The sequence below is a fragment of the Salvelinus fontinalis genome, chromosome 29 (genome assembly GCF_029448725.1).
Source record: "Salvelinus fontinalis isolate EN_2023a chromosome 29, ASM2944872v1, whole genome shotgun sequence".
NCBI classification, from domain to species: Eukaryota; Metazoa; Chordata; class Actinopteri; order Salmoniformes; family Salmonidae; genus Salvelinus; species Salvelinus fontinalis.
Window position 1 is genome coordinate 2,092,140 of NC_074693.1, and position 72,089 is coordinate 2,164,228.

General features: G+C 47.4%; 5 protein-coding genes across 5 annotated transcripts; all 5 read left to right on the top strand.

The window, feature by feature from the left end:
* Positions 1 to 16,150: 16,150 nt before the first annotated feature.
* Positions 16,151 to 17,347, top strand: LOC129827229 (uncharacterized protein DDB_G0271670-like; the record flags this gene model as incomplete). Its single annotated transcript, XM_055887967.1, has 1 exon — positions 16,151 to 17,347. A coding segment is annotated over one exon (1,197 nt), but the record flags the coding sequence as incomplete, so codon positions are not given.
* A 1,152-nt stretch (positions 17,348 to 18,499) lies between these two features.
* LOC129827227 (uncharacterized protein DDB_G0271670-like) lies at positions 18,500 to 19,747 on the top strand (the record flags this gene model as incomplete). The annotated part of the gene is made up of 1 exon (XM_055887965.1): positions 18,500 to 19,747. A coding segment is annotated over one exon (1,248 nt), but the record flags the coding sequence as incomplete, so codon positions are not given.
* Positions 19,748 to 22,619: 2,872 nt separating this feature from the next.
* LOC129827226 (uncharacterized protein DDB_G0271670-like) lies at positions 22,620 to 23,858 on the top strand (the record flags this gene model as incomplete). Its single annotated transcript, XM_055887964.1, has 1 exon — positions 22,620 to 23,858. A coding segment is annotated over one exon (1,239 nt), but the record flags the coding sequence as incomplete, so codon positions are not given.
* A 1,815-nt stretch (positions 23,859 to 25,673) lies between these two features.
* On the top strand, positions 25,674 to 26,894 carry LOC129827228 (uncharacterized protein DDB_G0271670-like; the record flags this gene model as incomplete). The annotated part of the gene is made up of 1 exon (XM_055887966.1): positions 25,674 to 26,894. A coding segment is annotated over one exon (1,221 nt), but the record flags the coding sequence as incomplete, so codon positions are not given.
* Positions 26,895 to 28,435: 1,541 nt separating this feature from the next.
* Positions 28,436 to 29,443, top strand: LOC129827194 (uncharacterized protein DDB_G0271670-like; the record flags this gene model as incomplete). Its single annotated transcript, XM_055887932.1, has 1 exon — positions 28,436 to 29,443. A coding segment is annotated over one exon (1,008 nt), but the record flags the coding sequence as incomplete, so codon positions are not given.
* Between the last annotated feature and the right edge of the window lie 42,646 nt (positions 29,444 to 72,089).

Below are 72,089 nucleotides of genomic sequence, written 5' to 3' on the forward strand. Positions count from 1 at the left end.
GGGAGGAAGAGCAGCTCCGTCTTGCCGAGGTTCAGCTTGAGGTGGTGATCCGTCATCCACACTGATATGTCTGCCAGACATGCAGAGATGCGATTCGCCACCTGGTCATCAGAAGGGGGAAAGGAGAAGATTAATTGTGTGTCGTCTGCTAGCAATGATAGGAGAGACCATGTGAGGTTATGACAGAGCCAAGTGACTTGGTGTATAGCGAGAATAGGAGAGGGCCTAGAACAGAGCCCTGGGGGACACCAGTGGTGAGAGCGCGTGGTGAGGAGACAGATTCTCGCCACGCCACCTGGTAGGAGCGACCTGTCAGGTAGGACGCAATCCAAACGTGGGCCGCGCCGGAGATGACCAACTCGGAGAGGGTGGAGAGGAGGATCTGATGGTTCACAGTATCGAAGGCAGCCGATAGGTCTAGAAGGATGAGAGCAGAGGAGAGAGAGTTAGCTTTAGCAGTGCGGAGCGGCTCCGTGATACAGAGAAGAGCAGTCTCAGTTGAGTGACTAGTCTTGAAACCTGACTGATTTGGATCAAGAAGGTCATTCTGAGAGAGATAGCAGGAGAGCTGGCCAAGGACGGCACGTTCAAGAGTTTTGGAGAGAAAAGAAAGAAGGGATACTGGTCTGTAGTTGTTGACATCGGAGGGATCGAGTGTAGGTTTTTTCAGAAGGGGTGCAACTCTCGCTCTCTTGAAGACGGAAGGGACGTAGCCAGCGGTCAAGGATGAGTTGATGAGCGAGGTGAGGTAAGGGAGAAGGTCTCCGGAAATGGTCTGGAGAAGAGAGGAGGGGATAGGGTCAAGCGGGCAGGTTGTTGGGCGGCCGGCCGTCACAAGACGCGAGATTTCATCTGGAGAGAGAGGGGAGAAAGAGGTCAGAGCACAGGGTAGGGCAGTGTGAGCAGAACCAGCGGTGGCGTTTGACTTAGCAAACGAGGATCGGATGTCGTCGACCTTCTTTTCGAAATGGTTGACGAAGTCGTCTGCAGAGAGGGAGGAGGGGGGGGGGAGGAGGATTCAGGAGGGAGGAGAAGGTGGCAAAGAGCTTCCTAGGGTTAGAGGCAGATGCTTGGAATTTAGAGTGGTAGAAAGTGGCTTTAGCAGCAGAGACAGAAGAGGAAAATGTAGAGAGGAGGGAGTGAAAGGATGCCAGGTCCGCAGGGAGGCGAGTTTTCCTCCATTTCCGCTCGGCTGCCCGGAGCCCTGTTCTTTGAGCTCGCAATGAGTCGTCGAGCCACGGAGCGGGAGGGGAGGACCGAGCCGGCCTGGAGGATAGGGGACATAGAGAGTCAAAGGATGCAGAAAGGGAGGAGAGGAGGGTTGAGGAGGCAGAATCAGGAGATAGTTTGGAGAAGGTTTGGGCAGAGGGAAGAGATGATAGGATGGAAGAGGAGAGAGTAGCGGGGGAGAGAGAGCGAAGGTTGGGACGGCGCGATACCATCCGAGTAGGGGCAGTGTGGGAAGTGTTGGATGAGAGCGAGAGGGAAAAGGATACAAGGTAGTGGTCGGAGACTTGGAGGGGAGTTGCAATGAGGTTAGTGGAAGAACAGCATCTAGTAAAGATGAGGTCAAGCGTATTGCCTGCCTTGTGAGTAGGGGGGGAAGGTGAGAGGGTGAGGTCAAAAGAGGAGAGGAGTGGAAAGAAGGAGGCAGAGAGGAATGAGTCAAAGGTAGACGTGGGGAGGTTAAAGTCACCCAGAACTGTGAGAGGTGAGCCGTCCTCAGGAAAGGAGCTTATCAAGGCATCAAGCTCATTGATGAACTCTCCGAGGGAACCTGGAGGGCGATAAATGATAAGGATGTTAAGCTTGAAAGGGCTGGTAACTGTGACAGCATGGAATTCAAAGGAGGCGATAGACAGATGGGTAAGGGGAGAAAGAAAGAATGACCACTTGGGAGAGATGAGGATCCCGGTGCCACCACCCCGCTGACCAGAAGCTCTCGGGATGTGCGAGAACACGTGGGCAGACGAAGAGAGAGCAGTAGGAGTAGCAGTGTTATCTGTGGTGAGCCATGTTTCCGTCAGTGCCAAGAAGTCGAGGGACTGGAGGGACGCATAGGCTGAGATGAGCTCTGCCTTGTTGGCCGCAGATCGGCAGTTCCAGAGGCTACCGGAGACCTGGAACTCCACGTGGGTCGTGCGGGCTGGGACCACCAGGTTAGGGTGGCCGCGGCCACGCGGTGTGAAGCGTTTGTATGGTCTGTGCAGAGAGGAGAGAACAGGGATAGACAGACACATAGTTGACAGGCTACAGAAGAGGCTACGCTAATGCAAAGGAGATTAGAATGACAAGTGGACTACACGTCTCGAATGTTCAGAAAGTTAAGCTTACGTTGCAAAAAAAATAAAATAAAAGATCTTATTGACTAAAAATGATATAGTACTGCTGGCTGGTGAAGTAGGCTGGCTAGCAGTGGCTGTGTTGTTGAAAGTGAAGCTGGCTAGTTAACCTCGACAATTTCTCTAAATTTCTCTAAACTACACAATTATCTTGGATACAAGGACAGCAAAGACAACTAGCTAACACTACGCTAATCAAGTCGTTCCGTTGTAATGTAAGTTTCTACAGTGCTGCTATTCGGTAGAAGTTGGCTAGCTAGCAGTGTTAGCTAGCAGTGTTGGCTAGGTAGGAGGACGGCAGCGCGGCAGGCGAAAATAGCTGGCTAGCTAACCGATAATTACTAAAAGCTAAACAATTATCTTAGATACAAAGATAGCAAAGACAACTATGTAGCTAGCTAACACTACACTAATCAAGTCGTTCCGTTGTAATGTAATCGTTTCTACAGTGCTGCTAATCGGTGGCTAGTTGGCTAGCTAGCAGGGTTGACTACGTTACGTTACATTACGTTAGGACGAGAATACCTGGCTAGCGAACCTCAGCGAACCTCAATAACTACACAATTATCTTTGATACAAAGACGGCTATGTAGCCAGCTAAGTAGCTAGCTAAGATCAAACAATCAAAGATAGCAAAGACAACTGTGTAGCCAGCCAACACTACACTAATCAAGTCGTTCCGTTGTAATGCACTCGTTTCTACAATGCTGCTATTCGGTGGCTAGCTGGCTAGCTAGCAATGTTGGCTACGTTGCGTTACGTTAGGACGAAAATAGCTGGCTAGCGAACCTCAATAACTACACAATTATGTTTGATACAAAGACGGCTATGTAGCTAGCTAAGATCAAACAAATCAAACCGTTGTACTGTAATGAAAATGAAAATGAAAGAGAACATCATAGCAGAGAGGTAGTTATGGTGACAGGCCCTTAGAGGGCATCATAACAGAGAGGTAGTTATGGTGACAGGCCCTTAGAGGGCATCATAACAGAGAGGTAGTTATGGTGACATGCCCTTAGAGAGCATCATAACAGAGAGGTAGTTATGGTGACATGCCCTTAGAGAACATCATAACAGAGAGGTAGCTATGGTGACATGCCCTTAGAGAACATCATAACAGAGAGTTCCATACTCCTCTTTTTCTCTAAGCTCTCGTGTCTGTCTCTCTCTCTCTCTCTCTCTCTCTCTCTCTCTCTCTCTCTCTCTCTCTCTCTCTCTCTCTCTCTCTCTCTCTCTCTCTCTCTCTCTCTCTCTCTCTCTCTCTCTCTCTCTCTCTCTCTCTCTCTCTCACTCTCTCTCTCTCTCTCTCTCTCTCTCTCTCTCTCTTTCTCTCGCTCTCTCTCTCTCTCTCTCTCTCTCTCACTCTCTCTGTCTCGCTCTCTCTGTCTCTCTCTCTGACTAATGTGATATGTGGTTGTCCCACCTAGCTATCTGAATATACTAACTACTGTGATATGTGGTTGTCCCACCTAGCTATCTGAAGATGAATATACTAACCGTAAGTGGCTGTGGATAAGAGATCTGCTCAAGGACTAACGTGTAAATGTACTAAAGCATTCCGATACATTATAACACATTTTTCCCTTCAACAGCTGACAGGGACGGACTCCGGGAGTCACTGTCAGTTATACGCTTCATTAAAGCCGTCAGATATAGCGCCTTATGATGCAGTTATAATCTACAGTAGGACTTGTCATCAGCAGGTGTTGACTCTTAAAAACAGCTTAACGTCACCTCGTAATAATCCTGATTTAATAACAGCTATGTTAAGTCCGTTGACTAAACCATTTCTGGGTCTTTTTTGCTGTGTATACGGTGCCTTCGGGAATGTATTCAGACCACGTGATTGTTTTTTCACATTTTGTTAGGGTACTGCCTTTTTCTAAAATGTATTTTTAAAAAAATCCTCAGCAATCTACACACAATACCCCATAATGACATCACAATACCCCATATTGACATCACAATACCCCGTAATGACATCACAATACCCCATATTGACATCACAATACCCCGTAATGACATCACAATACCCCATATTGACATCACAATACCCCGTAATGACATCACAATACCCCGTAATGACATCACAATACCCCATAATGACATCACAATACCCCATATTGACATCACAATACCCCATAATGACATCACAATACCCCATATTGACATCACAATACCCCATAATGACATCACAATACCCCATATTGACATCACAATACCCCATAATGACATCACAATACCCCATAATGACATCACAATACCCCATATTGACATCACAATACCCCATAATGACATCACAATACCCCATAATGACATCACAATACCCCGTAATGACATCACAATACCCCATATTGACATCACAATACCCCATATTGACATCACAATACCCCGTAATGACATCACAATACCCCATATTGACATCACAATACCCCATATTGACATCACAATACCCCGTAATGACATCACAATACCCCATATTGACATCACAATACCCCATATTGACATCACAATACCCCATATTGACATCACAATACCCCATATTGACATCACAATACCCCATAATGACATCACAATACCCCATATTGACATCACAATACCCCGTAATGACATCACAATACCCCATATTGACATCACAATACCCCATATTGACATCACAATACCCCATAATGACATCACAATACCCCATATTGACATCACAATACCCCATATTGACATCACAATACCCCATATTGACATCACAATACCCCATATTGACATCACAATACCCCATATTGACATCACAATACCCCATATTGACATCACAATACCCCATATTGACATCACAATACCCCATATTGACATCACAATACCCCGTAATGACATCACAATACCCCATATTGACATCACAATACCCCATATTGACATCACAATACCCCATATTGACATCACAATACCCCATATTGACATCACAATACCCCATAATGACATCACAATACCCCGTAATGACATCACAATACCCCATATTGACATCACAATACCCCATAATGACATCACAATACCCCATAATGACATCACAATACCCCATATTGACATCACAATACCCCATATTGACATCACAATACCCCGTAATGACATCACAATACCCCATATTGACATCACAATACCCCGTAATGACATCACAATACCCCATATTGACATCACAATACCCCATATTGACATCACAATACCCCATATTGACATCACAATACCCCATATTGACATCACAATACCCCGTATTGACATCACAATACCCCGTAATGACATCACAATACCCCATATTGACATCACAATACCCCATAATGACATCACAATACCCCATAATGACATCACAATACCCCATAATGACATCACAATACCCCATATTGACATCACAATACCCCATAATGACATCACAATAACCCATAATGACATCACAATACCCCATAATGACATCACAATACCCCATAATGACATCACAATACCCCATATTGACAAAGCAAAAGCAGGAATTTATACATTTTTTTGTTTTTTTTGTTTAAGCCCGGAAATATCACATTTACATAAGTATTCAGACCCAGTACTCAGTACATCATTGAAGCACCTTTGGCAACGATTACAGCCTCGAGTCTTCTTGGGTATGACGCTACAAGCTTGGCACACCTGTATTTGGGGAGTTTCTCCCATTCTTCTCTGCAGATCCTCTCAAACTCTGTCAGGTTGGATGGGGAGAGTCGCTGCACAGCTATTTTCAGGTCTCTTCAGGGATGTTAGATCGGATTTAAGTCTGGGCTCTGGCTAGGCCACTCAAGGACATTCAGAGACTTTTCCCGAATTCAGAGTCTTGTCCCGAGACTCCTGCGTTGTCTTGGCTGTGTGCTTAGGGTCGTTGTCCTGTTGGAAGGTGAACCTTCGCCCCAGTCTGAGGTCCTAGTCCATGCTGCTGAAAAACATCCCCATAGCATGATGCTGCCACCACCATGATTCACCGTAGGGAAGGTGCCAGACACACTGATGTGAAATACAGGCAGTCAGACCAGACACACTGATGTGAAATACAGGCAGTCAGACCAGACACACTGATGTGAAATACAGGCAGTCAGACCAGACACACTGATGTGAAATACAGGCAGTCAGACCAGACACACTGATGTGAAATACAGGCAGTCAGACCAGACACACTGATGTGAAATACAGGCAGTCAAACCAGACACACTGATGTGAAATACAGGCCTGCATGTACATCTCAAATGGCATCCTAATCCCTACTCTAGACCAGGACCCTATTCCCTATATAGTGCACTACTTTAGACCTGAGCCCTATTCCCTATATAGTGCACTACTTTAGACCAGAGCCCTATTCCCTATACAGTGCACTACTTTAGACCAGAGCCCTATTCCCTATATAGTGCACTACTTTAGACCAGGCACCTATTCCCTATATAGTGCACTACTTTAGACCAGAGCCCTATTCCCTATATAGTGCACTACTTTTGGGGTTCTGGTCAAAAGTATCACACTTTATAGGGACTATACATTAATAGGCACTAAATAGGGAACAGGGTTCCATTTGGGACACTATCACTGTAACGATTCTCGTCCTCTTCGTCTGAGGAGTATGAAGGATCGGACCAATATGCAGCGTGGTAAGTGTTCGTTATAATTTTAAGAGAAAAATTGAACACTACACAAAATAACAAACGATGAGAAAACGAAACAGACCGACAAGATGAACAGACACTACACAGAAAACAATCACCCACAACACACAATGGGAAAACAGGCTACCTAAGTATAGCTCCCAATCAGAGACAACGATAGACAGCTGCCTCTGATTGGGAACCACACCAGACCAAATACCTAGAAATAGACAACCTAGACATACAACATAGAATGCCCAACCACATCACACCCTGACCAAACAAAACATAGAGACATACAAAGCAATCTATGGTCAGGGCGTGACAATCACTGTAGGTTATTAGACTTCCATTGAATTACTGAAAGTGAGGTACTATTCTATTTAAAAAATTATATATATTTTACATCCAACATCTCTTCAGAGTAACACAGTTGCAAAAAGGAAAATAACAACTAGAAAAGGTTTGTTTTAAATCTCCTAGACAAACAATCATGATTTCCTCTCACTCATTTATTAAACGAGAGCTTGAGTTAGCCACTAGGCTATCGTTCCCTAGTTCAGTTATTACTAACAAACGTTTGTTAAATGATTAAATAGTTTGAATACCGATATTACACTCAGCGGTGACGTTGACGTAGTTCAAAATGTGGAGCAGATTCATTTCCATAATTAACTGGAGTGCGTTTTTTTTTTTTTGTAGTTTGGTTTTTGGTCCCCTCGTTCTGGGAATTCATCATTCAGAACATGGTGCTGCATCCTAAATGGAAGTAGTGCACTACTTTTCATCAGGGCACATGGCTAAAAGTAGTGCACTACTTTTCACCAGGGCACATGGCTAAAAGTAGTGCACTACTTTTCATCAGGGCACATGGCTAAAAGTAGTGCACTACTTTTCACCAGGGCACATGGCTAAAAGTAGTGCACTACTTTTCACCAGGGCACATGGCTAAAAGTAGTGCACTACTTTTCAACAGGGCACATGGCTAAAAGTAGTGCACTACTTTTCACCAGGGCACATGGCTAAAAGTAGTGCACTAGGTTTAGGGAATGGACTGCTTTTTGGGATGCAGCCCACGGGTACTTTAGTCGTGGGACGGGGTGTTGGAAGGCTAATATGCTTTTTTAAAGATGGATTTCTCCAAATAGGTGATGCAACAAAAACAAAAAAAAGTCACAAAAGATTTCTGTGCGTGAAATAACTACAAATGACCGATAGGATACCGGTAACTTCCTAGCAACCAGATTTTTCTCACATGGGAAAGGATGAATGTCAAACCCCTGGGAGAGCTGCTTCTCCCCACTGCATTCCCCTTGTGTTGGGTGAGATTTTCACGTTCTCAATGACCCCATGCTTGGCACTGTATCAAAAAGATGAGCTGAGATGGCTTCACAAGAGAGAGAGAAAAAACAATCTCTTGTTTTTCATTTTCCCTGTATCCCCCTCAGTCTGCCTCTCGGATGGAAATGGCTTTTGTTATAAAGTGTACAATTGATTATTCATTATATTCTGTATGTTGTGTACTTCAAATAACAAGTAAACAAATAAATGTTTGAGGGGTAATTCGTTCTGCTTGACTTGCAGCAGACAGAGAGTGTAGTGACTTGTTGCAGAGAGAGTAGGGTCTGTATAGTGACTTGTAACAGAGAGAGTAGGGTCTGTATAGTGACTTGTAACATAGAGAGGAGGGTCTGTATAGTGACTTGTAGCAGAGAGAGGAGGGTCTGTATAGTGACTTGTTGCAGAGAGAGGAGGGTCTGTATAGTGACTTGTAACAGAGAGAGGGGGGGTCTGTATAGTGACTTATAACAGAGAGAGGAGGGTCTGTATATTGACTTGTTGCAGAGAGAGGAGGGTCTGTATAGTGACTTGTTGCAGAGAGAGGAGGGTCTGTATAGTGACTTGTTGCAGAGAGAGGAGGGTCTGTATAGTGACTTGTTGCAGAGAGAGGAGGGTCTGTATAGTGACTTGTAACAGAGAGAGGAGGGTCTGTATATTGACTTGTTGCAGAGAGAGGAGGGTCTGTATAGTGACTTGTTGCAGAGAGAGGAGGGTCTGTATAGTAGAAAAATGACAGTGTTTCTGAAAGGCATCGTCTGACTGATCTTCAGCCTCTCTGCGGTCGATGTGGGAGGATGTTTCTGAATTACAGACACTCTTCCTGCTACATTCAATAAAGATTTTCGGGGGGGGGGAGAGCTAGCTTTGATAAATCTTTATTAAAGTAAAGATGACGTAAATTAGGCCTCCACTTGAGGGAGAGAGAGACCCCTGTGATGTCGTCGCTCTCAGCATTATTAATACGGAAAGGTCCTTTTCCCCGTCGGTAGCTCTCGGTCTCTCATCTTGGATAGCACATCCTGTATTCAGTTTCCAATGTCCAAGAAGAGAGCTTGAATCACCTTTTCTATATAACTGTGAGTCTGAAATGGCACCCTATTCCCTTTATAAAGCCCCCCCATTGGGCTCTAATCAAAAGTAGGGCACTATATAGGGAATAGAGTTCCGTTTGGTACACAACCATACACTATTTATCCTTGCTGAAAACTTATCACTTTAATTTGTCCTCCCAATAATATTAGTCAATACTAGCACTACAATTTAGCAATAATATATACATAATTCATTTTTTTAATCTTTATTTAACTAGGCAAGTTAGTTAAAAACCAATTCATATTTAAAATGACGGCCTAGAAACAGTGGGTTAACTGCCTTGTTCAGAGGCAGAAGGACATATTTTTACCTTGTCAGCTCGGGGATTCGATCTAGCAACCTTTCGGTTACTAGGCCAACGCTCTAACCACTAGAGTACCTGCTGCCGCATGAGTCAATAAAGTAAAGTAAAGGAATGGAATTAAGAATATATAAATATTTGGAAGAGCAATGTCGGAGCGGATAGACAGTGCAGTGGTTCCCAAACTTTTTATAGTCCCGTACCCCTTCAAACATTCCACCTCCAGCTGTACCCCCTCTAGCACCAGGGTCAGCACACTCTCAAATGTTGTTTTTTGCCATCATTGTAAGCCTGCCACACACACACTATACAATACATTTATTAAACATAAGAATGAATGTGAGTTTGTGTCACAACCCGGCTCGTGGGAAGTGACAAAGAGCTCTTATAGGACCAGGGCACAAATAATAATATAATAATAATCAATAATTTTGCTCTTTATTTAGCCATCTTACATATAAAACCTTATTTGTTCATCAAATAGTGAATAACTCACCACAGGTTAATGAGAAGGGTGTGCTTGAAAGGATGCACAGAACTCTGCAATGTTGGGTTTTATTGGAGAGAGTCTCAGTCTTAAATCATTTTCCACACACAGTCTGTGTCTGTATTTAGTTTTCATGCTAGTGAGGGCCGAGAAACCACTCTCACATAGGTACGTGGTTGTAAAGGGCATCGGTGTCTTAACAGCGCAATTTGCCAAGGCATGATCCTCTGAGCGCAACCCAATCCAGAAATTTGGCAGTGGCTTCTGATTAAACTCAGTGTTCACAGAAACGCTTGTTGCAATTTCAATGAGGCTCTCTTGATCAGATATCGGTAAGTGGACTGGAGGCAGGGCATGGTGGAAGGTCTTTGTTAATGCAGACAGAGAAGAGCTCCAACTTCTTTAATCATAGCCTGAATTTTGTCCCGCACATTGAATATAGTTGCGGAGAGTCCCTTGTAATCGTAGATTCAGATCATTCAGGTGAGAAAAAACATCACCCAGATAGGCCAGTCGTGTGAGAAACTCGTCATCATGCAATCGGTCAGACCAATGAAAATTATGGTCAGTAAAGAAAACTTTAAGCTCGTCTCTCAATTTAAACATAAAGTGTCAATACTTTGCCCCTTGATAACCAGCGCACTTCTGTAAGTTGTAAAAGCGTTACATGGTCGCTGCCCATGTAACGGATGTGAAATGGCTAGCTAGTTAGCGGGTACGCGCTAGTAGCATTTCAATCAGTGATTTCAATCAATGCTGTCAGGCATTCCCTTGGCAGCAAGAGCCTCTCTAGTACTGCTACCAGCAGTACTACCAGCAGCTCTACCAGCAGCTCTACCAGCAGCACTACCAGCAGCTCTACCAGCAGCTCTACCAGCAGCTCTACCAGCAGTACTACCAGCAGCTCTACCAGCAGTACTACCAGCAGTACTACCAGCAGTACTACCAGCAGTACTACCAGCAGTACTACCAGCAGTACTACCAGCAGTACTACCAGCAGCTCTACCAGCAGCACTACCAGCAGTACTACCAGCAGTACTACCAGCAGCTCTACCAGCAGTACTACCAGCAGTACTACCAGCAGTACTACCAGCAGTACTACCAGCAGTACTACCAGCAGCTCTACCAGCAGCTCTACCAGCAGTACTACCAGCAGTACTACCAGCAGTACTACCAGCAGCTCTACCAGCAGCTCTACCAGCAGCTCTACCAGCAGTACTACCAGCAGTACTACCAGCAGCTCTACCAGCAGTACTACCAGCAGTACTACCAGCAGTACTACCAGCAGTACTACCAGCAGCACTACCAGCAGTACTACCAGCAGTACTACCAGCAGTACTACCAGCAGCACTACCAGCAGCTCTACCAGCAGTACTACCAGCAGTACTACCATCAGTACTACCAGCAGTACTACCAGCAGTACTACCAGCAGCACTACCAGCAGCACTACCAGCAGTACTACCAGCAGTACTACCAGCAGTACTACCAGCAGTACTACCAGCAGCTCTACCAGCAGTACTACCAGCAGTACTACCAGCAGTACTACCAGCAGTACTACCAGCAGCACTACCAGCAGCACTACCAGCAGTACTACCAGCAGTACTACCAGCAGTACTACCAGCAGTACTACCAGCAGCTCTACCAGCAGCTCTACCAGCAGTACTACCAGCAGTACTACCAGCAGTACTACCAGCAGCTCTACCAGCAGTACTACCAGCAGTACTACCAGCAGCTCTACCAGCAGTACTACCAGCAGCTCTACCAGCAGCTCTACCAGCAGTACTACCAGCAGCTCTACCAGCAGTACTACCAGCAGTACTACCAGCAGTACTACCAGCAGTACTACCAGCAGTACTACCATGAGTACTACCAGCAGCTCTACCAGCAGCTCTACCAGCAGTACTACCAGCAGCACTATCAGCAGTACTACCAGCAGCTCTACCAGCAGTACTACCAGCAGTACTACCAGCAGTACTACCAGCAGCTCTACCAGCAGTACTACCAGCAGTACTACCAGCAGTACTACCAGCAGTACTACCAGCAGTACTACCAGCAGCACTACCAGCAGCTCTACCAGCAGTACTACCATCAGTACTACCAGCAGCACTACCAGCAGTACTACCAGCAGTACTACCAGCAGCACTACCAGCAGCACTACCAGCAGTACTACCAGCAGTACTACCAGCAGTACTACCAGCAGTACTACCAGCAGCTCTACCAGCAGCTCTACCAGCAGCTCTACCAGCAGTACTACCAGCAGTACTACCAGCAGTACTACCATCAGTACTACCAGCAGTACTACCATCAGTACTACCAGCAGTACTACCAGCAGCACTACCAGCAGTACTACCAGCAGTACTACCATCAGTACTACCAGCAGCACTACCAGCAGTACTACCAGCAGCTCTACCAGCAGCTCTACCAGCAGCTCTACCAGCAGTACTACCAGCAGTACTACCAGCAGCACTACCAGCAGCTCTACCAGCAGTACTACCAGCAGCACTACCAGCAGCACTACCAGCAGTACTACCAGCAGTACTACCAGCAGTACTACCAGCAGTACTACCAGCAGCTCTACCAGCAGTACTACCAGCAGTACTACCAGCAGTACTACCAGCAGCTCTACCAGCAGTACTACCAGCAGTACTACCAGCAGCACTACCAGCAGCTCTACCAGCAGCTCTACCAGCAGTACTACCAGCAGTACTACCAGCAGTACTACCAGCAGTACTACCAGCAGTACTACCAGCAGCTCTACCAGCAGCTCTACCAGCAGTACTACCAGCAGTACTACCAGCAGTACTACCAGCAGCTCTACCAGCAGTACTACCAGCAGTACTACCAGCAGCTCTACCAGCAGTACTACCAGCAGCACTACCAGCAGTACTACCAGCAGTACTACCAGCAGTACTACCAGCAGTACTACCAGCATTACTACCAGCAGTACTACCAGCAGTACTACCAGCAGTACTACCAGCAGTACTACCAGCAGTACTACCAGCAGCACTACCAGCAGCTCTACCAGCAGTACTACCAGCAGTACTACCAGCAGCTCTACCAGCAGTACTACCAGCAGTACTACCATCAGTACTACCAGCAGTACTACCAGCAGCTCTACCAGCAGCTCTACCAGCAGTACTACCAGCAGTACTACCAGCAGCACTACCAGCAGCTCTACCAGCAGTACTACCAGCAGCACTACCAGCAGCACTACCAGCAGCTCTACCAGCAGCTCTACCAGCAGTACTACCAGCAGTACTACCAGCAGTACTACCAGCAGTACTACCAGCAGTACTACCAGCAGTACTACCAGCAGCTCTACCAGCAGTACTACCAGCAGCACTACCAGCAGCTCTACCAGCAGTACTACCAGCAGTACTACCAGCAGCTCTACCAGCAGTACTACCAGCAGTACTACCATCAGTACTACCAGCAGTACTACCAGCAGCTCTACCAGCAGCTCTACCAGCAGTACTACCAGCAGTACTACCAGCAGCACTACCAGCAGCTCTACCAGCAGTACTACCAGCAGCACTACCAGCAGCACTACCAGCAGCTCTACCAGCAGCTCTACCAGCAGCACTACCAGCAGTACTACCAGCAGTACTACCAGCAGTACTACCAGCAGTACTACCAGCAGTACTACCAGCAGCTCTACCAGCAGCTCTACCAGCAGTACTACCAGCAGTACTACCAGCAGTACTACCAGCAGCTCTACCAGCAGTACTACCAGCAGTACTACCAGCAGCTCTACCAGCAGTACTACCAGCAGCTCTACCAGCAGCTCTACCAGCAGTACTACCAGCAGCACTACCAGCAGTACTACCAGCAGTACTACCAGCAGCTCTACCAGCAGTACTACCAGCAGTACTACCAGCAGTACTACCAGCAGTACTACCAGCAGTACTACCAGCAGTACTACCAGCAGCACTACCAGCAGTACTACCAGCAGTACTACCAGCAGTACTACCAGCAGCTCTACCAGCAGTACTACCAGCAGCACTACCAGCAGCTCTACCAGCAGTACTACCAGCAGTACTACCAGCAGTACTACCAGCAGTACTACCAGCAGCACTACCAGCAGCACTACCAGCAGTACTACCAGCAGTACTACCAGCAGTACTACCAGCAGTACTACCAGCAGTACTACCAGCAGTACTACCAGCAGCTCTACCAGCAGTACTACCAGCAGCTCTACCAGCAGTACTACCAGCAGCACTACCAGCAGTACTACCAGCAGTACTACCATCAGCTCTACCAGCAGTACTACCAGCAGTACTACCAGCAGTACTACCAGCAGCTCTACCAGCAGTACTACCAGCAGCTCTACCAGCAGCACTACCAGCAGTACTACCAGCAGCTCTACCAGCAGTACTACCAGCAGTACTACCAGCAGTACTACCATCAGTACTACCAGCAGCTCTACCAGCAGTACTACCAGCAGTACTACCAGCAGTACTACCAGCAGCTCTACCAGCAGTACTACCAGCAGTACTACCAGCAGTACTACCAGCAGTACTACCAGCAGTACTACCAGCAGCTCTACCAGCAGTACTACCAGCAGCACTACCAGCAGTACTACCAGCAGTACTACCAGCAGCTCTACCAGCAGTACTACCAGCAGTACTACCAGCAGTACTACCAGCAGCTCTACCAGCAGTACTACCAGCAGTACTACCAGCAGTACTACCAGCAGTACTACCATCAGTACTACCAGCAGCACTACCAGCAGTACTACCATCAGTACTACCAGCAGTACTACCAGCAGTACTACCAGCAGTACTACCAGCAGCTCTACCAGCAGTACTACCAGCAGTACTACCAGCAGTACTACCAGCAGTACTACCAGCAGTACTACCAGCAGTACTACCAGCAGCTCTACCATCAGTACTACCATCAGTACTACCAGCAGTACTACCAGCAGCTCTACCAGCAGCTCTACCAGCAGTACTACCATCAGTACTACCAGCAGTACTACCAGCAGCTCTACCAGCAGCTCTACCAGCAGTACTACCAGCAGTACTACCAGCAGTACTACCAGCAGTACTACCAGCAGCTCTACCATCAGTACTACCATCAGTACTACCAGCAGTACTACCAGCAGCTCTACCAGCAGCTCTACCAGCAGTACTACCAGCAGCACTACCAGCAGCACTACCAGCAGCACTACCAGCAGTACTACCATCAGTACTACCAGCAGCACTACCAGCAGCTCTACCAGCAGTACTACCAGCAGTACTACCAGCAGCACTACCAGCAGCTCTACCAGCAGCTCTACCAGCAGTACTACCAGCAGCACTACCAGCAGCTCTACCAGCAGCTCTACCAGCAGCTCTACCAGCAGCTCTACCAGCAGCTCTACCAGCAGCACTACCAGCAGCTCTACCAGCAGTACTACCAGCAGTACTACCAGCAGTACTACCAGCAGCTCTACCAGCAGCACTACCAGCAGCTCTACCAGCAGTACTACCAGCAGCTCTACCAGCAGCTCTACCAGCAGTACTACCAGCAGTACTACCAGCAGTACTACCTGCAGTACTACCAGCAGCTCTACCAGCAGTACTACCAGCAGCACTACCAGCAGCTCTACCAGCAGTACTACCAGCAGTACTACCAGCAGCTCTACCAGCAGTACTACCAGCAGTACTACCAGCAGTACTACCTGCAGTACTACCAGCAGTACTACCAGCAGCTCTACCAGCAGTACTACCAGCAGCTCTACCAGCAGTACTACCAGCAGTACTACCAGCAGCTCTACCAGCAGCTCTACCAGCAGTACTACCAGCAGTACTACCAGCAGCACTACCAGCAGCTCTACCAGCAGTACTACCAAGGTACTACCAGCAGTACTACCAGCAGTACTACCAGCAGTACTACCAGCAGCTCTACCAGCAGTACTACCAGCAGTACTACCAGCAGTACTACCAGCAGTACTACCAGCAGCTCTACCAGCAGTACTACCAGCAGTACTACCAGCAGCACTACCAGCAGTACTACCAGCAGCTCTACCAGCAGCACTACCAGCAGTACTACCAGCAGTACTACCAGCAGTACTACCAGCAGTACTACCAGCAGTACTACCAGCAGTACTACCAGCAGTACTACCAGCAGCACTACCAGCAGCACTACCAGCAGTACTACCAGCAGTACTACCAGCAGCACTACCAGCAGCTCTACCAGCAGCTCTACCAGCAGCTCTACCAGCAGTACTACCAGCAGTACTACCAGCAGCTCTACCAGCAGCACTACCAGCAGTACTACCAGCAGTACTACCAGCAGTACTACCAGCAGCTCTACCAGCAGTACTACCAGCAGCTCTACCAGCAGTACTACCAGCAGCTCTACCAGCAGTACTACCAGCAGTACTACCAGCAGTACTACCAGCAGTACTACCAGCAGCTCTACCAGCAGTACTACCAGCAGCACTACCAGCAGTACTACCAGCAGTACTACCAGCAGTACTACCAGCAGCTCTACCAGCAGTACTACCAGCAGCTCTACCAGCAGTACTACCAGCAGTACTACCAGCAGTACTACCAGCAGCTCTACCAGCAGTACTACCAGCAGTACTACCAGCAGCTCTACCAGCAGCTCTACCAGCAGTACTACCAGCAGCTCTACCAGCAGCTCTACCAGCAGTACTACCAGCAGCTCTACCAGCAGTACTACCAGCAGTACTACCAGCAGTACTACCAGCAGCTCTACCAGCAGCTCTACCAGCAGCTCTACCAGCAGCTCTACCAGCAGTACTACCAGCAGTACTACCAGCAGTACTACCAGCAGTACTACCAGCAGTACTACCAGCAGCTCTACCAGCAGCTCTACCAGCAGTACTACCAGCAGTACTACCAGCAGTACTACCTGCAGTACTACCAGCAGCTCTACCAGCAGTACTACCAGCAGTACTACCAGCAGCTCTACCAGCAGTACTACCAGCAGTACTACCAGCAGTACTACCATCAGTACTACCAGCAGCACTACCAGCAGTACTACCAGCAGTACTACCAGCAGTACTACCAGCAGCTCTACCAGCAGCACTACCAGCAGTACTACCAGCAGTACTACCAGCAGTACTACCAGCAGTACTACCAGCAGCTCTACCAGCAGCTCTACCAGCAGCTCTACCAGCAGTACTACCAGCAGCTCTACCAGCAGCTCTACCAGCAGTACTACCAGCAGTACTACCAGCAGTACTACCAGCAGCTCTACCAGCAGCTCTACCAGCAGCTCTACCAGCAGTACTACCAGCAGTACTACCAGCAGTACTACCAGCAGTACTACCATCAGTACTACCAGCAGTACTACCAGCAGTACTACCAGCAGCTCTACCAGCAGTACTACCAGCAGTACTACCAGCAGTACTACCAGCAGCTCTACCAGCAGTACTACCAGCAGTACTACCAGCAGCTCTACCAGCAGCTCTACCAGCAGTACTACCAGCAGTACTACCAGCAGCTCTACCAGCAGTACTACCAGCAGTACTACCAGCAGCACTACCAGCAGTACTACCAGCAGTACTACCAGCAGCTCTACCAGCAGCTCTACCAGCAGTACTACCAGCAGTACTACCAGCAGTACTACCAGCAGCTCTACCAGCAGTACTACCAGCAGTACTACCAGCAGCTCTACCAGCAGTACTACCAGCAGTACTACCAGCAGCACTACCAGCAGTACTACCAGCAGTACTACCAGCAGTACTACCAGCAGTACTACCAGCAGTACTACCAGCAGTACTACCAGCAGCACTACCAGCAGTACTACCAGCAGTACTACCAGCAGTACTACCAGCAGTACTACCAGCAGTACTACCAGCAGCTCTACCAGCAGCTCTACCAGCAGCTCTACCAGCAGCTCTACCAGCAGCTCTACCAGCAGCTCTACCAGCAGTACTACCAGCAGCTCTACCAGCAGCTCTACCAGCAGTACTACCAGCAGTACTACCAGCAGTACTACCAGCAGCTCTACCAGCAGCTCTACCAGCAGCTCTACCAGCAGTACTACCAGCAGTACTACCAGCAGTACTACCAGCAGTACTACCATCAGTACTACCAGCAGTACTACCAGCAGTACTACCAGCAGCTCTACCAGCAGTACTACCAGCAGTACTACCAGCAGTACTACCAGCAGCTCTACCAGCAGTACTACCAGCAGTACTACCAGCAGCTCTACCAGCAGCTCTACCAGCAGTACTACCAGCAGTACTACCAGCAGCTCTACCAGCAGTACTACCAGCAGTACTACCAGCAGCACTACCAGCAGTACTACCAGCAGTACTACCAGCAGCTCTACCAGCAGCTCTACCAGCAGTACTACCAGCAGTACTACCAGCAGTACTACCAGCAGCTCTACCAGCAGTACTACCAGCAGTACTACCAGCAGCTCTACCAGCAGTACTACCAGCAGTACTACCAGCAGCACTACCAGCAGTACTACCAGCAGTACTACCAGCAGTACTACCAGCAGTACTACCAGCAGTACTACCAGCAGTACTACCAGCAGCACTACCAGCAGTACTACCAGCAGTACTACCAGCAGTACTACCAGCAGTACTACCAGCAGTACTACCAGCAGCTCTACCAGCAGCTCTACCAGCAGCTCTACCAGCAGTACTACCAGCAGCTCTACCAGCAGCTCTACCAGCAGTACTACCAGCAGCTCTACCAGCAGCACTACCAGCAGTACTACCAGCAGTACTACCAGCAGTACTACCAGCAGTACTACCATCAGTACTACCAGCAGCTCTACCAGCAGCTCTACCAGCAGTACTACCAGCAGCTCTACCAGCAGTACTACCAGCAGTACTACCAGCAGTACTACCAGCAGTACTACCAGCAGTACTACCAGCAGCTCTACCAGCAGCTCTACCAGCAGCTCTACCAGCAGCTCTACCAGCAGCTCTACCAGCAGTACTACCAGCAGTACTACCAGCAGTACTACCAGCAGCTCTACCAGCAGCTCTACCAGCAGTACTACCAGCAGTACTACCAGCAGTACTACCAGCAGTACTACCATCAGTACTACCAGCAGTACTACCAGCAGTACTACCAGCAGCTCTACCAGCAGTACTACCAGCAGTACTACCAGCAGTACTACCAGCAGCTCTACCAGCAGTACTACCAGCAGCTCTACCAGCAGTACTACCAGCAGTACTACCAGCAGTACTACCAGCAGTACTACCAGCAGCTCTACCAGCAGCTCTACCAGCAGTACTACCAGCAGTACTACCAGCAGCTCTACCAGCAGTACTACCAGCAGTACTACCAGCAGCACTACCAGCAGTACTACCAGCAGTACTACCAGCAGCTCTACCAGCAGCTCTACCAGCAGTACTACCAGCAGTACTACCAGCAGTACTACCAGCAGCTCTACCAGCAGTACTACCAGCAGTACTACCAGCAGCTCTACCAGCAGTACTACCAGCAGTACTACCAGCAGCACTACCAGCAGTACTACCAGCAGCTCTACCAGCAGTACTACCAGCAGTACTACCAGCAGCACTACCAGCAGTACTACCAGCAGCTCTACCAGCAGCTCTACCAGCAGTACTACCAGCAGCTCTACCAGCAGTACTACCAGCAGTACTACCAGCAGTACTACCAGCAGCTCTACCAGCAGTACTACCAGCAGTACTACCATCAGTACTACCAGCAGTACTACCAGCAGTACTACCAGCAGTACTACCAGCAGTACTACCAGCAGTACTACCAGCAGTACTACCATCAGTACTACCAGCAGCACTACCAGCAGCTCTACCATCAGTACTACCAGCAGCTCTACCAGCAGTACTACCAGCAGTACTACCAGCAGTACTACCAGCAGTACTACCAGCAGTACTACCAGCAGTACTACCATCAGTACTACCATCAGTACTACCAGCAGCACTACCAGCAGTACTACCAGCAGCTCTACCAGCAGTACTACCAGCAGTACTACCAGCAGTACTACCAGCAGCTCTACCAGCAGTACTACCAGCAGCACTACCAGCAGTACTACCAGCAGCACTACCAGCAGTACTACCAGCAGCTCTACCAGCAGTACTACCAGCAGTACTACCAGCAGTACTACCAGCAGCTCTACCAGCAGCTCTACCAGCAGTACTACCAGCAGTACTACCAGCAGTACTACCAGCAGTACTACCAGCAGTACTACCAGCAGCTCTACCAGCAGCTCTACCAGCAGTACTACCAGCAGTACTACCAGCAGCTCTACCAGCAGTACTACCAGCAGTACTACCAGCAGTACTACCAGCAGTACTACCAGCAGTACTACCAGCAGTACTACCAGCAGCTCTACCAGCAGTACTACCAGCAGTACTACCAGCAGTACTACCAGCAGTACTACCAGCAGTACTACCAGCAGTACTACCAGCAGTACTACCAGCAGTACTACCAGCAGTACTACCAGCAGTACTACCAGCAGCTCTACCAGCAGCACTACCAGCAGTACTACGTACTACCAGCAGTACTACCAGCAGTACTACCATCAGTACTACCAGCAGCTCTACCAGCAGCACTACCAGCAGTACTACCAGCAGTACTACCAGCAGTACTACCAGCAGTACTACCAGCAGTACTACCATCAGTACTACCATCAGTACTACCAGCAGCACTACCAGCAGTACTACCAGCAGCTCTACCAGCAGTACTACCAGCAGTACTACCAGCAGTACTACCAGCAGCTCTACCAGCAGTACTACCAGCAGCACTACCAGCAGTACTACCAGCAGCACTACCAGCAGTACTACCAGCAGCTCTACCAGCAGTACTACCAGCAGTACTACCAGCAGTACTACCAGCAGCTCTACCAGCAGCTCTACCAGCAGTACTACCAGCAGTACTACCAGCAGTACTACCAGCAGTACTACCAGCAGTACTACCAGCAGTACTACCAGCAGCTCTACCAGCAGTACTACCAGCAGTACTACCAGCAGTACTACCAGCAGCTCTACCAGCAGTACTACCATCAGTACTACCAGCAGCTCTACCAGCAGTACTACCAGCAGTACTACCAGCAGTACTACCAGCAGTACTACCAGCAGTACTACCAGCAGTACTACCAGCAGCTCTACCAGCAGTACTACCAGCAGTACTACCAGCAGTACTACCAGCAGTACTACCAGCAGTACTACCAGCAGTACTACCATCAGTACTACCAGCAGCTCTACCAGCAGCACTACCAGCAGTACTACCAGCAGTACTACCAGCAGTACTACCAGCAGCACTACCAGCAGCTCTACCAGCAGCTCTACCAGCAGCTCTACCAGCAGTACTACCAGCAGTACTACCAGCAGTACTACCAGCAGTACTACCAGCAGCTCTACCAGCAGCTCTACCAGCAGTACTACCAGCAGCTCTACCAGCAGCTCTACCAGCAGTACTACCAGCAGTACTACCAGCAGTACTACCAGCAGCTCTACCAGCAGTACTACCAGCAGTACTACCAGCAGTACTACCAGCAGCACTACCAGCAGCTCTACCAGCAGTACTACCAGCAGTACTACCATCAGTACTACCAGCAGTACTACCAGCAGTACTACCAGCAGCACTACCAGCAGCACTACCAGCAGTACTACCAGCAGTACTACCAGCAGTACTACCAGCAGTACTACCAGCAGCTCTACCAGCAGTACTACCAGCAGTACTACCAGCAGTACTACCAGCAGTACTACCAGCAGCACTACCAGCAGCACTACCAGCAGTACTACCAGCAGTACTACCAGCAGTACTACCAGCAGTACTACCAGCAGTACTACCAGCAGCTCTACCAGCAGCTCTACCAGCAGTACTACCAGCAGTACTACCAGCAGTACTACCAGCAGCTCTACCAGCAGTACTACCAGCAGTACTACCAGCAGCTCTACCAGCAGTACTACCAGCAGCTCTACCAGCAGCTCTACCAGCAGTACTACCAGCAGCTCTACCAGCAGTACTACCAGCAGTACTACCAGCAGTACTACCAGCAGTACTACCAGCAGTACTACCAGCAGCTCTACCAGCAGCTCTACCAGCAGTACTACCAGCAGTACTACCAGCAGTACTACCAGCAGTACTACCATCAGTACTACCAGCAGCACCACCAGCAGTACTACCATCAGTACTACCAGCAGTACTACCAGCAGTACTACCAGCAGTACTACCAGCAGTACTACCATCAGTACTACCAGCAGTACTACCATCAGTACTACCAGCAGTACTACCAGCAGTACTACCAGCAGTACTACCATCAGTACTACCAGCAGTACTACCATCAGTACTACCAGCAGTACTACCAGCAGTACTACCAGCAGTACTACCAGCAGTACTACCAGCAGTACTACCAGCAGTACTACCAGCAGCTCTACCATCAGTACTACCATCAGTACTACCAGCAGTACTACCAGCAGCGCTACCAGCAGCTCTACCAGCAGTACTACCAGCAGCACTACCAGCAGCACTACCAGCAGCCCTACCAGCAGTACTACCATCAGTACTACCAGCAGCACTACCAGCAGCTCTACCAGCAGTACTACCAGCAGTACTACCAGCAGCACTACCAGCAGCTCTACCAGCAGCTCTACCAGCAGTACTACCAGCAGCACTACCAGCAGCTCTACCAGCAGCTCTACCAGCAGCTCTACCAGCAGCTCTACCAGCAGCTCTACCAGCAGCACTACCAGCAGCTCTACCAGCAGTACTACCAGCAGTACTACCAGCAGTACTACCAGCAGCTCTACCAGCAGCACTACCAGCAGCTCTACCAGCAGTACTACCAGCAGCTCTACCAGCAGCTCTACCAGCAGTACTACCAGCAGTACTACCAGCAGTACTACCTGCAGTACTACCAGCAGCTCTACCAGCAGTACTACCAGCAGCACTACCAGCAGCTCTACCAGCAGTACTACCAGCAGTACTACCAGCAGCTCTACCAGCAGTACTACCAGCAGTACTACCAGCAGTACTACCTGCAGTACTACCAGCAGTACTACCAGCAGCTCTACCAGCAGTACTACCAGCAGCTCTACCAGCAGTACTACCAGCAGTACTACCAGCAGCTCTACCAGCAGCTCTACCAGCAGTACTACCAGCAGTACTACCAGCAGCACTACCAGCAGCTCTACCAGCAGTACTACCAGCAGTACTACCAGCAGTACTACCAGCAGTACTACCAGCAGTACTACCAGCAGCTCTACCAGCAGCTCTACCAGCAGCTCTACCAGCAGTACTACCAGCAGTACTACCAGCAGTACTACCAGCAGTACTACCAGCAGCTCTACCAGCAGTACTACCAGCAGTACTACCAGCAGCACTACCAGCAGTACTACCAGCAGCTCTACCAGCAGCACTACCAGCAGTACTACCAGCAGTACTACCAGCAGCTCTACCAGCAGTACTACCAGCAGTACTACCAGCAGTACTACCAGCAGTACTACCAGCAGTACTACCAGCAGCTCTACCAGCAGTACTACCAGCAGTACTACCAGCAGTACTACCAGCAGCTCTACCAGCAGTACTACCAGCAGCTCTACCAGCAGTACTACCAGCAGTACTACCAGCAGTACTACCAGCAGCACTACCAGCAGTACTACCAGCAGTACTACCAGCAGTACTACCAGCAGCTCTACCAGCAGCTCTACCAGCAGCTCTACCAGCAGTACTACCAGCAGTACTACCATCAGTACTACCAGCAGTACTACCAGCAGTACTACCAGCAGTACTACCAGCAGTACTACCAGCAGCACTACCAGCAGTACTACCAGCAGTACTACCAGCAGTACTACCAGCAGCACTACCAGCAGCACTACCAGCAGTACTACCAGCAGTACTACCAGCAGCACTACCAGCAGCTCTACCAGCAGCTCTACCAGCAGTACTACCAGCAGTACTACCAGCAGCTCTACCAGCAGCACTACCAGCAGTACTACCAGCAGTACTACCAGCAGTACTACCAGCAGCTCTACCAGCAGTACTACCAGCAGCTCTACCAGCAGTACTACCAGCAGCTCTACCAGCAGTACTACCAGCAGTACTACCAGCAGTACTACCAGCAGTACTACCAGCAGCTCTACCAGCAGTACTACCAGCAGCACTACCAGCAGTACTACCAGCAGCTCTACCAGCAGTACTACCAGCAGCTCTACCAGCAGTACTACCAGCAGCTCTACCAGCAGTACTACCAGCAGTACTACCAGCAGTACTACCAGCAGCTCTACCAGCAGTACTACCAGCAGTACTACCAGCAGCTCTACCAGCAGCTCTACCAGCAGTACTACCAGCAGCTCTACCAGCAGCTCTACCAGCAGTACTACCAGCAGCTCTACCAGCAGTACTACCAGCAGTACTACCAGCAGTACTACCAGCAGCTCTAACAGCAGCTCTACCAGCAGCTCTACCAGCAGTACTACCAGCAGTACTACCAGCAGTACTACCAGCAGTACTACCATCAGTACTACCAGCAGTACTACCAGCAGTACTACCAGCAGCTCTACCAGCAGCTCTACCAGCAGCTCTACCAGCAGTACTACCAGCAGTACTACCAGCAGTACTACCTGCAGTACTACCAGCAGCTCTACCAGCAGTACTACCAGCAGTACTACCAGCAGCTCTACCAGCAGTACTACCAGCAGTACTACCAGCAGTACTACCAGCAGTACTACCATCAGTACTACCAGCAGCACTACCAGCAGTACTACCAGCAGTACTACCAGCAGTACTACCAGCAGCTCTACCAGCAGTACTACCAGCAGTACTACCAGCAGTACTACCAGCAGTACTACCAGCAGTACTACCAGCAGCACTACCAGCAGTACTACCAGCAGTACTACCAGCAGTACTACCAGCAGCTCTACCAGCAGTACTACCAGCAGTACTACCAGCAGTACTACCAGCAGTACTACCATCAGTACTACCAGCAGTACTACCAGCAGTACTACCAGCAGCTCTACCAGCAGTACTACCAGCAGTACTACCAGCAGTACTACCAGCAGCTCTACCAGCAGTACTACCAGCAGTACTACCAGCAGCTCTACCAGCAGCTCTACCAGCAGTACTACCAGCAGTACTACCAGCAGCTCTACCAGCAGTACTACCAGCAGTACTACCAGCAGCACTACCAGCAGTACTACCAGCAGTACTACCAGCAGCTCTACCAGCAGCTCTACCAGCAGTACTACCAGCAGTACTACCAGCAGTACTACCAGCAGCTCTACCAGCAGTACTACCAGCAGTACTACCAGCAGCTCTACCAGCAGTACTACCAGCAGTACTACCAGCAGTACTACCAGCAGTACTACCAGCAGTACTACCAGCAGTACTACCAGCAGTACTACCAGCAGCACTACCAGCAGTACTACCAGCAGTACTACCAGCAGTACTACCAGCAGTACTACCAGCAGTACTACCAGCAGTACTACCAGCAGCTCTACCAGCAGCTCTACCAGCAGTACTACCAGCAGCTCTACCAGCAGCTCTACCAGCAGTACTACCAGCAGCTCTACCAGCAGCACTACCAGCAGTACTACCAGCAGTACTACCAGCAGTACTACCAGCAGTACTACCATCAGTACTACCAGCAGCTCTACCAGCAGCTCTACCAGCAGTACTACCAGCAGCTCTACCAGCAGTACTACCAGCAGTACTACCAGCAGTACTACCAGCAGTACTACCAGCAGTACTACCAGCAGTACTACCAGCAGCTCTACCAGCAGCTCTACCAGCAGCTCTACCAGCAGTACTACCAGCAGCTCTACCAGCAGCTCTACCAGCAGTACTACCAGCAGTACTACCAGCAGTACTACCAGCAGCTCTACCAGCAGCTCTACCAGCAGTACTACCAGCAGTACTACCAGCAGTACTACCAGCAGTACTACCAGCAGTACTACCATCAGTACTACCAGCAGCTCTACCAGCAGCTCTACCAGCAGTACTACCAGCAGTACTACCAGCAGTACTACCAGCAGCTCTACCAGCAGTACTACCAGCAGCTCTACCAGCAGTACTACCAGCAGTACTACCAGCAGTACTACCAGCAGTACTACCAGCAGCTCTACCAGCAGCTCTACCAGCAGTACTACCAGCAGTACTACCAGCAGCTCTACCAGCAGTACTACCAGCAGTACTACCAGCAGCACTACCAGCAGTACTACCAGCAGTACTACCAGCAGCTCTACCAGCAGCTCTACCAGCAGTACTACCAGCAGTACTACCAGCAGTACTACCAGCAGCTCTACCAGCAGTACTACCAGCAGTACTACCAGCAGCTCTACCAGCAGTACTACCAGCAGTACTACCAGCAGCACTACCAGCAGTACTACCAGCAGCTCTACCAGCAGTACTACCAGCAGTACTACCAGCAGCACTACCAGCAGTACTACCAGCAGCTCTACCAGCAGCTCTACCAGCAGTACTACCAGCAGCTCTACCAGCAGTACTACCAGCAGTACTACCAGCAGTACTACCAGCAGCTCTACCAGCAGTACTACCAGCAGTACTACCATCAGTACTACCAGCAGCACTACCAGCAGTACTACCAGCAGTACTACCAGCAGTACTACCAGCAGTACTACCAGCAGTACTACCATCAGTACTACCAGCAGCACTACCAGCAGCTCTACCATCAGTACTACCAGCAGCTCTACCAGCAGTACTACCAGCAGTACTACCAGCAGTACTACCAGCAGTACTACCAGCAGTACTACCAGCAGTACTACCATCAGTACTACCATCAGTACTACCAGCAGCACTACCAGCAGTACTACCAGCAGCTCTACCAGCAGTACTACCAGCAGTACTACCAGCAGCTCTACCAGCAGTACTACCAGCAGCACTACCAGCAGTACTACCAGCAGCACTACCAGCAGTACTACCAGCAGCTCTACCAGCAGTACTACCAGCAGTACTACCAGCAGTACTACCAGCAGCTCTACCAGCAGCTCTACCAGCAGTACTACCAGCAGTACTACCAGCAGTACTACCAGCAGTACTACCAGCAGTACTACCAGCAGCTCTACCAGCAGCTCTACCAGCAGTACTACCAGCAGTACTACCAGCAGCTCTACCAGCAGTACTACCAGCAGTACTACCAGCAGTACTACCAGCAGTACTACCAGCAGTACTACCAGCAGTACTACCAGCAGCTCTACCAGCAGTGCTACCAGCAGTACTACCAGCAGTACTACCAGCAGTACTACCAGCAGTACTACCAGCAGTACTACCAGCATTACTACCAGCAGTACTACCAGCAGTACTACCAGCAGTACTACCAGCAGTACTACCAGCAGCACTACCAGCAGCACTACCAGCAGTACTACCAGCAGTACTACCAGCAGTACTACCAGCAGTACTACCAGCAGTACTACCATCAGTACTACCAGCAGCTCTACCAGCAGTACTACCAGCAGTACTACCAGCAGTACTACCAGCAGTACTACCAGCAGTACTACCAGCAGCTCTACCAGCAGCACTACCAGCAGTACTACCAGCAGTACTACCAGCAGTACTACCAGCAGTACTACCAGCAGTACTACCATCAGTACTACCATCAGTACTACCAGCAGCACTACCAGCAGTACTACCAGCAGCTCTACCAGCAGTACTACCAGCAGTACTACCAGCAGTACTACCAGCAGCTCTACCAGCAGTACTACCAGCAGCACTACCAGCAGTACTACCAGCAGCACTACCAGCAGTACTACCAGCAGCTCTACCAGCAGTACTACCAGCAGTACTACCAGCAGTACTACCAGCAGCTCTACCAGCAGCTCTACCAGCAGTACTACCAGCAGTACTACCAGCAGTACTACCAGCAGTACTACCAGCAGTACTACCAGCAGTACTACCAGCAGCTCTACCAGCAGCTCTACCAGCAGTACTACCAGCAGTACTACCAGCAGTACTACCAGCAGCTCTACCAGCAGTACTACCATCAGTACTACCAGCAGCTCTACCAGCAGTACTACCAGCAGTACTACCAGCAGTACTACCAGCAGCACTACCAGCAGTACTACCAGCAGTACTACCAGCAGCTCTACCAGCAGTACTACCAGCAGTACTACCAGCAGTACTACCAGCAGTACTACCAGCAGTACTACCAGCAGTACTACCATCAGTACTACCAGCAGCTCTACCAGCAGCACTACCAGCAGTACTACCAGCAGTACTACCAGCAGTACTACCAGCAGCACTACCAGCAGCTCTACCAGCAGCTCTACCAGCAGCTCTACAGCAGTACTACCAGCAGTACTACCAGCAGTACTACCAGCAGCTCTACCAGCAGCTCTACCAGCAGTACTACCAGCAGCTCTACCAGCAGCTCTACCAGCAGTACTACCAGCAGTACTACCAGCAGTACTACCAGCAGCTCTACCAGCAGTACTACCATCAGTACTACCAGCAGCTCTACCAGCAGTACTACCAGCAGTACTACCAGCAGTACTACCAGCAGTACTACCAGCAGCTCTACCAGCAGTACTACCAGCAGTACTACCAGCAGTACTACCAGCAGTACTACCAGCAGTACTACCAGCAGTACTACCAGCAGTACTACCATCAGTACTACCAGCAGCTCTACCAGCAGCACTACCAGCAGTACTACCAGCAGTACTACCAGCAGTACTACCAGCAGTACTACCAGCAGTACTACCAGCAGTACTACCAGCAGCTCTACCAGCAGTACTACCAGCAGTACTACCAGCAGCTCTACCAGCAGTACTACCAGCAGTACTACCAGCAGTACTACCAGCAGTACTACCAGCAGCTCTACCAGCAGTACTACCAGCAGTACTACCAGCAGTACTACCAGCAGTACTACCAGCAGTACTACCAGCAGTACTACCATCAGTACTACCAGCAGCACTACCAGCAGTACTACCAGCAGCTCTACCAGCAGCTCTACCAGCAGTACTACCAGCAGTACTACCAGCAGTACTACCAGCAGTACTACCATCAGTACTACCATCAGTACTACCAGCAGCACTACCAGCAGTACTACCAGCAGCTCTACCAGCAGTACTACCAGCAGCTCTACCAGCAGTACTACCAGCAGTACTACCAGCAGTACTACCAGCAGCTCTACCAGCAGTACTACCAGCAGCACTACCAGCAGTACTACCAGCAGCACTACCAGCAGTACTACCAGCAGCTCTACCAGCAGTACTACCAGCAGTACTACCAGCAGTACTACCAGCAGCTCTACCAGCAGCTCTACCAGCAGTACTACCAGCAGTACTACCAGCAGTACTACCAGCAGTACTACCAGCAGTACTACCAGCAGCTCTACCAGCAGCTCTACCAGCAGTACTACCAGCAGTACTACCAGCAGTACTACCAGCAGCTCTACCAGCAGTACTACCATCAGTACTACCAGCAGCTCTACCAGCAGTACTACCAGCAGTACTACCAGCAGTACTACCAGCAGTACTACCAGCAGTACTACCAGCAGTACTACCAGCAGCTCTACCAGCAGTACTACCAGCAGTACTACCAGCAGTACTACCAGCAGTACTACCAGCAGTACTACCAGCAGTACTACCAGCAGCTCTACCAGCAGCTCTACCAGCAGTACTACCAGCAGTACTACCAGCAGTACTACCAGCAGTACTACCAGCAGCTCTACCAGCAGCTCTACCAGCAGTACTACCAGCAGTACTACCAGCAGTACTACCAGCAGTACTACCAGCAGTACTACCAGCAGTACTACCAGCAGCACTACCAGCAGTACTACCAGCAGTACTACCAGCAGTACTACCAGCAGTACTACCAGCAGTACTACCATCAGTACTACCATCAGTACTACCAGCAGCTCTACCAGCAGTACTACCAGCAGTACTACCAGCAGTACTACCAGCAGCTCTACCAGCAGCACTACCAGCAGTACTACCAGCAGTACTACCAGCAGCTCTACCAGCAGCACTACCAGCAGTACTACCAGCAGTACTACCAGCAGTACTACCAGCAGTACTACCAGCAGTACTACCAGCAGTACTACCAGCAGCTCTACCAGCAGCTCTACCAGCAGTACTACAGCAGCTCTACCAGCAGTACTACCAGCAGTACTACCAGCAGTACTACCAGCAGTACTACCAGCAGTACTACCAGCAGCTCTACCAGCAGTACTACCAGCAGCACTACCAGCAGTACTACCAGCAGTACTACCATCAGTACTACCAGCAGCACTACCAGCAGTACTACCAGCAGTACTACCAGCAGTACTACCAGCAGCTCTACCAGCAGTACTACCAGCAGTACTACCAGCAGTACTACCAGCAGTACTACCAGCAGCACTACCAGCAGCACTACCAGCAGCTCTACCAGCAGTACTACCAGCAGCTCTACCAGCAGTACTACCAGCAGTACTACCAGCAGTACTACCAGCAGTACTACCAGCAGTACTACCAGCAGCACTACCAGCAGTACTACCAGCAGCTCTACCAGCAGTACTACCAGCAGCTCTACCAGCAGTACTACCAGCAGTACTACCAGCAGTACTACCAGCAGTACTACCAGCAGTACTACCAGCAGTACTACCAGCAGCTCTACCAGCAGTACTACCAGCAGCTCTACCAGCAGTACTACCAGCAGCACTACCAGCAGTACTACCAGCAGTACTACCATCAGTACTACCAGCAGTACTACCAGCAGCTCTACCAGCAGTACTACCAGCAGTACTACCAGCAGTACTACCAGCAGTACTACCAGCAGCTCTACCAGCAGCTCTACCAGCAGTACTACCAGCAGTACTACCAGCAGTACTACCAGCAGCACTACCAGCAGCTCTACCAGCAGCTCTACCAGCAGCTCTACCAGCAGTACTACCAGCAGCTCTACCAGCAGTACTACCAGCAGTACTACCAGCAGCTCTACCAGCAGTACTACCAGCAGCTCTACCAGCAGTACTACCAGCAGCTCTACCAGCAGCTCTACCAGCAGTACTACCAGCAGCTCTACCAGCAGTACTACCAGCAGCACTACCAGCAGTACTACCAGCAGTACTACCAGCAGCACTACCAGCAGCTCTACCAGCAGTACTACCAGCAGCACTACCAGCAGTACTACCAGCAGTACTACCAGCAGAGTTGGTACGTGTCTCTAAGGACGCGGGCCTTACTTTTTTTAACCATTTATCAATTTTCGCACAAACGGAATAAGCAGCAGCTACGTTCGGCTACATACGGACCGTTAGTGGAATTCCAGCGAGAGAGTAACGGGTTAATGTGATTGGATGTTAATTATTTGACTACCTGTATTTGACATTGTGTTGTTATTTCACTGAACACTAGATGGTTGAATATTATGTTTGTCTATATAAATAGACTGTTTGAAAATGTGAAGAAAACTCAAATAAAAAATTTAATAAAAAACGCTGGATTAAAGTACAGTGTAATTGAATAGAATACAGTATAAGACAATAGAATACAGAGAGAATATAACATAATACAGACAGAATAGAATAGAAGACAGACATAATAGAATAGAATACAGAGAGAATACAACATAATACAGACAGAATACAGTAGAATATAATAGAATACAGTAGATTAGAATACAGTAGAATAGAATACAGTAGAATAGAATAGAACACAGATAGAATAGCATAGAATACAGTATAATAGAATAGGACACAGATTTATTAGAATACAGTTGAATAGAATACAGTAGAATAGAACAAAATGTAGATAGAATAGCATTGAATACAGATACAATAGAATAGAATACAGATACAATATACAATATACAATACAATAGAATACAGATAGTAGAATAGAATACAAATAGAATAGAATACAGTAGAATAGAATAAAACACAGATAGATTTGTATATTGTAAAGCTAGAATAGAATACAGATAGAATAGCATAGAATACAGATAGAATAGAATACAGATACAATAGAATACAGATAGAATAGAATAGAATACAGATAGAATAGAATACATATAGAATACAATAGAATACAGATATAGTAGAATAGAATAGAGTAGAATAGAATAAAATACAGATAAATTAGAATATCGTAAAGATAGAATAGAATACAGATAGAATAGAATACAGTGGAATAGAATAGAATACAGATAGAATAGAATATAAAACGGTAGAATAGAATAGAATACAGATTGAATACAATAGAATACAGATTGAATACAATATAATAAAGATAGAATAGAATAGAATGCAGTAGAATATAATATAATATAATACAGATAGAATAGAATAGAATACAGACAGAATAGAATAGAATGTAAAGATATAATAGAATACAGTAAAATAGAATGGAATACAGAAGAATATAATATAATATAGATATAATAGAATAGAATACAGAATATAATAGAATACAGATATAATAGAATAGACCACAGATATAATAGAATAGAATACAGAAGAATATAATAGAATACAGTAGAATAGAATACAGATGGAATATAATAGAATACAGCAGAATAAAATACAGTAGAATATAACAGAATACAGATAGAATAGAATACAGTAGAATATAAAATAAGTCAGTAGAATAGAATACAGATAGAATAGAATACAGTATAATATAATACAGATGGAATAGAATACAGATAGAACAGAATATAGTATAATAGAATGCAGATAGAATAGAATACAGTATAATAGAATACAGATAGAATATCATAGAATACAGCAGAATAGAAAATAATACAGTAGAATAGAATAGAATACAGATAGAACAGAATATAGTATAATAGAATGCAGATAGAATAGAATACAGTATAATAGAATACAGATATAATATAATAGAATACAGCAGAATATAAAATAATACAGTAGAATAGAATAGAATACAGATAGAACAGAATATAGTATAATAGAATGCAGATAGAATAGAATACAGTATAATAGAATACAGATAGAATATAATAGAATACAGCAGAATAGAATATAGTATAATAGAATGCAGATAGAATAGAGTACAGTATAATATAATACAGATAGAATATAATAGAATACAGCAGAATAGAAAATAATACAGTAGAATAGAATAGAATACAGATAGAATAGAATACAGATAGAACAGAATATAGTATAATAGAATGCAGATAGAATAGAGTACAGTATAATATAATACAGATATAATATAATAGAATACAGCAGAATAGAAAATAGTACAGTAGAATAGAATAGAATACAGATAGAACAGAATATAGTATAATAGAATGCAGATAGAATAGAGTACAGTATAATATAATACAGATAGAATATAATAGAATACAGCAGAATAGAAAATAATACAGTAGAATAGAATAGAATACAGATAGAATAGAATACAGATAGAACAGAATATAGTATAATAGAATGCAGATAGAATAGAGTACAGTATAATATAATACAGATAGAATATAATAGAATACAGCAGAATAGAAAATAGTACAGTAAAATAGAATAGAATACAGATAGAATAGAATACAGATAGAACAGAATATAGTATAATAGAATGCAGATAGAATAGAGTACAGTATAATATAATACAGATAGAATATAATAGTATACAGCAGAATAGAAAATAGTACAGTAGAATAGAATAGAATACAGATAGAATAGAATACAGATAGAACAGAATATAGTATAATAGAATGCAGATAGAATAGAGTACAGTATAATATAATACAGATATAATATAATAGAATACAGCAGAATAGAATAGAATACAGTAGAATAGAATAGAATACAGATAGAACAGAATACAGTATAATAGAATACAGATGGAATATAATAGAATACAGCAGAATAAAATACAGTAGAATATAACAGAATACAGATAGAATAGAGTACAGTATAATATAATACAGATATAATATAATAGAATACAGCAGAATAGAAAATAGTACAGTAGAATAGAATAGAATACAGATAGAATAGAATACAGATAGAACAGAATATAGTATAATAGAATACAGATAGAATAGAGTACAGTATAAAATAATACAAATAGAATATAATAGAATACAGCAGAATAGAAAATAGTACAGTAGAATAGAATAGAATACAGATAGAATAGAATACAGATAGAACAGAATATAGTATAATATAATGCAGATAGAATATAATAGAATACAGCAGAATAGAAAATAGTACAGTAGAATAGAATAGAACACGGGCTACTATCCAAAGTGACTTGAAATAGCACACGCCGTTGTAAATTGCTTTGGATAACAGCCACTGCTAAAACGATATATACTATATAGTGTTCACTCATCCAGAGACATGTTACCACCTTCTGTTGATCTAATATATACACTATAGTATATACAGTGCCTTCAGAAAGCATTCATACCCCTTGACTTGATTCCACATTTTGTTGTGTTACAGTCAGAATTCAGAATGGATTAAATATTTTTTTTTCTTTCTCACCCATCTACACACAACACAACATAATGCCAAAGTGAAAATATGTTTTTCAAAATGTTCGCTAATTGATTGAAATGAAATACACAAATATCTCATTTACATAAGTATTCACACCCCTGAGTGAATACTTTAGTATATGCACCTTTTGCAGCGATTACAGCTGTGAGTCTTTCAGGGTGTAACGGTCCTGACCTGTTTTATGTTGTTTTTGTATGTGTTTAGGTCAGGGCATGTGTTTTGGGTGGGCAGTCTATGTTATCTGTTTCTATGTTGGTTTTGGTTGCCTGGTATGGCTCTTAATTAGAGGCAGGTGTTTTGCGTTATCCTCTAATTAAGAGTCATATTTAGGTAGGGTGTTCTCACTGTTTGTTTGTGGGTGATTGTCTCCTGTGTCTGTGTCGATGTTACACCATACGGGATTGTTTCGGTTTGTTCGTGCGTTTTTGTAGTAAGTACTTGTTCGTTCGTTCTGCGTGTGTTATGTCAGTTCGTCGTGCTAAGTCTGTCTACTTTCGTTTTGTTATTTTGTTAGTTTAATCAAGTATAGTTTGTTTCGTTTTGTCTTGTAAATAAAATTCATCATGTATTCACAACCCGCTGCGCCTTGGCTTGATCACTACTCCTCCTCTTCTTATGAAGAGAGAGAGGAACGCCGTTACAGAATCACCCACCATTCCAGAGCCAAGCAGCGGAGTAATTGGAGTAAGGGACAGGAAAAGAAGGAGCAATGGACATGGGACGATATATTGGACGGAAAGGGTTGCTACACATGGGAGGAGATCCTGGCTGGTAGGGATCGCCTCCCATGGGAACAGCTGGAGGCACTGAGGAGAGCAGAGGCTACCGGAGAGAGGAACCGGAGCTATGAGGGAACGCGTCTGGCACGGAAGCCCAAAAAGCCCGTAAGTAATTCCCAAAAATTTCTTGGGGGGGGGGGGGCTAAGAGGTAGTGGGCCAAGGGCAGGTAGGAGACCTGCGCCCACTTCCCAGGCTTACCGTGGAGAGCGGGAGTACGGGCAGGCGCCGTGTTAAGCAGTAGAGCGCACGGTGTCTCCTGTACGAGTGCATAGCCCAGTGCGGGTTATTCCACCTCCCCGCACTGGTAGGGCTAGATTGGGTATTGAGCCAGGTGTCATGAGGCCGGCTCAACGCGTCTGGTCTCCAGTGCGTCTCCTCGGGCCGGCATACATGGCACCGGCCTTACGCATGGTTTCCCCGGTTCGCCTACATAGGCCGGTGCGGGTTATTCCACCTCCAAGCACTGGTCGGGCGACCGGGAGCATTCAACCAGGTAAGGTTGGGCAGGCTCAATGCTCAAGAGTGCCAGTACGCCTCCACGGTCCGGTATTTCCGGCGCCACCTCCCCGCCCCAGCCTAGTACCTACAGTGCCTACACTACGCACTAGGCTACCAGTGCGTCTCCTGAGCCCAGTTCCTCCTCCACGCACTCTCTCTGTAGTGCGTGTATCCAGTTCGGTGCCTCCAGTTCCGGCACCACGCACAAAGCCTCCTGTGCGTCTCCAGAGCCCTGAACACACTGTATCTTCTCCCCCTACTAATCCTGATGTGCTTGTCCTCAGCCCGGTGTCACCAGTGCCGGTACCTCGCATCAGGTATAGAGTGGGCTTTGAGAATACAGTGTGCCCTGTCCCTGCTCCCCGCACTAGTAGGAAGGTGCTTATCCTTAGCCCGGTGCCTCCAGTTCCGGCACCACGCACCAGGTCTACAGTGCGCCGTATCCGGCCAGAGCCATCCGTCTCCCCAGCGCCATCTGAGCCATCCGTCTCCCCAGCGCCGTCTGAGCCATCCGTCTCCCCAGCGCCGTCTGAGCCATCCGTCTGCCATGAGCCTGCAAAGCCGCCCGTCTGCCATGAGCCTGCAAAGCCGCCCGTCTGCCATGAGCCTACAGAGCCGTCCGCCAGACAGGAGCCGCTAGAGCCGCCCGCCAGACAGGAGCCGCTAGAGCCGCCCGCCAGACAGGATCTGCCAGAGCCGCCAACCAGACAGGATCTGCCAGAGCCGCCAACCAGACAGGATCTGCCAGAGCCGCCAACCAGACAGGATCTGCCAGAGCCGTCAACCAGCCATGAGCAGCCAGAGCCGTCAGCCCGCCATGAGCGTCGAGAGCCGTCAGCCCGCCATGAGCGTCGAGAGCAGTCAGCCCGCCATGAGCGTCGAGAGCCGTCAGCCCGCCATGAGCGTCGAGAGCCGTCAGCCCGCCATGAGCGTCGAGAGCCGTCAGCCCGCCATGAGCGTCGAGAGCCGTCAGCCTGCCATGAGCGTCGAGAGCCGTCAGCCTGCCATGAGCGTCGAGAGCCGTCAGCCTGCCATGAGCGTTGAGAGCCGTCAGCCTGCATAGACCTGCCAGAGTCCCTCAGCCAGGATCTGCCAGAGTATATCAGCCGGGACCTGCCCCTTGTCCCGGTGTTGCCCCTTGTCCCGGTGCTGCCCCTTGTCCCGGTGCTGCCCCTTGTCCCATTTAACATTACATTTAAGTCATTTAGCAGACGCTCTTATCCAGAGCGACTTACAAATTGGTGCATTCACCTTATGACATCCAGTGGAACAGCCACTTTACAATAGTGCATCTAGATCTTTTAAGGGGGGGGGGGGGGGGGGGGGGGGGGGGCAGAAGGATTGCTTTATCCTAGGTATTCCTTGAAGAGGTGGGGTTTCAGGTGTCTCCGGAAGGTGGTGATTGACTCCGCTGTCCTGGCATCGTGAGGGAGTTTGTTCCACCATTGGGGTGCCAGAGCAGCGAACAGTTTTGACTGGGCTGAGCGGGAACTGTACTTCCTCAGTGGTAGGGAGGCGAGCAGGCCAGAGGTGGATGAACGCAGTGCCCTTGTTTGGGTGTAGGGCCTGATCAGAGCCTGAAGGTACTGAGGTGCCGTTCCCCTCACAGCTCCGTAGGCAAGCACCATGGTCTTGTAGCGGATGCGAGCTTCAACTGGAAGCCAGTGGAGAGAGCGGAGGAGCGGGGTGACGTGAGAGAACTTGGGAAGGTTGAACACCAGACGGGCTGCGGCGTTCTGGATGAGTTGTAGGGGTTTAATGGCACAGGCAGGGAGCCCAGCCAACAGCGAGTTGCAGTAATCCAGACGGGAGATGACAAGTGCCTGGATTAGGACCTGCGCCGCTTCCTGTGTGAGGCAGGGTCGTACTCTGCGGATGTTGTAGAGCATGAACCTACAGGAACGGGCCACCGCCTTGATGTTGGTGGAGAACGACAGGGTGTTGTCCAGGATCACGCCAAGGTTCTTAGCGCTCTGGGAGGAGGACACAATGGAGTTGTCAACCGTGATGGCGAGATCATGGAACGGACAGTCCTTCCCCGGGAGGAAGAGCAGCTCCGTCTTGCCGAGGTTCAGCTTGAGGTGGTGATCCGTCATCCACCCTGATATGTCTGCCAGACATGCAGAGATGCGATTCGCCACCTGGTCATCAGAAGGGGGAAAGGAGAAGATTAATTGTGTGTCGTCTGCATAGCAATGATAGGAGAGACCATGTGAGGTTATGACAGAGCCAAGTGACTTGGTGTATAGCGAGAATAGGAGAGGGCCTAGAACAGAGCCCTGGGGGACACCAGTGGTGAGAGCGCGTGGTGAGGAGACAGATTCTCGCCACGCCACCTGGTAGGAGCGACCTGTCAGGTAGGACGCAATCCAAGCGTGGGCCGCGCCGGAGATGCCCAACTCGGAGAGGGTGGAGAGGAGGATCTGATGGTTCACAGTATCGAAGGCAGCCGATAGGTCTAGAAGGATGAGAGCAGAGGAGAGAGAGTTAGCTTTAGCAGTGCGGAGCGCCTCCGTGATACAGAGAAGAGCAGTCTCAGTTGAGTGACTGGTCTTGAAACCTGACTGATTTGGATCAAGAAGGTCATTCTGAGAGAGATAGCAGGAGAGCTGGCCAAGGACGGCACGTTCAAGAGTTTTGGAGAGAAAAGAAAGAAGGGATACTGGTCTGTAGTTGTTGACATCGGAGGGATCGAGTGTAGGTTTTTTCAGAAGGGGTGCAACTCTCGCTCTCTTGAAGACGGAAGGGACGTAGCCAGCGGTCAAGGATGAGTTGATGAGCGAGGTGAGGTAAGGTAGAAGGTCTCCGGAAATGGTCTGGAGAAGAGAGGAGGGGATAGGGTCAAGCGGGCAGGTTGTTGGGCGGCCGGCCGTCACAAGACGCGAGATTTCATCTGGAGAGAGAGGGGAGAAAGAGGTCAAAGCACAGGGTTGGGCAGTGTGAGCAGAACCAGCGGTGTCGTTTGACTTAGCAAACGAGGATCGGATGTCGTCGACCTTCTTTTCAAAATGGTTGACGAAGTCGTCTGCAGAGAGGGAGGAGGGGGGGGGAGGGGGAGGAGGATTCAGGAGGGAGGAGAAGGTGGCAAAGAGCTTCCTAGGGTTAGAGGCAGATGCTTGGAATTTAGAGTGGTAGAAAGTGGCTTTAGCAGCAGAGACAGAAGAGGAAAATGTAGAGAGGAGGGAGTGAAAGGATGCCAGGTCCGCAGGGAGGCGAGTTTTCCTCCATTTCCGCTCGGCTGCCCGGAGCCCTGTTCTGTGAGCTCGCAATGAGTCGTCGAGCCACGGAGCGGGAGGGGAGGACCGAGCCGGCCTGGAGGATAGGGGACATAGAGAGTCAAAGGATGCAGAAAGGGAGGAGAGGAGGGTTGAGGAGGCAGAATCAGGAGATAGGTTGGAGAAGGTTTGGGCAGAGGGAAGAGATGATAGGATGGAAGAGGAGAGAGTAGCGGGGGAGAGAGAGCGGAGGTTGGGACGGCGCGATACCATCCGAGTAGGGGCAGTGTGGGAAGTGTTGGATGAGAGCGAGAGGGAAAAGGATACAAGGTAGTGGTCGGAGACTTGGAGGGGAGTTGCAATGAGGTTAGTGGAAGAACAGCATCTAGTAAAGATGAGGTCAAGCGTATTGCCTGCCTTGTGAGTAAGGGGGGAAGGTGAGAGGGTGAGGTCAAAAGAGGAGAGGAGTGGAAAGAAGGAGGCAGAGAGGAATGAGTCAAAGGTAGACATGGGGAGGTTAAAGTCACCCAGAACTGTGAGAGGTGAGCCGTCCTCAGGAAAGGAGCTTATCAAGGCATCAAGCTCATTGATGAACTCTCCAAGGGAACCTGGAGGGCGATAAATGATAAGGATGTTAAGCTTGAAAGGGCTGGTAACTGTGACAGCATGGAATTCAAAGGAGGCGATAGACAGATGGGTAAGGGGAGAAAGAGAGAATGACCACTTGGGAGAGATGAGGATCCCGGTGCCACCACCCCGCTGACCAGAAGGTCTCGGGGTGTGCGAGAACACGTGGGCAGACGAAGAGAGAGCAGTAGGAGTAGCAGTGTTATCTGTGGTGAGCCATGTTTCCGTCAGTGCCAGGAAGTCGAGGGACTGGAGGGACGCATAGGCTGAGATGAGCTCTGCCTTGTTGGCCGCAGATCGGCAGTTCCAGAGGCTACCGGAGACCTGGAACTCCACGTGGGTCGTGCGGGCTGGGACCACCAGGTTAGGGTGGGCGCGGCCACGCGGTGTGAAGCGTTTGTATGGTCTGTGCAGAGAGGAGAGAACAGGGATAGACAGACACATGGTTGACAGGCTACAGAAGAGGCTACGCTAATGCAAAGGAGATTAGAATGACAAGTGGGCTACACGTCTCGAATGTTCAGAAAGTTAAGCTTACGTTGCAAAAAAATAAAAATAAAATACAAGATCTTATTGACTAAAATGATATAGTACTGCTGGCTGGTGAAGTAGCCTGGCTAGCAGTGGCTACGTTGTTGAAAGTGAAGCTGGCTAGGTAACCTCGACAATTTCACTAAATTTCTCTAAACTACACAATTATCATGGATACAAGGACAGCAAAGACAACTAGCTAACACTACGCTAATCAAGTCGTTCCGTTGTAATGTAAGTTTCTACAGTGCTGCTATTCGGTAGAAGTTGGCTAGCTAGCAGTGTTGGCTAGGTAGGAGGACGGCAGCGCGGCAGGCGAAAAATAGCTGGCTAGCTAACCGATAATTACTCAAAGCTACACAATTATCTTAGATAAAAAGATAGCAAAGAAAACTATGTAGCTAGCTAACACTACACAAGTCAAGTCGTTCCGTTGTAATGTAATCGTTTCTACAGTGCTGCTAATCGGTGGCTAGCTGGCTAGCTAGCAGGGTTGACTACGTTACGTTACGTTACGTTAGGGCGAGAATACCTGGCTAGCGAACCTCAGCGAACCTTGATAACTACACAATTATCACCGATACAAAGACGGCTATGTAGCCAGCTAAGTAGCTAGCTAAGATCGAACAAATACAAATCAAAGATAGCAAAGACAACTGTGTAGTCAGCCAACACTACACTGATCAAGTCGTTCCGTTGTAATGCACTCGTTTCTACAATGCTACTATTCGGTGGCAAGCTGGCTAGCTAGCAGTGTTGGCTACGTTGCGTTACGTTAGGGCGAAAATAGCTGGCTGGCGAACCTCAATAACTACACAATTATGTTTGATGCAAAGACGGCTATGTAGCTAGCTAAGATCAAACAAATCAAACCGTTGTACTGTAGTGAAAATGAAAATCAGACCGTTGTACTATAATGAAATGTAATGAAAAGTTTATACTACTATTCGGTAGACGGTGGACGTTTGCTAGCTGCTGGGCAGATAGCAGTGTGGACTACGATAGACGACGGAATACGATAATTACGCAATTATCTTTTATACACAGACGGCTAAGTAGCTAGCTAAGAAGAAATTGCTAAGGTTAGACAAATTAAACCGTTGTACTATAATGAAATGTAATGAAAATGAAATGAAAAGTTATACTACCTGCAGAGCGAATGCAAATGCGACCGCTCGCTCCAAACCGGAGGTCCCGGTGCTGCCCCTTGACTCGGTGCTGCCCCTTGTCCCGGTGCTGCCCCTTGTCCCGGTGCTGCCCCTTACCCTGGTGCTGCCCCTTGTCCCGGTGCTGCCCCTTGTCCCGGTGCTGCCCCTTGTCCCGGTGCTGCCCCTTGTCCCGGTGCTGCCCCTTGTCCCGGTGCTGCCCCTTCTCCTGTTGCTGGCCGTTTATTTAGGGGATGTGAGTTTTAGGGTGGTCATTGGGAGGGGAAGACAGAAACGGGGAGTGACTATGGTGGTGTGGGGACAACGTCCAGAGCCGGAGCCACCACCGTGGTCAACTGCCCACCCAGACCCTCCCCTGGACTTTGTGCTGGTGCGCCCGGCGTTCGCACCTTGAGGGGGGGGTTCTGTAACGGTCCTGACCTGTTTTATGTTGTTTTTGTATGTGTTTAGGTCAGGGCATGTGTTTTGGGTGGGCAGTCTATGTTATCTGTTTCTATGTTGGTTTTGGTTGCCTGGTATGGCTCTTAATTAGAGGCAGGTGTTTTGCGTTATCCTCTAATTAAGAGTCATATTTAGGTAGGGTGTTCTCACTGTTTGTTTGTGGGTGATTGTCTCCTGTGTCTGTGTCGATGTTACACCATACGGGATTGTTTCGGTTTGTTCGTGCGTTTTTGTAGTAAGTACTTGTTTGTTCGTTCTGCGTGTGTTATGTCAGTTCGTCGTGCTAAGTCTGTCTACTTTCGTTTTGTTATTTTGTTAGTTTAATCAAGTATAGTTTGTTTCGTTTTGTCTTGTAAATAAAATTCATCATGTATTCACAACCCGCTGCGCCTTGGCTTGATCACTACTCCTCCTCTTCTTATGAAGAGAGAGAGGAACGCCGTTACACAGGGTAAGTCTCTAAGAGCGATTACAGCTGTGAGTCTTTCAGGGTAAGTCTCTAAGAGTGATTACAGCTGTGAGTCTTTCAGGGTAAGTCTCTAAGAGCGATTACAGCTGTGAGTCTTTCTGGGTAAGTCTCTAAGAGCAATTACATCTGTGAGTCTTTCAGGGTAAGTCTCTAAGAGCTTTCCACACATGGATTGTTCAAAATGTTCCCATTATTATTTTCGAAATTCTTCAAGCTCTGTCAAATTGGTTGTTGATCATTGCTAGACAACCCTTTTCAAGTCTTGCCATAGATTTTCAAGCAGATTTAAGTCAAAACTTTAACTCGGACACTAAGGAACATTCATTCGTCTTCAGTGTATATTTGGTGTATATTTGGCCTTGTGTTGTAGGTTATTGTCTTGCTGAAAGGTGAATTCATCGTCCAGTGTCTGGTGGAAAGCAAACTGAACCAGGTTTTCCTCTAGAATTTTGCCTGTGCTTAGCTCCATTCTGTTTCTTTTTTTATCTTGAAAAACTCCCCAGTCCTTAATGATTACAAGCATACCCATAACATGATGCAGCCACCACTATGCTTGCAAATGTAGAGAGTGGTACTCAGTAATGTATTGGATTGGATTTGCCCCAAACATAACACTTTTTATTCAGGACAAAAAGTTAGTTGCTTTACCATATTTTTTGCAGTATTATTTTAGTGCCTTGTTGCAAACAGGATGCATGTTTAGAAATGTTTAGTATTCTGTACAGGCTTCCTTATTTTCCCTCTGTCATGTAGGTTAGTATTGTGGAGTAACTACAGTGTTGTTGATCCATCCTCAGTTTTCTCCTATCACAGCCATTAAACTCTGGAACTGTTTTTAACCATTGGCCTCATGGTGACAGTCCTGAGCGGTTTCCTTCCTCTCCGGCAACTGAGTTAGGAAGGACGGCTGTATTTCTGTAGTGACTGGGTGTATTGATACACCATCCAAAGTGTAATTAATAACTTCACCATGCTCAAAGGGATAGTCACTGTCTGCTTGTTTAGTTTTTTTACCCATCTACCAATATGCTAATTTGGGGTTAGCTGATGTAGCATTGAGTGTAGGTAGCCTTCTTTGTGAGGCAGTGGAAAACCTTCCTAGTCTTTGTGGTTGAATCTGTGTTTGAAATTCACTGCTCGACTGAGGGAACTTACAGATATGTGTATTTGTGGGGTACAGAGATGAGGTAGTCATTCACAAATCATGTTAAGCACTATTATTGCACACAGAGTGAGTACATGCAACTTATTATGTGACTTGTTAAGCACATTTTTACCCATGAATTTAGGCTTGCCATAACAAAAGGGTTTGAATACTTATTGACTCAAGACAATTTAGTTTAATTTGTAAAAATGTTGAAATACATAATTCCACTCTAACATTATGGGGTATTGTGTCTTGGCCAGTGACAACAAATCTCAATGAATTACGTTTTAAATGCATGCTGTAGCTAACACACAAAAGTGTGGGGGGAAAAAAATCACTTTTGTGACTTACAGCCCAAGATTGTGTCTTTCTGTCAGACTTTCCCTTTCTCAAGGTTATGCAGCATCTCTCCTTCTCTCCAGTGGCCTGAGGACATCATGGGGGGCCATCATGTAAAGTTGGGCCTTTTCATCATAACTTATAATTCAGTTGAAAGTCTCAAAATGAGCAGCCAGACGAACATTTGTCATCATCTGACATGATGAGTAATAGACAGGACGATGACACACATGTCCTCTTCGACTGTTTATTCAGGAATGATGACCATAAAGTATTAAACATGGAACTGTCTCCAGGCAATTCTATATATTTGGCAATACTGTGTTCTGACACGCACACAGGCACCAATGTTATTATAGTAAACATAAACTGCTGTGTTGCGTCACTATCACTAGCTAACGGGGAGGAAATCTGTGAGCGAGGACGTAATGTGAATCGGGCTAAGCTAGAACAGCTTGTGAAGTTGCTGGAATCGTTTGCAAAATCTCCACCGAGCAAACTTCATACTGACAAGCCAGTCACTGTTGAATGTGGTCCCGTGCCTTCTCAACCTCGAGGCACACTTGCAGTCAACTACTGTTGCAAAACAAGTTGAAACGGGAACTGGTGATGTCACCGGAATATCGACTCCTCTGGCGGTAAAGTTTGATCCGACCACTGCGGCAGCAGCCTGCCTGATGGACCCAAGTGTGTCTCTGCCGCTTCGCTCAACAGAGATGGAGCCACTGATGAGGGAAGCAGAGTCTTTTTGTACTTCGGCAAATCGGAGAGTACAGATGTGGAGCAGCAGGATCCTAAGAAGATGCCCCACACGATGAATAAAGCAAGCAACTCGACCACAGTGATTCAGAAATATAGCTTCCTTTCATTTGAAGATTGTGTCTGAGGTAACTGTGCAGTTAGGCTACCTGCCTCCCCTACACTCTAACCACTAAGACTACCTGCCTCCCCTACACTCTAACCGCTAGGCTACCTGCCTCCCCTACACTCTAACCACTAGGCTACCTGCCTCCCCTACACTCTAACCACTAGGCTACCTGCCTCCCCTACACTCTAACCACTAGGCTACCTGCCCCCTCGACACTCTAACCACGAGGCTACCTGCCCCCCCTACACTCTAACCACTAGACTACCTGCCTCCCCTACACTCTAACCACTAGGCTACCTGCCTCCCCTACACTCTAACCACTAGACTACCTGCCTCCCCTACACTCTAACCACTAAGACTACCTGCCTCCCCTACACTCTAACCACTAAGACTACCTGCCTCCCCTACAATATATTCTCTGTCTGTGGACAGAGAAACTAAACTACCACCTCTATGGAACGTAGAGTCTTCTTGAAGATAAAACAGAAAATCTTGTTTGGTTGAACAGAAACGCATACACACACACACACACACACACACACACACACACACACACACACACACACACACACACACACACACACACACACACACACAAGCTGGCTGGCTGTGAACTGATAGATTTGTGAACAACTGTTATATTGATAAAAGTCACCTTGTCCTAGAGAGATTTACATAGTTATCAAAACGTCACGCCAGGGTAAGTCTACATGAAACACAGCCCTTATTTTAATTGTTTATAAAATCTCTTATATGAAGAATTAATGGAGGAAAAACGATTGGAACCATTTCCTTGTTCGGCAAAAACACACAGGTCCCCCATCCCCGAATTACTTCCCGTTTCGATGGGTACTCCATCCCCAAACTACTTCCCGTTGCTATGGGTACTCCATTCCCAAACTACTTCCTGCGGGTATGGGTACTCCAATCCCAAACTACTTCCCGTTGCTATGGGTACTCCATTCCCAAACTACTTCCCGGTGCAATGGGTACTCCAATCCCAAAATACTTCCCGTTGTAATGGGTACTCCATTACCAAACTACTTCCCGTTGCTATGGGTACTCCATTCCCAAACTACTTCCCGTTGCTATGGGTACTCCATTCCCAAACTACTTCCCGTTGCTATGGGTACTCCATCCCCCAAACTACTTCCTGAGGCTATGGGTACTCCCTTCCCAAACTACTTCCTGTGGATATGGGTACTCCATTCCCAAACTACTTCCTGTGGATATGGGTACTCCATTCCCAAACTACTTCCTGTGGATATGGGTACTCCATTCCCAAACTACTTCCTGCGGATATGGGTACTCCATTCCCAAACTACTTCCCGCGCTATGGGTACTCCATTCCCAAACTACTTCCTGCGGATATGGGTACTCCATTCCCAAACTACTTCCTGTGGATATGGGTACTCCATTCCCAAACTACTTCCTGTGGATATGGGTACTCCATTCCCAAACTACTTCCCGTTGCTATGGGTACTCCATTCCCAAACTACTTCCCGTTGCTATGGGTACTCCATTCCCAAACTACTTCCTGTGGATATGGGTACTCCATTCCCAAACTACTTCCCGTTGCTATGGGTACTCCATTCCCAAACTACTTCCTGTGGATATGGGTACTCCATTCCCAAACTACTTCCTGTGGATATGGGTACTCCATTCCCAAACTACTTCCTGTGGATATGGGTACTCCATTCCCAAACTACTTCCCGTTGCTATGGGTACTCCATTCCCAAACTACTTCCCGTTGCTATGGGTACTCCATTCCCAAACTACTTCCTGTGGATATGGGTACTCCATTCCCAAACTACTTCCCGTTGCTATGGGTACTCCATTCCCAAACTACTTCCTGCGGATAGGGGTACTCCATTCCCAAACTACTTCCCGCGCTATGGGTACTCCATTCCCAAACTACTTCCTGCGGATATGGGTACTCCATTCCCAAACTACTTCCTGCGGATATGGGTACTCCATTCCCAAACTACTTCCCGCGCTATGGGTACTCCATTCCCAAACTACTTCCTGCGGATATGGGTACTCCATTCCCAAACTACTTCCTGTGGATATGGGTACTCCATTCCCAAACTACTTCCTGTGGATATGGGTACTCCATTCCCAAACTACTTCCTGTGGATATGGGTACTCCATTCCCAAACTACTTCCTGTGGATATGGGTACTCCATTCCCAAACTACTTCCCGTTGCTATGGGTACTCCATTCCAAAAATACTTCCTGTGGATATGGGTACTCCATTCCCAAACTACTTCCCGTTGCTATGGGTACTCCATTCCCAAACTACTTCCTGTGGATATGGGTACTCCATTCCCAAACTACTTCCCGCGCTATGGGTACTCCATTCCCAAACTACTTCCTGCGGATATGGGTACTCCATTCCCAAACTACTTCCCGCGCTATGGGTACTCCATTCCCAAACTACTTCCTGCGGATATGGGTACTCCATTCCCAAACTACTTCCTGCGGATATGGGTACTCCATTCCCAAACTACTTCCCGCGCTATGGGTACTCCATTCCCAAACTACTTCCTGCGGATATGGGTACTCCATTCCCAAACTACTTCCTGTGGATATGGGTACTCCATTCCCAAACTACTTCCTGTGGATATGGGTACTCCATTCCCAAACTACTTCCTGTGGATATGGGTACGCCATTCCCAAACTACTTCCCGTTGCTATGGGTACTCCATTCCCAAACTACTTCCCGTTGCTATGGGTACTCCATTCCCAAACTACTTCCTGTGGATATGGGTACTCCATTCCCAAACTACTTCCCGTTGCTATGGGTACTCCATTCCCAAACTACTTCCTGTGGATATGGGTACTCCATTCCCAAACTACTTCCCGTTGCTATGGGTACTCCATTCCCAAACTACTTCCTGCGGATATGGGTACTCCATTCCCAAACTACTTCCCGCGCTATGGGTACTCCATTCCCAAACTACTTCCTGCGGATATGGGTACTCCATTCCCAAACTACTTCCTGTGGATAGGGGTACTCCATTCCCAAACTACTTCCTGTGGATATGGGTACTCCATTCCCAAACTACTTCCTGTGGATATGGGTACTCCATTCCCAAACTACTTCCCGTTGCTATGGGTACTCCATTCCCAAACTACTTCCCGTTGCTATGGGTACTCCATTCCCAAACTACTTCCTGTGGATATGGGTACTCCATTCCCAAACTACTTCCCGTTGCTATGGGTACTCCATTCCCAAACTACTTCCTGTGGATATGGGTACTCCATTCCCAAACTACTTCCCGTTGCTATGGGTACTCCATTCCCAAACTACTTCCTGCGGATATGGGTACTCCATTCCCAAACTACTTCCCGCGCTATGGGTACTCCATTCCTAACTACTTCCTGCGGATATGGGTACTCCATTCCCAAACTACTGCCTGTGGATATGGGTACTCCATTCCCAAACTACTTCCTGTGGATATGGGTACTCCATTCCCAAACTACTTCCCGTTGCTATGGGTACTCCAATCCCGAACTACTTCCCGTTGCTATGGGTACTCAATTCCCAAACTACTTCCCGTTGCTATGGGTACTCCATTCCCAAACTACTTCCCGTTGCTATGGGTACTCCATTCCCAAACTACTTCCTGTGGATATGGGTACTCCATTCCCAAACTACTTCCCGTTGCTACGGGTGCTCCATTCCCAAACTACTTCCTGCGGATATGGGTACTCCATTCCCAAACTACTTCCCGTTGCTATGGGTACTCCATTCCCAAACTACTTCCTGTGGATATGGGTACTCCATTCCCAAACTACTTCCCGTTGCTATGGGTACTCCATTCCCAAACTACTTTCCGTTGCTATGGGTACTCCATTCCCAAACTACTTCCTGCGGCTATGGGTACTCCATGCCCAAACTACTTCCTGCGGATATGGGTACTCCATTCCCAAACTACTTCCCGTTGCTATGGGTACTCCATTCCCAAACTACTTCCCGTTGCTATGGGTACTCCATTCCCAAACTACTTCCCGTTGCTATGGGTACTCCATTCCCAAACTACTTCCTGTGGATATGGGTACTCCATTCCCAAACTACTTCCCGTTGCTATGGGTACTCCATTCCCAAACTACTTCCCGTTGCTATGGGTACTCCATTCCCAAACTACTTCCTGCGGCTATGGGTACTCCATTCCCAAACTACTTCCCGTTGCTATGGGTACTCCATTCCCAAACTACTTCCTGAGGCTATGGGTACCCATTCCCAAACTACTTCCTGTGGATATGGGTACTCCATTCCCAAACTACTTCCTGCGGATATGGGTACTCCATTCCCAAACTACTTCCCGCGCTATGGGTACTCCATTCCCAAACTACTTCCCGTTGCTATGGGTACTCCATTCCCAAACTACTTCCTGTGGATATGGGTACTCCATTCCCAAACTACTTCCTGTGGATATGGGTACTCCATTCCCAAACTACTTCCGGTGGATATGGGTACTCCATTCCCAAACTACTTCCTGTGGATATGGGTACTCCATTCCCAAACTACTTCCCGTTGATATGGGTACTCCATTCCCAAACTACTCCCTGTGGATATGGGTACTCCATTCCCAAACTACTTCCTGTGGATATGGGTACTCCATTCCCAAACTACTTCCTGTGGATATGGGTACTCCATTCCCAAACTACTTCCTGCGGCTATGGGTAAAAAACAAAACAAGGAGGCAGACAGGCAAAAATATACGCGAAAAGAGAAACGGAGAAAAGGAGCATCTCTGTGTGTGACCACCCACTGGGCCCACACTGGTTGAATCAACGTTGTGTCCACGTCATTTCAATTCAATTAGGTTGAACCAACGTGGAAGAGACATTGAATTGAGGTCTGTGCAGACCCCTATCCAAGCCCTGCAGGAAATAAACTATGGCTCAGTTTCTCCTCTCCTGTCCTCTCCTCTCCTGTCCTCTCTTGTCCTCTCCTGCCCTGTCCTGCCCTGTCCTCTCCTGTCCTCTCCTGGCTCAGTTTCTCCTCTCCTGTCCTGTCCTCTCCTGCCCTGTCCTCTCCTGGCTCAGTCTCTCCTCTCCTGTCCTCTCTTGTCCTCTCCTGCCCTGTCCTGCCCTGTCCTCTCCTGTCCTCTCCTGGCTCAGTTTCTCCTCTCCTGTCCTGTCCTGTCCTCTCCTCTCCTGTCCTCTCCTGGCTCAGTCTCTCCTCTCCTGTCCTCTCCTGCCCTGTCCTCTCCTGTCGTGTCCTGTCCTGTCCTCTCCTCTCTCCTGTCCTGTCCTGACCTCTCCTCTCTCCTGTCCTGTCCTCTCCTGGCTCAGTTTCTCCTCTCCTGTCCTGTCCTGTCCTCTCCTGCCCTGTCCTCTCCTGGCTCAGTTTCTCCTCTCCTGTCCTCTCCTGCCCTGTCCTCTCCTGTCGTGTCCTGTCCTGTCCTCTCCTCTCTCCTGTCCTGTCCTGTCCTCTCCTCTCTCCTGTCCTGTCCTCTCCTGGCTCAGTCTCACCTCTCCTGTCCTGTCCTGTCCTGTCCTCTCCTGCCCTGTCCTCTCCTGTCCTGTCCTCTCCTGGCTCAGTCTCTCCTCTCCTGTCCTGTCCTGTCCTCTCCTGTCCTGTCCTCTCCTGTCCTCTCCATTCCAGTATAACCCTGGAGAATGCTGTGTAGCTAGGAAACTGCTCAAGCAGCCTATCAGCTGTCAGGGAACTGCTCAACCGGCCTATCAGCTGCCATGGAACTGCTCAACCAGCCTATCAGCACCCAGAGATGCTCGGAGGATTGACAGCCAGTAGATACCATGACAACGCATCCAATAATTTACCCTGAAAGAATGCCAGACCAGACTCATGGAATTAGAATGTTTTTTGGGTCAGAACCTTTTTACACGTGACTGGATGTGAAGCTGATTTATTCCTCACAGACCTCCCACACACAGGTCTGCAGGATAACAGGAAGTAGTCTATGACCTCCCACCCACAGGTCTGCAGGATAACAGGAAGTAGTCTATGACCTCCCACCCACAGGTCTGCAGGGTAACAGGAAGTAGTCTATGACCTCCCACCCACAGGTCTGCAGGATAACAGGAAGTAGTCTATGACCTCCCGCCCACAGGTCTGCAGGATAACAGGAAGTAGTCTATGACCTCCCGCCCACAGGTCTGCAGGATAACAGGAAGTAGTCTATGACCTCCCGCCCACAGGTCTGCAGGATAACAGGAAGTAGTCTATGACCTCCCGCCCACAGGTCTGCAGGATAACAGGAAGTAGTCTATGACCTCCCGCCCACAGGTCTGCAGGATAACAGGAAGTAGTCTATGACCTCCCACCCACAGGTCTGCAGGGTAACAGGAAGTAGTCTATGACCTCCCGCCCACAGGTCTGCAGGATAACAGGAAGTAGTCTATGACCTCCCGCCCACAGGTCTGCAGGATAACAGGAAGTAGTCTATGACTTCCCGTCCACAGGTCTGCAGGATAACAGGAAGTAGTCTATGACTTCCCGCCCACAGGTCTGCAGGATAACAGGAAGTAGTCTATGACCTCCCACCCACAGGTCTGCAGGATAACAGGAAGTAGTCTATGACCTCCCGCCCACAGGTCTGCAGGATAACAGGAAGTAGTCTATGACCTCCCACCCACAGGTCTGCAGGATAACAGGAAGTAGTCTATGACTTCCCGTCCACAGGTCTGCAGGATAACAGGAAGTAGTCTATGACTTCCCGCCCACAGGTCTGCAGGATAACAGGAAGTAGTCTATGACCTCCCGCCCACAGGTCTGCAGGATAACAGGAAGTAGTCTATGACCTCCCGCCCACAGGTCTGCAGGATAACAGGAAGTAGTCTATGACCTCCCGCCCACAGGTCTGCAGGATAACAGGAAGTAGTCTATGACCTCCCGCCCACAGGTCTGCAGGATAACAGGAAGTAGTCTATCACTCGTTATGGTCGCGATCTAACGGCACATTTACATCGTGTGGACATGTTTTTAATCAACCCCAGAACACTGACTAAGTAGTTAGTACGTTGAGTAGTCAAGTTAGTGAGTGGCTCAGTTAGTTGGTTAGTTACTTGGTGAAGTGTGCTTACTGCTCAGCTGTAAACTATGGAAAAGCATTTCAGTTCAATCCAGGGTTTCTCCCCCCTCAGGTGCAGCCGTGGGCGAGAGACACCCAAATAGAACCAAGCATACGCATCACTAATCACCTGTTACCGTAGTGACGCAAATAGCTTCACCCTGAAGACTGCTTGGGGGGGTGAGGGGCTGTTGGTTGGTTGGTTGGTTGGTGATATCAGAGAAAGAATGAGTGTATGTGTGTGTGAGAGAGAGAGAGAGAGAGAGAGAGAGAGAGAGAGAGAGAGAGAGAGAGAGAGAGAGAGAGAGAGAGAGAGAGAGAGAGAGAGAGAGAGAGAGAGAGAGAGAGAGAGAGAGAGAGAGAGAGATGTGTGACCTGTTGCCACAAGAAAAGGTCAACCTGTGAAGGTCAAACACCATTGTAAATACAACCCATATTTATGGTTATTTATTTTCCCTTGTGTACTTTAACCATTTGCACATCGTTACAACACTGTATATATATAATATGACATTTGAAATGTCTTTATTCTTTTGGAACTTCTGTGAGTCTAATGTTTACTGTTCATTTGTTTTGTTTATTTCACTTTTGTTAATTATCTATTTCACTTGCTTTGGCAATGTTAACATGTGTTTCCTATGCCAATAAAGCAAATTGAATTGAAATTTAGATTGGAAGAGAGCAAGAGAGAAGAGAGAGTGAGAGAGAGACCTTTATTGGATCTGGGAACCCACAACACAAAACACTCCAACAAGCAAAAACATGGTTAAACATCAATTAAAAACACAACACCAAATCTTCCGCCACAGTAACTAAACACAACAGCCTCTGAATACCCCGTATACTCATAAACAACCCAAAGTTGTTAAACATTTTGAAACGCAAACTCAACCCTCAGTCTCCCTGCCAACATCCCCCTCCATCATTCCCACCACATGCACAGACCCCTGTCCCCGAGGACTATTCTTTCACGTCTTCCAAATTGCTCATTTAGCTGCCCCTGACACAAAGTTAAGAGAACTACACCCCTTCGACTAAGCCTGTACTTCGGCCCAAATATAAACTGTTGGGAAGAGAAATCCTCTCCCAGAGCTGAGAACCAATCAGTGATCAGGTCAATCATCCCGACCAACCTGGGACATTGTAAGAACAGATGTGCCAGAGTTTCAGACTCAGCACAGAATGGACACCCCTCCCCAACAGTAGGGTCCAGGTGTACCAGATGCATGTTGGACACCCCTCCCCAACAGTAGGGTCCAGGTATACCAGATGCATATTGGACCCCCCCCCCCCCCCCCCCCCCTCCCCAACAGTAGGATCCAGGTGCACCAGATGCATATTGGACACCCCTCCCCAACAGTAGGGTCCAGGTATACCAGATGCATGTTGGACACCCCTCCCCAACAGTAGAATCCAGGTATACCAGATGCATATTGGACACCCCTCCCCCCCCTCCCCAACAGTAGGATCCAGGTGTACCAGATGCATATTGGACACCCCCCCCCTCCCCAACAGTAGGGTCCCAGTGCACCAGATGCATGTTGGACACCCCTCCCCAACAGTAGGGTCCAGGTGCACCAGATGCATATTGGACACCCCCCCCCCTCCCCAACAGTAGGGTCCAGGTGTTCCAGATGCATATTGGACACCCCCCCCCCCCCTCCCCAACAGTAGGATCCAGGTGCACCAGATGCATATTGGACACCCCCCCCCCCCCCCTCCCCAACAGTAGGGTCCAGGTATACCAGATGCATATTGGACACCCCCCCCCCCCCCCCCCTCCCCAACAGTAGGGTCCAGGTATACCAGATGCATATTGGACACCTTTCCCCCCCACCCCTCCCCTCCCCCCCACCCCTCCCCAACAGTAGAATCCAGGTGCACCAGATGCATATTGGACCCCCCCCCCCCCCCCCCCTCCCCAACAGTAGGATCCAGGTGCACCAGATGCATATTGGACACCCCCCCTCCCCAACAGTAGGGTCCAGGTGTACCAGATGCATATTGGACACCCCCCCCCCCCCCTCCCCAACAGTAGGATCCAGGTGCACCAGATGCATATTGGACACCCCTCCCCCCCCTCCCCAACAGTAGGATCCAGGTGCACCAGATGCATATTGGACACCCCCCCCCCCTCCCCAACAGTTGGATCCAGGTGCACCAGATGCATATTGGACACCCCCCCCCCCCTCCCCAACAGTAGGATCCAGGTGTACCAGATGCATATTGGACACCCCCACCCCCTCCCCAACAGTAGGATCCAGGTGCACCAGATGCATATTGGACACCCCCCCCCCCTCCCCAACAGTTGGATCCAGGTGCACCAGATGCATATTGGACATATGCAATGGACATACACAAAATAGTCCAAATTGGTGAAGTGAAATGAAAAAAAAATGTTGTTTCAAATAATTTAAAAAAATGTAAAACAGAAAAGTGGTGGGTGCATATGTATTCAACCACTTTGCTATGAAGCCCCTAAATAAGATCTGATGCAACCAATTACCTTCAGAAGTCACATAATTAGTTAAATAAAGTCCACCTGTGTGCAATCTAAGTGGCACATGATCTGTCACATGATCTCAGTATATATACAGCTGTTCTGAAAGGCCCCAGAGTCTGCAACACCACTAAGCAAAGGGCACCACCAAGCAAGTGACACTATGAAGACCAAGGAGCTCTCCAAACAGGTCAGGGACAAAGTTGTGGAGAAGTACAGATCAGGGGTTGGGTTATAAAAAAAGATCTGGAACTTTGAACATCCCACGGAGCACCATTAAATCCATTAAATCCATTAAAAAATAAAAATAAAAAATAAATAAAAAACAAAGATAACCCTGAAGGAGCTGCAAAGCTCCACAGCAGAGACTGGAGTATCTGTCCATAGGACCACTTTAAGTCGTACACTCCACAGAGCTGGGCTTTACGGACGAGTGGCCAGATAAAAGCCATTGCTTAAAGAAAAAAATAAGCAAACACGTTTGGTGTTCACCAAAAGGCATGTGGGAGACTCCCCAAATATATGGAAGAAGGTACTCTGGTCAGATGAGATTAAAATTTAGCTTTTTGACCATCAAGGAAAACGCTATGTCTGGCACAAACCCAACACCTCTCATCACAATGAGAACACCATCCCCACACTGAAGCATGGTGGTGGCAGCATCATGCTGTGGGGATGTTTTCATTGGCAGGGACTGAGAAACTGGTCAGAACTGAAGGAATGGTGGATGATGCTAAATACAGGGAATTCTTGAGGGAAACCTGTTTTAGTCTTCCAGAGATTTGAGACTGGGACGGAGGTTCACCTTCCAGCAGGACAATGACCCTAAGCATACTGCTAAAGCAACACTCGAGTGGTTTAAGGGGAAACATTTAACCTGTTGAGGCTGGGGGCGCTGTTGTCACTATTTATGCTAATCGTGTAATTTTTGAAACGGCTTCCCACAAAATTCTTGATCGTACAATATGCATATTATTATTATTATTGGATAGAAAACAGTCTATAGTTTCTATAGGAGTTGAAATTTTGTCTCTAAGTGGAACAGAACCCATTCTACAGCAATTTCCCTGACATGGAGTCAGATTTCAGAAATTTTGGCCCCTGATCTGGAGTCAGTTAAAAGGCCACAGTTATTGCTATGAGTATACGGACACTGCTTACGTCTTCCCCTGGATGCCTTTACGTGATGACGATTTGAATGGGGTCGATTGCGCGTTCACAGGCACTATAAATTAAAAAACCCTGTAGCTAGTAAGTCTTTTGGAGCTGCGTTATGCGCGTGGAGGACACCGACCCGCACCTGTTCCAAGCATTAGTGTTGGGAGTAATCTTTCTCCGGTCATGTTAAGACTCGTTATAGGAGTTAAAAACATCATAAGGTAGTTAATTTAAAGCGTTTTATAGCAATTTATATCCGTTTAGTGCGATTTTGGGACATTTATTTCTGAAACGCTGTGAATCGCTGGGCACGCTTCCAGTTCATGCTGAACGCAGTTGGCATTTCCACATGGAAAGAGGACAGCTTTCCACCAAAAGACGATTAGACCCAAGAAAGGATCCTTTGCCCAAGATACTGATGGAAGAACAGCTCAAAGTAAGACATTTTTATTATGATAAATCGTGTTTCTGTCGAAAAATGTTAGTGGCTTAGGACGCCATGTTTTTTGACGTAGCTTCGCTTGGCGCAAACTGTATTGAAAAGTAAGGATAATTTAAAAAATGTAATTCCGCGATTGTATTAAGAATTAAATTGTCTATCAATCCCTGTCCACCCTATATTTTTTAGTCACGTTTATGAGTATTTATGTATAAGAGTAGATCACTGTCTAATATGGCGCACGGACATTTTCTCACCAGCTGGGCTACATTTCACATTGTCTAACCATGATTTTGGTGGCTAAATATGCACATTTTCGAACAAACTGTATATGTATGTTGTAATGTGATGTTACAGGGGTGTCATCTGAAGAATTCTGAGAAGGTTAGTGAAAAAAATTATATATTTTGGCGATGTTGACGTTATCGCTCTCTTTGGCTAGAATCAATGCTGGGCTGCTATGTGCTATGTGCTATGCTAATATAACGATTTATTGTGTTTTCGCTGTAAGACACTTAGAAAATCTGAAATATTGTCTGTATTCACAGGATCTGTGTCTTTCGATTAGTGCATGCTGTGTATTTTTACGAAATGTTTGATGATTAGTAAGTAGGTAAACACGTTGCTCTATGTAGTTATTCTAGTCCATTTGTGACGGTGGGTGCAATTGTAACCTATGCCATCTACCTGAAATATGCACATTTTTCTAACAAAACCTATCCCATACCATAAATATGTTATCAGACTGTCATCTGATGAGTTTTTTTCTTGGTTAGGGGCTATAAATATCTTAGTTTAGCCGAATTGGTGATAGCTACTGGTGTTGGTGGACAAATAAAAGATGGTGGATTATGCTAATGTGTTTTTAGGTAATAGATTTACATCTTTACATATTGTGTCTTCCCTGTAAAACATTTTAAAAATCGGACATGTTGGCTGGATTCACAAGATCTGTGTCTTTCATTAGCTGTATTGGACTTTAATGTGTGAAAGTTAAATATTTTAAAAATATATTTTTTTTGAATTTCGCGGCTCTGCCTTTTCAGTGGGGGTGGGGGGGGAGTGCCGCTAGCGGCACCCTCATCCTAGACAGGTTAAATGTCTTGGAATGGCCTAGTCAAAGCCCAGACCTCAATCCAGTTGAGAATCTGTTGTATGACTTAAAGATTGCTGTTCCCCAGCGGCACCCATCCAACTTGAAGGAGCTGGAGCAGTTTTGCCTTGAAGAATGGGCAAAAATACCAGAGGCTAGATGTGCCAAGCTTATAGAGACATACCCCAAGAGACTTGCAGCTGTAATTGCTGCAAAAGGTGGCTCTACAAAGTATTGACTTTGGGGGGTTGAATAGTTAGGCACGCTCAAGTTTTTTGTCTTATTTCTTGTTTGTTTCACAATAAAAAATATTCTTCAAAGTGCTAGGCATGTTGTGTAAATCAAATGATACAAACCGCCAAAAAATCTATTTTAACTCTTGACGCTAGGGGTCAGATTATTATTTTTTTTTTTAAATAACGTTCCCAAGGTAAACGGACTATTTCTCAGGTCCAGATCGTAGAATATGCATATAATTTACAGATTAGGATAGAAAACACTCCAAAGTTTCCAAAACTGTCAAAATATTGTCTGTGAGTATAACAAAACTGATTCTGCAGGCGGAAACCTGAGAAAATCTAACCCGGAAGTGATTTTGATTTTTTTTTAAATCTGTGTTTTCTGCCCCGTCTTTCTTCCATTTAAAGGGGTATCAACCAGATTCATTTTCCAATGGCTTCCTCAGTCTGTGACCAGGCTTTAGACATAGTTTCAGGCTTTTATTTTGAAAAATGAGCGAGATTTTTCAAAACTAGTCAGGTGTCCTCTGATTAGTTCCTGCGCGCGAGAGAGCTAGCTCTCCATTTTCTTTTTCTCTCTTATTGAATAGGTTACGGTCCGGTTGAAATATTATCGATTATGTTTGTTTAAAACAACCTGAGGATTGATTATAAAAAACATTTGACATGTTTCTTTGACCATTACAGATACTTTTTGGAATTTTCATCGAACTGAATGAGGCTTTGGTTTTCTGAACATAACGCGCAACCCAAATGGCGTTTTTTTGTTATAAAAGTAATATTTATCGAACAAAAATAACATTTGTTGTGTAACTGGGAGTCTCGTGAGTGCAAACATCCGAAGATTATCAAAGGTAAACGATTCATTTTATTGCTTTTCTGACTTTCGTGACCATGCTAATTTGGGGCTAGCTGTTCTAGCATTGTAATCAATGCCACTCACAAAAGCTTGGATTGCTTTCGCTGCAAAGCATATTTTCAAAATCTGACACGATAGGTGGATTAACAACAAGCTAAACTGTGTTTTGGTATATTTCACTTGTGATTGCACGATTATAAATACAGTAAGTAATATTTTGCGCCCTGCAATTCAGCGGTTGTTTAGGAAAACATCCCGCTAAAGGGATCCGTAGTGCAGAGAAGTTAATTCCAGGTTGTAAGGCAACAAAATAGGAAAAATGCCAAGGGGTTGAATACTTTCGCAAGCCACTGTACAAGGCTGTCTTTCCCACCGCCTTGAACTCCCCCAGCTCCGGGATATGGAAGGAAAGCAGCATCCCCACATCCTCCTCTAATGCCCCCCACCGCAGCACTAACAATCAGCACAATGGAACACATAATCCAGACCCTACGTCCAGTATATTTTGCCGATGAAGTACCGGCAAGGAATCGCAGGCCTCGGCTACGACCTTCCTGAGTAGACGAGATGATCAGATCCCCGCTCTTTCTCCCAGCTCCTCCAACGATCTGCTCCTGCTCCGCATCAGATGACCCAGCTTAGTACACCCCACACCTAACAGGCATGAACATAGTCTGGCTGAACCCAGAGCACGTGACTGGATGGCAGTGTTATAAAAAAAAAGAGGCTCTTCAAAAAGCCACAACCTTGGTGGCGTACCGGCCTTACGGGACATGTCGAAAATGCTCGAAGCCTGCATAACAGACTCAAAGAATGGAGTCAGGCCAGAGAAAGGCTGCTAGAACCGTCACTGTACAACAGTCTCTGGGCTGCTAGAACCGTCACTGTACAACAGCCTCTGGGCTGCTAGAACCGTCCCTGTACAACAGTCTCTGGGCTGCTAGAACCGTCACTGTACAACAGTCTTTGGGCTGCTAGAACCGTCCCTGTACAACAGTCTCTGGGCTGCTAGAACCGTCACTGTACAACAGTCTCTGGGCTGCTAGAACCGTCACTGTACAACAGTCTCTGGGCTGCTAGAACCGTCCCTGTACAACAGTCTCTGGGCTGCTTGAACCGTCCCTGTACAACAGTCTCTGGGCTGCTTGAACCGTCCCTGTACAACAGTCTCTGGGCTGCTTGAACCGTCACTGTACAACAGCCTCTGGGCTGCTAGAACTATCACTGTACAACAGTCTCTGGGCTGCTAGAACCGTCCCTGTACAACAGTCTCTGGGCTGCTAGAACCGTCACTGTATAACAGTCTCTGGGCTGCTAGAACCGTCACTGTACAACAGCCTCTGGGTTGCTAGAACCGTCACTGTACAACAGCCTCTGGGCTGCTAGAACCGTCCCTGTACAACAGTCTCAGGGCTGATAGAACCGTCCCTGTACAACAGTCTCTGGGCTGCTAGAACCGCCCCTGTACAACAGTCTCTGGGCTGATAGAACCGTCACTGTACAACAGCCTCTGGGCTGCTTGAAACGTCACAGACAGAATATATTCTCCACTGCTAGAAGCCGGAAAGCCATGGTCCTAGATGATATGTCCAACAGGCCTTGAGTTTAAATGTAGTTGGCTAAGGTGTATGTAAACTTCCGACTTCAACTGTAGATATAATTTTATATTCTGCACACCGCAATGCAACAGGTCGGCAGTTTTTTTTAAAAAGAGCCAAATCCCACTTTTTTGGCAACAATGAAAGCACAGCACATTGACAGGACACAGGAAGAGAATCCCCTTGAAAAGATTCACACACCACTTCATAAAAGCCCTCGCCAATAGACCCCCAAAAGTGCTTCTAGAACTCAGATGGTAAACCATCGATGCCAGGGGCTCGGCCTGTTGAGAGCTGCATAACTGCTGTGAACAGCTCCTGCAGAGTAATTTCAGAGTCTAAAGCAACTCTCTGCTCAGGGCCCAATTGAGGAAGACCATGTAACAACTGTTCAGTACACAGAGAGTCACAATCCTCCGCCTTATAGAGGGCAGAGTAGAAATCCACGGCATGTTGACGCATTTCACTGTCGTCCGTGGTCACCTTCCCATCAGGGAGACGAAGGCAGACCATCTGTTTACGTTGTAATGTCGACAGTCCTAGTGGATAGAAAAAAAGCCTCCACATGTCTTACTCTCCACACATCAGAAAGCTCAAACTCAGTTAATAAGCCAGACAGGCAAGTAGCTGACTGCAGGTGAGGCTCTTCAGCAGTGCGATCAACAGTAAAATCCACTGTACAGTTCCAGTCCCCCCCTAAAACCGTACACCCCTCTTGGTCACACTGTCTAAAGGTTTAAGGTAAGGTAACATCTTAAGGTAACATCTGCCTTGACAAATAAAACCCAACCCTTGACAATCTCTGTTGTCGATACCACTAAGCCTGAGGAAAACAAAATGGCCACCCCAGCACTGAAATTAGTACCATGACTGAGTATATGCTGCCCCTCCCACCACATACCCCAGTCAACCTCATTGTCCTCATCACTATGTGTCTCCTGTAGGAAAACTACATTAAGCCTTTTCTGTTTTATTACTTCTAATACCCAAGCCCTCTTATTCCTGTCCCTTCCCCCATTAATATTGAGAGAGCCTACCCTTAGTACCTCCGTATAGAAAAGAGACAGGAAAAGCAGAAGATACCACAGAGAAACCAAAGAGAAAAAAGACACCCACCATCATCATCCTCACTGTTTTAATTCTCTCTGAACCTGACCACGTTTCCCACTACCTTTTGTTGCCGTGACAGCAGTAACACATTTTCTCAAGCGCAAAAAAACGCTTCTTCACACTCAACTGGTCTAACCCCACCGTCTACTGTGACACCACAGCTGACCTCACAAACGTATCAACATCTAAGAAATCTGCCAATTTAACAGATTTTCCAGAAGTCTGATCCAGGAACCCATGTACCTCATCTAGATTGTAAATTGAGTCGTCGCCAGCTGCTATCATGTCAACAGACATGTCGATATCCTTCTCCTGATCCTCCTCGGCTGAGGCCACAGACTCCTGACTCCCCTCTGTCACGTCCCTCTCAACACTCCCCACTTGCACCACATCACTTGTACCAGGCATCTCCTCCACTACCTGGGAGACTAGCTCCACATGAACCCCCTCCTGTACCCCATCACTCGTACTGGGCATCTCCTCACCAGTCTGAGGAAATGGCTCTTCAGATCCATCCTTACCTTCTACAACAATATTTATCTGCTGCACATCAGATGCTATGTTTCCCTCTGGAACAAGCTGCAACTCCGTGCCCTCAACACGGATAACGTGTTCCTCAGCAACAGGTGCTTGTGGCTGCTCTACCGCTGTCGGCCCACCTCTCCCTACATCAGTGGGCCCAGGTGTTACGAGGACCACCTGGGTCCCGCTCACTGCCTTCTCCCTTTTCGGGCAAGCATGTCGCTTATGGCCAACATCCCCACACTCAAAAATACAGTTGACTACCCGTACTAGCATAAGCCATATACAGTCTGTTGTCTTACTAGACTTTAAATGATACCTCCAATGTCTGCTCCGGTGAGTCCAAAAACATTAACACCAGTCGCCGAAATGACATAACCTGTTTCAGAGCCGGGTGTTTGCAACCCAACGGGACAATCTTAAATGAACTTGCAAACTTCCCAAACCGCAAAAACTAGCGGCTCCAAAAAGCTCATTGGGAGTAAAAGGCAGTACATTAAAAATCATTACCCTTGTTGACGGAGAAAATAGCAGCATAACTTGAATAAACATTCCTTTAAGAATAAACATTCCTTTAAGAATAAACATTCCTTTAAGAATAAACATCCCTTTAAGAATAAACATCCCTTTAAGAATAAACATCCCTTTAAGAATAAACATCCCTTTAAGAATAAACATTCCTTTAAGAATAAACATCCCTTTAAGAATAAACATCCCTTTAAGAATAAACATCCCTTTAAGAATAAACATCCCTTTAAGAATAAACATTCCTTTAAGAATAAACATTCTTTAAGAATAAACATCCCTTTAAGAATAAACATTCCTTTAACCATCCGATCGACAAGACGCTCTTCTTTAAGAAAAAAACACCACCACTTTATTTGTCTGCAACACATAAGTCACATTCTCATTGCCTACCTTCTCTCCTACGGCGACCAGAAACTCCTCCACAGTGAGAGTAGCATCAGTAACACATGTGGGTCGCCATCCCCAACAAAACCAGGGCAATTCCAACAAGAAATACAATTTAAGTCTACCACAAAAACAAAATAACAAATCCTTAATCATAGAAAGAAAACACCGGCACGCTAACTCCAGACACCACTCACCCTCGCTCATACAGTTCCCAGCATGCACCAAACACTCCCAGCATGCAGAGAGAGGGAGAGGGAGAAAGAGAGAGGGACAGAGAGATAGAGGGAGAGAGAGAGAGAGAGAGGGACAAAGAGAGGGGGAGAGAGAGAAAGAGAAAGAGAGGCAGAGAGAGAGAGAGAGAGAGAGAGAGAGAGAGAGAGAGAGAGAGAGAGAGAGAGAGAGAGAGAGAGAGAGAGAGAGAGAGAGAGAGAGGAGAAAGAAAGGGAGAGAGGGGGGAGAGGGAGAGTGGGGGGGATGAGAGAGGGGGAGAGCGAGAGAGGGGGAGAGAGAGAAAGATAGACGGTGAGAGAGAGAAAGAGAGAGAATGCGAAAAAGAGAGAGAGGGAGAGAGACAGAGACAGAGAGAGTATGTACAGACTCAGTGAGCATAGCCTTGCTATTGAGAAAGGCCACCATAGGCAGACCTGGCTCTCAAGAGAAGACAGGCTATGTGCACACTGCCCACAAAATGAGGTGGAAACTGAGCTGCACTTCCTAACCTCCTGCCCAATGTATGACCATATTAGAGTCACATATTTCCCTCGGATTACACAGATCCACAAAGAATTCGAAAACAACCCCGATTTTGATAAACTCCCATATCTACTGGGTGAAATACCACAGTGTGACATCACAGCAGCCATATTTGTGACCTGTTGCCACAAGGGCAATCGGTGAGGGACAAACACCATTGTAAATACAACCCATATTTATGTTTATTTATTTTTCCCTTCTGCACATCGTTACAACACTGTATATAGACATAATATAACATTTGTAATATCTTTATTCTTTTGGAACTTCTGTGAGAGTGAATTTTACCTTTAATTTTTATTGTTTATTTCACTTTTGTATATTATCTACTTCACTTGCTTTGGCAATGTTAACATGTGTTTCCCATGCCAATAAAGCAAATTGAATTGAGAGAGAGAGAGAGAGAGAGAGAGAGAGAGAGGGAGAGAGAGAGAGGCAGAGAGAGAGAGAGAGAGAGAGAGAGAGAGAGAGAGAGACAGAGAGAGAGAGAGAGAGAGAGGAGAGAGAGAGGAGAGAGAGAGAGAGAGAGAGAGAGAGAGAGAGAGCTAGAGAGAGGAGAGAGGGAGAGAGAGAGAGAGAGAGAGAGAGAGAGAGTGGAGAGGAGAGAGAGAGAGAGAGAGAGAGAGCTGCAGCAGCAGGACAGCATCCCCTCCCCATAGCTGCAGCAGCAGGACAGCATCCCCTCCCCATAGCTGCAGCAGCAGGACAGCATCCCCTCCACATAGCTGCAGCAGCAGGACAGCATCCCCTTCACATAGCTGCAGAACAGCATCCCCTTCACATAGCTGCAGCAGCAGGACAGCATCCCCTCCCCATAGCTGCAGCAGCAGGACAGCATCCCCTCCCCATAGCTGCAGCAGCAGGACAGCATCCCCTCCCCATAGCTGCAGCAGCAGAACAGCATCCCCTCCCCATAGCTGCAGCAGCAGGACAGCATCCCCTCCACATAAGCTGCAGCAGCCAGGACAGCATCCCCTCCCCATAGCTGCAGCAGCAGGACAGCATCCCACTCCCCATAGCTGCTAGCAGCAGGACAGCATCCCCTCCCCGATCAGCTGCAGCTGCAGAACAGCATCCCCTCCCCATTAGCTGCAGCAGCAGGACAGCATCCCCTCCCCATAGCTGCAGCAGCAGGACAGCATCCCCTCCCCATAGCTGCAGCAGCAGGACAGCATCCCCCTCCCCATAGCTGCAGCAGCAGGACAGCATCCCCTCCCCATAGCTGCAGCAGCAGGACAGCATCCCCTCCACATAGCTGCAGCAGCAGGACAGCATCCCCTCCCCATAGCTGCAGCAGCAGGACAGCATCCCCTCCCCATAGCTGCAGCAGCAGGACAGCATCCCCTCCCCATAGCTGCAGCAGCAGGACAGCATCCCCTCCCCATAGCTGCAGCAGCAGGACAGCATCCCCTCCCCATAGCTGCAGCAGCAGAAGAGCAGCAGCCATGTGAGGCATGCCCCCTCTCCCTCTACACTGATTCCTTTATACCACCCCCCAGAGGCCAAAGACGCACACAAACAGCACACGCAGAGAGAGACCAGACACTCTGTTTGCAGACCTATACAACAATACAGCGAGCTAATCTTCTCCACAGAGCAGCCAAGTGCATGGCTGAGGCCCTCTACCCCCTCAGTTTAAAGAGAGGGAATTTGTAGTGGACGGTAATGAAAAATCAGAGCGGCAGAGGACTCAGAGAGTGTTATGACAACCCTTAACCTGTAGAAAAAATGGGACCCTCCTGATGCAACGTAACCTGGGGAAGTTTTAGGTGGACTTTATTTTCAATAAAGGAGAGATCCCAGCAGGATAATTCCACACTCAAGGACAGCCCCCCCCCCCCCCCCCCGTCCAACCTGAGTCAGACAGAGAGTAGCCACACTCCAGGCTGCCCCACAGATAAGCAGTCCCTAGAAGAGACTGACATCCCCAGCTCAGGACAGGCACAGCCACCTCACAGGGACCCACAGCCAGCACGGGAAGAGATGACAGCGACCAGACATCATACAGGTTCCCACAGCCAGCACGGGAGCAGACGACAGCGACCAGACATCATACAGGTTCCCACAGCCAGCACGGGAAGAGACGGCAGCAGCCAGACATCATACAGGTTCCCACAGCCAGCAAGGGAGCAGACGACAGCAGCCAGACATCATACAGGTTCCCACAGCCAGCAAGGGAGCAGACGACAGCAGCCAGACATCATACAGGTTCCCACAGCCAGCACGGGAAGAGACGACAGCAGCCAGACATCATACAGGTTCCCACAGCCAGCACGGGAAGAGACGACAGCAGCCAGACATCATACAGGTTCCCACAGCCAGCACAGGAAGAGACGACAGCGGCCAGACATCATACAGGTTCCCACAGCCAGCACAGGAAGAGACGACAGCAGCCAGACATCATACAGGTTCCCACAGCCAGCACGGGAAGAGACGACAGCCGCCAGACATCATACAGGTTCCCACAGCCAGCACAGGAAGAGACGACAGCGACCAGACATCATAGCTGAGGGACATGCAACAAGAGAAAGAGAGACTCAACACAGAACTGGCTGATCTTACAGCAGAGTTGAGCGAGCTGCAGACAGACAGAGAGAACTCTACAGCTCTGGTGGCTATACTGAGACAGCATCTGCAGGACAGACAGAGAGAGAGACCTGTGTGCCCTAAAGACACAGCTGAACACCCCACCTTGAGCTCTGCCCCAACACAGCAGAGGAGATCACTCCAGCCCAGCCCCCCCCCCCCCCCCACCACCACCACCACCAACACCAACACACAGGACAGCACTCCACATCACCAGGACTAACGACCTGGGGGCCCAGCAGGAAAGGGTGGCCACATCACTGAGGAGATCACTCCAGCCCAGCCTGCACCCCCCCCCCCCCCCCCCCACCTCCACCACCACCACCACCACACAGGACAGCACTCCACATCACCAGGACTAACGACCTGGGGGCCCAGCAGGAAAGGGTGGCCACATCACTGAGGAGATGAGGCCCCCACCACATTCCCCAACACCAAGATTGTGGTTACCTCATCTCCTCCAGAGAACAGCAGAATTTCCCCCCACCACTATGCAACTCATCAACGTCAGCCTCTCCTGGGACTGTGCCCTGCAGCCTAATTGTCCCACAGAAAACACAGGCCACCACATCCAACAGGAGCAGCAGACCAGCCACACAGGACCCACCCTGCAGAGACCAGCCCCACAACCCAGCAGACCTGCACCCAGAGGCCCCCGTCTATGGGCTTCACTAGGCCAGGACCACTCCTGGCCCCCTCAGCACCTGTCATGCAACAGAAGCCTCACACAGGCAGACAGAGCAACGCAGGGACTGTCCATTTTTTACTATGATTGCAAATATATAAGAAACAAACGTAGGAATCTATCCAATCAAAAACCAACGAGGCCACCAGGACCTGTGTCTTCAGTATTGGTCAATCATAAAAGAATCCCAACATTAACCTAAACCATTCATACTTGTCAGGTATAGTTCACGTTTATTTTATATCACTCAAATATCCAATTAATGGCGGCCAATATTGAGAGATATCATGAGGCTACCGTCACGTATCTGAAATGACATGATGTTTACTGATCATGAAAAACAGGAAGTTACTTCCTGTATAATTCTGATGATAGAGCTAAACACTTACTTCCTGTATAACTCTGATGATAGAGCTAAACACTTACTTCCTGTATAACTCTGATGATAGAGCTAAACACTTACTTCCTGTATAACTCTGATGACAGAGCTAAACACTTACTTCCTGTATAACTCTGATGATAGAGCTAAACACTTACTTCCTGTATAACTCTGATGATAGAGCTAAACACTTACTTCCTGTATAACTCTGATGATAGAGCTAAACACTTACTTCCTGTATAACTCTGATGATTGAGCTAAACACTTACTTCCTGTATAACTCTGATGATAGAGCTAAACACTTACTTCCTGTATAACTCTGATGATAGAGCTAAACACTTACTTCCTGTATAACTCTGATGACAGAGCTAAACACTTACTTCCTGTATAACTCTGATGATAGAGCTAAACACTTACTTCCTGTATAACTCTGATGACAGAGCTAAACACTTACTTCCTGTATAACTCTGATGATTGAGCTAAACAGTTACTTCCTGTATAACTCTGATGATATTTCTAAACACTTACTTCCTGTATAACTCTGATGATAGAGCTAAACAGTTACTTCCTGTATAACTCTGATGATATTTCTAAACACTTACTTCCTGTATAACTCTGATGATAGAGCTAAACAGTTACTTCCTGTATAACTCTGATGATAGAGCTAAACAGTTACTTCCTGCATAACTCTGATGATAGAGCTAAACACTTACTTCCTGCATAACTCTGATGATAGAGCTAAACACTTACTTCCTGTATAACTCTGATGATAGACCTAAATGAAAACAATTGTTTTGCATGGAATAATTGGACATTTGTAGTTCTAACTATGCGCAATAGGTGATGATATTAAAACCAATTAGTTATAACATTTATTTAACAATCCCTTGAAAACGGCACATAGTTGTCAAAGGTTTTAGCGGAGCGGCTGGGCGGGGGGGGGGGGGGGGGGGGGGGGGGGGGGGGGGGGGGGGGGGGGGGGGGGGGTCTCCTTGCCCCCCAGAAGTCATATCGAACTATCTACACCTTATTGTGACGTTTTATTGATGATAAATGACCTATTATTCAACCCTAAAAGAATCCAGACAGACTCTCAGAACAAAGTAAGAGCAACACATCTGACACCAACCTGAAACTGAGTAATTCATTGATTCAAACTTCTGGGAAAATTGAACCTTGCTAAACAAACCACACTGAGAAGAATTAGCAATCCATAAAGATGACCTATGGAGGAATCACTTTAAAGAACTATATAGAAATATTATAATGAATTCAAAACATAAAAAATAAATATATTTTAAAAAACTTTAAACTTCTTGAATCAGCCATTAAAGACAACCAGAACTCTCTTGATTCCACAATAACAGAAAAATAAAATAAATAAATACTGTCCCTGCAACCAATGTTCCCTCTAAGCTGTGCGTTTGAGCTCCCCAGGACTGCTTCTCAGAAGAAATATCAACCTCGCAGAGATGCAAGAGATTGAACTTCACTCAACTTTCTACAGTTATCCCCATTAATTAAAACTATCAACGTTTCCCTTTACTGTGGGAATTCTGATCGAATCAATGCAATATTAGCCACTTTAAATGTAACTAAACCGAACAAAGCAAGACTTAGTATACAAAACGAACTATGCAAGAGATTTTGTTGTAGGCAGAACGCATCGGAGCAGGGTTCTATTGCATTGACAGGCCTGACTCAGGCCTGTACACTACACAGACCGGTGTGCCATAACCAATCAGAGCTGCAGTAGGCCTATATGCAAATAGACCATTACCATATATGGATCTGTGCCATTTACTTTGAACTGGACTGTGTTTACAGCATGAGCAGTCGAGGATAGAGGCAGCTTGTTTTGAGATCAAAGTGAGAGCTGCATGTAGCCACGTGTGCACATTTTGTTCATATTCTTTGCTATTTAGTGAGTTATTTAGCCCAGTTATACATCATTTGATGTCAGCAATAGGGGAGTGATTTGCTTCCTACAAGAGCACAAAATGTGTACATTTCAAGACATCTTTGAAAAATGAGCCAGGTATAAAGTTTTTTTCGTCTTGTCTTGTATTTTGAGACAGACTTGAATAAGCTACTCGACCCGATCCAGACACAGGAGGCATATTAGATATTTATTATACAATGGGCAGGCCGAGGGCAGGCAGAGGTTCGTAATCCAAGTCAGGGTCGAACAGGGCCAGGCAGGGTCAGGCTGTGTCGAAACGCAAACTGGAGCGCAGGCGAAACTGGAAACACATTGGTAAGACCTGACAAGACGAACTGGCCATAGACAAACAGAAAACGCAGGAAAAATACACAGGGGATAATGAGTGGAGATGGGAGACACCTGGTGGAGGGCGGAGACAAGCACAAGACAGGGTGTAACATACGTAACCAGTAGTCAGAGGATAGCATAATATGTTTGCTATTATGATATGGGAATATTGATGCATTTTCTTTTGTAAAGTGGTTTCTGGCATCAAACAACACAACAACATTTTCAGTCACCTCCTTGACTTTTTCAGAAGTCTCATGGAATGTAGGTCCTACATTGAACACCACACATTGGCTCCTACTGTAGGCTGAACGATAGAACAGCTATTTCCATGTTAAAATATGACGGGATTCATTTTCACCGTTGTTTTTGATGGAAGGCCACTCTGGTAGCTCTACATTATGGTCAAATAGCCACAGTAGCCTTCTTGACTACTGTTAAAATGAACGGGTAAAGCGGGTACCGCCTCAGTATTCACAGTAAACACGTGCCGGTTTGTGCTCAGCAGCAGTGGAATTTGCTCAGGAATGAAAACATGTTTGAGGGAGCATTGCCTGCAACCCAGAGAGGTCTGTGGTACAGATGGAATATTTAACAAAGTGAGAAAATACACAGACCATAAATGTAGCACTTTTTTAACTAAGTTTGGAGTGTAGATTATTTCACTGACATCTGGAACCAGGGACTAAGACTGACCAGATGAATCCAGGTAAAAGCTATGAGGTCGATGCAAAAGTCAAATTGTATTCCTACCAAATGATCGAACATCAGACATCATATTTACACTGCATACACAAAACATTAAGAACACCTGCTCTTTCCATGACAAAGACTGACCAGGTGAATCCAGGTGAAAGCTATGAGGTCGATGCAAGTTTTTTTTTATTTTTCTAATCTAATTAGCATAATACTAAAGTCCCCATAAAAATATGTCAGTTTAAGATAGATATGTCTGGTGCAAAATCATCCGAACGGTTTGGCCTACAAAACTATTATGGAAAGATGAGACTCTCACAAACACAATGGTGTTCTCTGTTTTTCTTTACGGTCCCCTCAAGGGTCCTGGGATTCGTCAGATGTCGGTACAGCCGATCTGTCAACTTCTGTCTGTAGTGTCCGAAGGGCTTCACACTAATATGAGGAAGGTATATTCAGGGTATACCTGTCAAGAGTCAATGTGCAGCAGGTGGGACGGAGTCAGGCGCAGGACACCGAGAATGAGTAATAAAGGTCTTTACTCAACAAAACCACAAAATCTTCCACGCAAGGAAACTAGCTCAACTCACAAATAAGCATGACAGCTTAACACAGAACAAACACGCACAAAACCAATGAGGAAACCAGAAGGTTAATTAGGGAACAATAATTATGAAATGGAAATCAGGTGCGTACAATGAAGACAAAACAAATGGAAAAAGAAAATGTGGATCGGTGGCAACTAGAAAACCGGTGACGACGACCGCCAAACGCCGCCCGAACAAGGAGAGGGACCAACTTCGGCGGAAGTCGTGACAATACCTTACACACCCTAATTTATTCATAAAAAATGTCTCCTGCTTTGTAGATTTTCAAAAAAGCATTCGATTCAATTTGGGAGGAAGGGATTTTACTCAAATTTAGTTGAAAGTGGTGTGGAAAAAACCATAACAAATAAGCAGTAAAAATGTGAGATAAACATACAGATTCATTTTCTCATGGTCGCCGAGTCAAACGGGGGAACAACTTCAGCTCAAGTCTATTTTAACATCTATATAAATGAATAGGCCAAAAAGCTTGAATAATCAACAGCCCCTAGTCTCACTCTTAGTAACGCAGAAATAAAATACCTCCTGTCTGCAGATGACCTGGTGCTGTTGTCCGCCACAAAAAAAGTGGTTACAGCAACAATTAGATAATCTACGACAGTTCTGTCAGACGTGGACACTGACAGTTAATCTCAACAGGACAAACGTTCTGATATTCCAGAAAAAGGTCCAGATGTCAGGGAAACCAATACAATTTTTTACTGGGTTCCACTCATGTAGAACAATCAGCTCCACAGGGAACTTCAACCTGGCTGTGAAGGAACTGAAAGACAAAGCAAACAGGTCTTTCTATGCCATTAAAATATCTATTCAGTTAGACATACCAATTAGAATCTGGCAACAAAAAATGTTCTAATCAATAATATAACTAATTGCACTATATGGCAGTGAAGGCTGGGGTCCGTTTACAAAACAAGAATTTGATAAATAGGACAAACATCCAATTGAAACCCAGCATGTGGGGAATTCTGTAAGAGCCTCCTCAGAGTACAGAGTACAAACTCCAAACAACACATGCAGAGCAGAATTAGGCCAATTCACTCTTCTAATGGAATGGCCTCTCTTTACATTTGGCTCATTCATCCCTCTCCTCTCCCCTGTAACTATTCCCCAGGTCGTTGCTGCAAATGAGAATGTGTTCTCAGTCAACTTACCTGGTAAAATAACGGTAAAATAAAAAAATAAAAAAATAATACATATTCAAAAAACAACCACCCCCCCCCCCCCCCCCCCCCCAGTCCTACCATCATAAAGCCCTCAAATGCCAAGAGGGTGCCATTGAAAAGAGTCTCCTCAGACAGCTGGTCCTGAGGCTAAGTTCACCAACCCAACAAAGCCTCAGGACATCCCTCAAATCTGGCCCAACCAAATGATCACAAAGCAAAAAAAAGACACCACAAAAAAAAATCTAAGTAAACGTCAATGCTATTTGTCTCTAAACAGACAGTACATGGTGGCAGACTATCTGACCACTGTGACTGATAGAAAACTGAGGAAAACACTGACTAGGTACAGACTCAGTGAACACAGTCTGGCTATAGAGACTGGTCACCACAGACAGATCTGGCTACCCGGAGAGGACAGCCTGGCCATAGAGACTGGCCGTCACAGACAGATCTGGCTACCCAGAGAGGACAGCCTGGCCATAGAGACTGGTCGTCACAGACAGATCTGGCCACCCAGAGGACAGCCTGGCCATAGAGATTGGTCGTCACAGACATGTCTGGCTACCCAGAGAGGACAGTCTGGCCATAGAGATTGGTCGTCACAGACATGTCTGGCTACCCAGAGAGGACAGTCTGGCCATAGAGACTGGTTGTCACAGACAGATCTGGCTACCCAGGGAGGACAGGTTGTGCTCACTCTTCCCTCAGAGAGAGGTCTTGACAGAGCTCCATTTTCTCCTACACTGCCAGAACTATGCAAACATAAAGTCAATTTTCTTCCCCCCGAAATTGAAAACAAATACAAAACTCATGGAACCGAA